The 72,089-nt window shown below is 34.8% G+C and overlaps 1 protein-coding gene across 1 annotated transcript; it reads left to right on the forward strand.

The window, feature by feature from the left end:
• Positions 1-35,827: 35,827 nt before the first annotated feature.
• LOC138313343 (aspartic and glutamic acid-rich protein-like) lies at positions 35,828-43,772 on the forward strand. Its single transcript, XM_069253831.1, has 7 exons — positions 35,828-37,189; positions 37,494-37,576; positions 38,266-38,312; positions 41,145-41,264; positions 41,615-41,741; positions 42,217-42,277; positions 43,246-43,772. Exons 1-7 carry the CDS (start codon positions 35,947-35,949, stop codon positions 43,770-43,772), a joined length of 2,208 nt encoding a protein of 735 aa, XP_069109932.1. The 5' UTR covers positions 35,828-35,946.
• The last annotated feature ends 28,317 nt before the right edge of the window (positions 43,773-72,089 follow it).

Genomic DNA, 72,089 nt, shown 5'->3' on the forward strand with positions numbered 1-72,089 from the left:
TATGAATTTTACTCCGAGTTTTAGTGTCTCATAAGAAATAAGCCGAGTACGGCTGGACATCATAAATCTTTTAAAGTTGTATGCAATGGATGTTTTATACTATGATCTTCTTATGGTTATTATAAAATATTGATATCTGTTCAATTTTATTACTCAAGCTGGTAAGTATCGCTAACTATTGTTGTAAAGTACATACAGCCGTATCATTATTATTATTATTATTATTCTCTTTATTGCCTCCAAATTTGAAGATTACAAAAGCATGAATAATAAACACAAATATACAAAGCATTTTTAAATATAAGAGTAATACAAAGTAAACATTACATTAATAAATAGTTATTTGTTCAATAATATAAGTACAAGTATAAGTATATACAAAATATCTTATAAATATTCATTTATACGTTAAATATAGGATAGCATAACAAAGTGTGCAACCCGATGCTTTTTATTAACTTAATTATTATTCATTACCCATTATTCTTTTGTTATATGAAATTTATAACAAAATCATACAACTAACAGTAGGGGTGGGCAGAGCCCTACAAGTACCAGCGAGGCGTTACGGGCTCGCACATCTATTCTATAATTTTAAGGATACAACATAAAATTCACATTAAAGTGTTATACTTTAAAAATATATCAACTCCTCTTTTTTCAATTAATACATGATTAAGCATAATATGATTTACACATCTTGTACACATAGACAACAGATTTCATTCTGAAATTATTCAGTTCTTCTTCACTAATAGTGAATGAAACATTCCCTCCAATCAATATATGAAATATCTGTACATCTGTAAGCGAGTGTAAATATACACTAAACAATATATCACTGATATTAATTATGCAACACCAAAGTTGATCTCTCAACTCAGAGGTATATGAACATTGTAAAACTAAATGTGTCATAGGGTCCGTGTACAGAAACCCACATTTATGACATAATTCCATCGTATTCAAACTACGTATAGTTATAACTATTTTCATTATATAATGTATTATTTCTCTGTATTGAGGGAACAAAAGCGCTAGCTTCCATAAAGTATAAGGTTTAAGTTCGTTATGTAATTCACGAAATCTTCTAAAGTCAGTATCAATTTTCATATGTTCATTAAAATTATGCTCCTCAAATTTCATAACAGCATTGTAAACTATTTTTTTTTCCAAACAACATTCTTTCTAAAAGTTCCGGTTTCAAAAAATGTTTTTAACTCTTTATATAATGAGTACTTCAATATTCAATATTTCTACTATGTCAGGAATAAATCCCTTTTGGTATGTTCTACCTAGACGAAAAAGAAGGAGTCTGGTAGTAAAAACTTTAAAAACAAGAGATGTTGGTTTCATTCTACATAATCTTCCAAAAAATAACAATTTTCTTGTGTCTATATACGCTTCAATAGAGGTCCAACCAAGTAAGGATGTGCACATATCCGTTCTGGTCCTCTTTTCGAATCCCTGTATCGATTTAACAATAAAGTGTTGTGCTCTCTCTAACATTGTAATTTCCGTTCTTGTGAGTTGCCAAAGCTCGCAACCGTATAAAGCAGATGGATAAACCTTAATTTTGATAATTTTTGCAACAGTTAAGGGGTTAAGGGCACATGGATGAGCACCAGAGCGGACAATGGACATTGTACCTGACCTTAATTTTTTACAAGCATTCGATGTTCTATCAAAATAATTTTGTTTGGAATTTAATAATATACCAACATGTGTAATTTCTTCAGTCTGTGGCATAATACAATTATAAAGATAAGCATTATTATACACAGTACAAGTTCTTATCCTTTGATTTGTAAAAGTTACAATTTTGCTTTTTACGGCAGAAAATGAAAAACGCCATTTTCTACTATAATCTTCACAGATTAAAATCATTTTCTGAAGGCTTTTAAAACTGGTGCTAACTAAACAGATATCATCTGCTTGTGTGGGAACATTAACATTCAAATCTACAATCACTGCACCTAGACCAGAATTTTCTATTTTATTTAATAAATCATTAATAAAAACTAAATACATTTTAGCAGACAATGCCCCTCCCTGTAATATTCCACGTTCCATTTTGAGCATGGGAGACTTTAACCCATTATATAAAACACAACTTTCAACATTTGTATACATACATTTTAGTAAAGTCCACATTTTTGAATTAAGACCCAATTCATAAAGTTTGTATAGTAATCCAGCATGCCACACGGTGTCAAATGCTTTATTACTATCTAAAAATGCAACATGAACATTTGAACTATATTCGATATTGTGATTAATGCACTCTTGTAAACTAAATGACGTACATAAACTACACAAGTTCTTTTGATAAGCAGACTGCTGTTGATTCGGAAGCAAGTTAGAATTAAGAACTGTTTTAATTCTTTCCGATAGAATACTTTCAAACAATTTGAAAAATACAGGTAGCAATGTGATTCATCTGTAACTATTTGGGTCATCTTTCTTTTTACCTTGACCTTTGTACAATGTTATAATAATACCTTTTTTTCCAATCTTTTGGAATATATTCGTTTTTTTATAACACAGTTGAACAATCTAGCTATATAATCAAAAAGTAACGTACCACCATATTTGATTTGCTCATATACTAAGCCATCCCATCCTCCTGCTTTCTTAGATTTCAATTTTTTACACAATAAAACAATCTCCGAAGTGCTAACACATTCATTCAGATATATATCCTCCTCGTTACGGACTAGTGCTTCAATTTCAGCCACACGATTGGTGATTTCTGCATGAAAATTACTATTAAATTCTTTATTCGGTGCATCTCGGAATAGATTTTCTGAAATGTAGGTGTTCTGTAGTTTGGTTGTATTTTCTGTAGTGGTGTGTATATGTAGGACTCAAACACGTGTTGGTAGCTTCTGGTGTTTATTCGTGGAGTCCTTAAGAGCGACCCCGTTAACTTGTGAAATCTTAGTTTATATAGAGATACATGGACATTCAACATCAATCAGTTTTATAATAAATGTCAGAGTACATATCCTTCTTAAGTAATCTGACCACTTCTTGTCACGAATACGCACTTAAGTAATAGTGTATCGGAATCTGTTGACTTGGTCATGATAGCTACAAGGCATATACATATAACCGTCTGGTTACTGCAACCTGATGCCTAAGGCTATATGTGTACCTACATGTATAGTAGACTAAGTGTATTCATTGAATTATACATAAAGTTAATTTTCTAAATATTTAACATTTCCATATAATGGCACATTCGTCTCCATGTTATAAATTATAACAATTTAGCTATAAATTGGTATAATATATTATGAAATTTTCTAAATATTTAACATTTCCATACTCTATATTATTGTCATTATAAATTATGACAATTATATCCTATATTAAAGAATTTCAAAACTTTTGTACAAACAACATATGTGTGTAAATAGCATACCATGATATTAAGATTTTAAAATGAGAATAAGAATAATATACTCTTCCAAATCATTTCCAATATTTTGAAAATGAAATATATACATCATAAAACATAATTGATTATGATAACATAGTGAAAGGAAAACTTCATTTGAACAACATACATTATAGTATGTAAAACGTAGTAAACATATGAAATGTGAAAACACAGTATTCAAATATAAAAACAACTTTAAAATGTCAAACGTAGATATATAAATGTTTATCATATGCCGTCACGTGATGAAATTTAATGGGTGTTGACAACGATGTACAACCATCTTGAAATCAACGATGAAATCTCGCACAACAAGGCTGAGAAAAATAAAATGAATGAGTTCCATTAAAATGTTAAATATAAATTGAGTGTAGTAGTGGATCCTCTTCGGAGATGAAAATATAATACATGTTTCCCCTGGCATTAGACTGCATCAGGTATTTCCAAATCCGTTGAGTCTGTAGGTGATGAATGTTGATGTGTTGATGTTCATGTCTTCGAGTACAGAGATATATAATATAAAATGTGCGTGAAATAACACGTCACAATCTCTGTACTCTGACATAGCCTGGCATAATCCTAATTTACGATAACAACCTGGTGAGGAATCACATCAGGGGGACTATCCAGAAGATGTAAAATATGTTTGATGTGTTGGTATTGATGTAGAAGTTTCTTCCATGAATGTTGAAAATGTAGTAAAATGTTGTAAAAGTTTCTTCGATGAAGATGTGTAGAAATGGAACTCTGATGACTAAATGATACGGCATACACAAACAAGTCAATACACAACGAAGACAATTTAAAGTCAAAGTATACTGGATTACTGCATATCCTCTTCTATCACTGGAGGCTGTACTAAAGATGATTTTTCTGTGGCTTGGATGAAGATTTTTCACTTTTGAATCAAGAGCGACAAGTTTTGATAGATTTGCCTTTTCACTCTTTTCTTTGCAAATAATTGTACCAATCACAAATATTACTAATAATACCATGACATCACCAGAAATATAGAAAAACTATTTTGAACAATAAAAGATAATAAATTAATCACTAAATAACTTTATACGTATCAATAAAGAGTTGTATTATGATTGTTTATTTGTCATAGAGACAATGGGACCTGTCATGTAACATTTTAACTACTAATTAGTTTGTATTTCATCTGGTAGAAAAAAAAATATCCAAAAGTATATATATTGTAATGTGTTAAAGAAAACAATTAATTCAAAACAAACCATCATGAACTTGTAGTGTTCTATTGGCCTATATTAACTGCTGTTGTGAATGGTATAAAAATAAACATGTAAACTGCTGCGCTTTCAAGCGTTAAAATTAATATAACTGTATATAAAATGTAACAATATAGTTGTCTCTTTATCTACGGGTATTAGCTAAGGGTAAAACATTTGATACTGATAACAATTTCATATATGCAACACTTATTGGATAATCATTATTTATTAATCAATATTTATTTCTTTATGTTGCAAAAGCACAGATATTGAATATGTGCAAACTATATGAAAACATAACAAAAGTATAGCATACATGTATAGTTTATGAGTTACTTTCCTTACATTTTTTTTAACACTGTGGGTTTTTTTTTTTTTTTTTTTAAGTAAGTAACTATGTGAATTGTGTTAGATAAAATGTATATGTTTTGTTGTGTATGAGAAAAATATACCTATACCTGCAAAAATTCATAAAAATGTGTAAGTAAATATATATAATCAATGTTACTTTATTGATTCGATTAGCTTAACCTTGCATATGATTGGATTGAAATGCTTGAGGGAAAAAACCTATATACTTATGTATCAGCTAATATGTACTAATTCCGACCTCGAGGACATGTTCACGATATGTTATTGCCATAGGGTAAATGACAAGTAATTAGTAAAGCGTCTGGCCGACGTACGTACTTGCGGCTTAACTCAGACATGATGCATTCTAGATGACCACTCATCAAAGAAAGTTCCATAAGTTTAAATATTGTATATGTAAAATGAATAATGTAGGAGAAAACTATTAAAAATAAAACCTTGCATTCAATTGCATCAGGTAATACTTTCCTCCAATAATGCAATAAATAATATAATCATCATGTGTATTATGTTGTATGAAAAATTGTTATGTATATAAAAAGTATAATGTACGTATTACGTTATATGAGGATATCAGAGCAACTACAAATTAACGTGTGTGTTTAATCACATCACTACTCTGCCCCTAACATAATAAATGGAAAGTTACTAAGACATATATTTCTCCGTGAGTAATCACGTGAGATAAAACTTCCCATTAGGTAAAAATATGTAAAATGTGTATTTGTGTAATAGAAAAATAGTATATATAAACATTAAGGAACCTTCTTGAATATGTGATAAAAAACAATCGACCTAATTCATGAACATGTCACTGGAGAGAAATAGTAGAATCAGTGAAAAAAATGATAAAACAGTGAATATGTTAAATGTGGCAACTTATCATAGTAAAACAAAATATCTAGCAAGGTTATTAATAAATTTATAGAATCAAACATTTCCATAACAAAATGATGAGTTGTTTATTTTGGTGTATATGTGTGCGATAGATGTATTTATGTGGTCAACTCCCTGTGGTGCATGTCTGTGTTTTTGTGTACGTTTTATGTGTGTACTTCAAAGTAAAACTACATACTGGTTTTAGTTCATAAGATGTACATTGTATATAATGTTAAAAATAATTCACACTAAGAATAAGTATGGTTCTCAGTGGTGAAATAGCCATGGTAAAACGGTAATATGATTTTGTGCAAGGAAAAATTTGTGGTACAAATAATTGCTTTTAAAAGAGTTTAGACAAATCCACGTACCTGTGAACCAATGATCGTTAGTGGCAGTAGTTTCGCGAAGTGTCCAAACCCAGGTTGTTTTTCTCTGCACAGCGCCAGTGAAGTATTCTTTTTCTTTGTGTCTTTTTATGTCGATGAGGTGTATTGTTGGTGTAGAGTAAAGTTGAGTCAAACGCAGCAATGTAGTTTCAGTACTTTATTCCGCATGGCAAAGTATGGCCCAGCACCCATGGTCGAATGCTGGGGAAAGTTGACACTGTTAACTTGTGAAATCTTAGTTTATATAGAGGTACATGGACATTCAACATCAATCAGTTTTATAATAAATGTCAGAGTACATATCCTTCTTAAGTAATCTGACCACTTCTTGTCACGAATACGCACTTAAGTAATAGTGTATCGAAATCTGTTGACTTGGTCATGATAGCTACAAGGCATATACATATAACCGTCTGGTTACTGCAACCTGATGCCTAAGGCTATATGTGTACCTACATGTATAGTAGACTAAGTGTATTCATTGAATTATACATAAAGTTAATTTTCTAAATATTTAACATTTCCATATAATGGCACATTTCGAAATGAGATGCCCATGCTTTAACAATGCTATTGGGGTCACGTAAAACAATATTATTGTATTTCATTTCAGTCTGAAGTACTTGACTTTTAAAAGATTTCCCTCTGTATAACTGCCAAAACAAATTTTGATCGATTTCACTAGATTTGTCTATTTCATTAAATTGATCGGACATATACTTATTGAATGCCTCACGGAGGTTTCTTCTGAAGGAGGTTTTACTTTCTTTATATTCAAGAAAACTTTTAGATAAATTTCTAGGTTTTCCATCTTTTATCCAAAGTTGTCTTTTTGATTGGACATTTTTATGCAATTCTGATAATGCAGTAGACCAGTATGGTTTTAGATAACTTTTGTACTTAATTGTTGGTAAGGTTGAGTTAGAAGAATGTAAAATGGCAGAAACAATGTCTCTGTTCAACTGATCTATAGCTTCATTAGATATTTGATCATTTGGCAATTTTATCAATCTTAATTCATTTTCAAGCTCCAATCTATATTTATTAATATCACCGTTTACGATGGATTTTTTCCAGTTATATTTTACAAACTTAGATGAATTGCACCGCTCTAACAGTGGCGAGACCTTCATGGAACATACAATAGGTCGGTGCTCAGACATATTTATAGCCTCTTCATCTAGAACTTCACACGATTCAACAAGGTCAAACTTATTAGACTGAACAATAATATGGTCAATATTATAATGTATTATTATGTTTTGTATAATATATGTTAGAAATCTCTGTATGCAATAATATATAGCTAGCTGTATACAAATTATGAAAACACCTGAGCCAGTATATCGTGATAATATGTAAAGTATCCATATAAATTTTACTCCTAATTTTAGTGTCTCATAAGCCGAATACGGCTGGACATCATAAATCTTTTTAAAGTTGTATGTGATGATTTTAATAGTATTGTGAGTTTTAGATATGTGACACTTAAAGTTGTATTTCTGGCAATTTTCACTGTAACTATATGTCGCTTTAATATTTGAACATGGACATGTTACTTAAAGTTATATGTGCCGTATTTTTCATACTCACGAATCAAGATGAGTTTTTAATATGTTATTCATCACCAAAAAACAACTTTTTGAAAATTACAGTACTTTCAATGCATAGGTTTTAATTTTACATGTACAAATAAGAGCTGAAAATGAATTTTGGCAGTACTGTAAAAAATCATTCATTTACATCAATAGTGAAGTGAAATGAGTACATACGGTCAGACCATGAAGCCAAATTGTGGTCTACAATTTTATTACACATTTTTACAATGTTATTAGTAATTGTAAAGTGATATCTGCAGGTATGTTTCCATGTAAACATATCTAAGGCATAAAAACAACAATTTTACAGTACAAAATTTCTGTGTTATAACTAACGTCTATAAGTCATCTGAAGCCATTTGAATGGTTTTTACAGCTTTATTCATCAAAACTTATGTTTTTTAATAGATTAACGATGAAAAAATAGCATGTCAAAATTTTCGCCCAGTTACGGAACATGTAACTTTAATTATTATACTATTATGTTTTCGTAATATATTCAATCGTAAAATTACCATATTTCGTCAACTGATAGAGTTGATATCCTTATGGTATTTCTTAATTAAAAATTTCTTAGTTAATCAGGAGTGTAGCAATGATTGGGGATTCCGTTGGTGCCACAGTCCACACGTAGGTAAACATCACATATGAGAACCGCAATTGGATCACCTCGTCATTTTCTCTGTAACTAGCTCAATCGGATCACCTCGTTATTTTCTACGTTACTAGCTATGTTCGAAGAAGTTGGCGAGGTGTTCCGATTGATAAGAACTGCTTTGTGTAACCTTTGACCCAAGGTATGTTTGTCAACTGATAGATATTGACAGACGACGCTAATGCATTGTCATCTTATTTTCGTCGTTTTTATTAATGAGTCTCTTTAAACATTAATTAAAATCATACTTAAAATCTTTAAATCTTTTAAAAACTATTATCAGAGATTGGTCATATGAAAACAGTTAGGGAGTTAACCATGGAAAGTCAATTACTTGGGAATAAGCAGGTATTAAGCGAACAAACAGTTTTGCACGAGACCATACAATGCACTCCACACAGGTAAGAGCGAAGCGGGTACACAGGTTCACGGGTGCGTCAGCATGGAGTATACAGTTCTACTGAAGTATTGTGTTTTTATTTTGGAAAGAAAAACCAGTTTTATAAGGATGACCATTGTAAAGCATTGAAAAAATCTTAACATGTTCTTAATTTCCCCGTGGTGCGCTGGGATTTACCCGGTGATCATCCGGGTACGTACAGGCATATAGGCTATTTTCAAACATACACATTTAAGTGTTCTATTTTTATATAGTTTTGATATGCATTTTTGTCGAAACTGTACATATTTGAACAAAATTAAGTAAAGATAAATTCATAAGGATCATCGATGTTCAGTTTGTAGAGCATTCATAAAAACATAATGGGACTATAAATAAAATACTATTGTATTGTATTCTATTATATTCACCGTCTATCATCAGTACACCGGAAATATATAGCTACACTCGAAGCGACAGCACAAAACACCGATAATAAAATTAATGTTTTTAGCTATATAAAATAAATATTGCTTGTCATTTCCTGGTTTAGGTGTTTCACAAACTATTCTAGATTCGTTAAAGGTATACACTTTATAATTGAAGGAGTCACTATAAAATTATTTGACAATATGTATGGTGTATATGGCGTGTACTTTCGGCGAGATGTTGAAATCTGAAAATATTTTCATTTTATTGCAAATATTCGGCCTGGATGATCTTTATTGTATATTAGCAATATGTATAATTGCTATAATATTGTAATTAGACCGATATAACAACATGATTTGTACTATAAATGCCGTTTTCAATACGTAATTTAGTCGTCTTGTGTACGGAGTATAGCCATTTCAAAATAACATGTGTACGGAGTATAGCAGGGAAGGTGTACGGAGTATAGCAAGTTTAAAACATTTTAAAACGTGTTCGTTTTTGAGAATTTGCTATCTTTAAAAAATTAATCATAGTTGGATTTACAATCACAAATAAAGCACTGATTTGTTGATTTAATAAGGTTCTTTGTAATTTACCAGTATTACAAAATATAGCAATATCATTACATAACATAACTTTTCGGTCCATTGAGCCTCTTGAAATTCTCAAAATCAAGCATTTTGCTCATTTAAATGATTTTTCAAACCTATCACAACAATTATAAAATGATTGTAGAAATTCATGCCAATTGTGACGGATAGCACTATGACAACACTTGCACCAAAACCTTAACCTGGGATTTCGAACGCCGACGCCAAAGTGATTCCATAAATCTCCTCTCTTCTAGAGCCAAAAATGACATGATAATGGAAATAGTGATGTTATACAAACACTTTGGACAGTCTTTCGAAACAATATAAGACATTTACAAAGTTTTTAACTTTTAATTATCCCCGCTTTCACCGAAACAGGGGATATTGCATGAAATATTAATTTATCCGTCCATTTGTCTGGTACATTTTCTTAAATCCGCTCTCCCAGATTACCTGTTTTGCTCCTACGGTTTATTCAACATTTATCTGACTTATAATTAGGCACAACAGTGTCATGTATTCCAATAACCACATGGGACATTTTAAGTTCCCTTCCATATAAGAATACACACAAAATATAAATACACGAACATAGCGCAGTCTCCCAAAACACACACCTCGCACTTCACACACACGACATACGCACTGCATACACGGGAGGCCATCCTTACATGACCATGGCTGTTAAAAGGACGTTAAAATAATCAAACAAACAAACAAACATACAAAAAAAAGCAATAAAAATGTATAACTTTCATATAGGGATTGGATTTCATTTTTATGTTAACCATGCTTGTATGGAGCAATTCTTCTAAGAATATATTCTATGGGGCGCTTACGCGCCCCATATTGAATATATTCTTAGAGGAATTGCTCCATACAAGCATGGTTAACATAAAAACGAAATCCAATCTCTATATTTACACTCACACGACTTTTTATTTATATTTTATGCAATAAAATCGTCATTTGAAAGTGACGTAATTATTCAATAAAAGTCGGTCAAATGTGGGAGGAGCTTACTCACTTGAACAGCGAATGATGACGCTTCACGTAACGTAGAATTATTCATCCGCGACGACAAAAAAGTTCAATATTTTAGTGTAAAATAAACATGACAAACAAAGTAAATTTCAGAGATAATTTTATTTAATCAGATCAGAACTTTAAATATATATTCAATTTTGCTAAAAGTTAATATATAGCGTAATAACATAAAGAATTTGTACACGGCCACATGTGTGAACTCGGTGACCGTTATTGTGCAGCGAGGCGAAGCTGACGCACGCTTACACACTTTAGTTTGCCGAAGTTGTCAAAACACCGATTTTCAAGTAGCTCAATGGTTTGAGATGTCGTCTGACTTGACGATATTACATCCTTGAGAGCCATGTTTTTGATTTTAACATTTTATTGCAAAATGTGCAAAGGATTGGCACAAGTTATACAACTTAGGCCATGGGCTAGGAGGGTCCCACATGCACCCCCCCCCCCCCAAACCTCCGAACCAATATTTTTTCTGAACCCTTATGACCCACTGATCACAAATCCAAATGTTAACATTGCATAAGTTGGGATGAACTTCCGGTTATGACGTCATCAAGATGGCCGCCATCTCGAATTTAACTAAAAATTGAAAAATAGTCATAACATTAACATTTTTCAACCGAAGTAGACAAATGAGGTACCAAAATGACCACAATAGAACAACAAATACATATCAGTACAAAAAAAATCCAATATATGTAGTGATTTCTACGCAGGAAATGAAAAAAATAGGATTTAAAGCTCAAAAATGGTGATTTTTCAGCAAATTTTTCATATTTTGTTTGACGCAGCAAAAATGTTTCCCAACAGCAATCTATTATTTATAATAAGTTTTTTGACCACTTGTCAATCAGTTTAAGCAACAAAAACAACCAAAACCAATGTTAACATCGTATAAGTTCCGGTTATGACGTCATTAAGATGGCCACCATCTCGAAATTCACTGAAAAATGAAAAATAGTCATAACATTGGCATTTTTCAACTGAAGTAGACAAATGAGGTATCAAAATGACCACAATAGAACAACAAATACATGTCGTGACCAAATTAGCCAATATATGTAGTGATTTGAACGCAGGAAATGAAAAAAAAAATATTTTAAGCTCAAAAATGGTATTTTTTCAGCATTTTTTCATATTTGGCTTGACGCAGCAAAATTGTTTCCCAACAAACAAATTGTTATTCACAATCAGTTATTTGACCTCTTATCAATCTGTTAATGCTGTTTCAGGAGCTTACTCACTTGAACAGCGAATGATGACGCTTCACGTAACGTAGAATTATTCATCCGCGACGACAAAAAAGTTCAATATTTTAGTGTAAAAATAAACATGACAAACAAAGTAAATTTCAGAGATAATTTTATTTAATCAGATCAGAACTTTAAATATATATTCAATTTTGCTAAAAGTTAATATATAGCGTAATAACATAAAGAATTTGTACACGGCCACATGTGTGAACTCGGTGACCGTTATTGTGCAGCGAGGCGAAGCTGACGCACGCTTACACACTTTAGTTTGCCGAAGTTGTCAAAACACCGATTTTCAAGTAGCTCAATGGTTTGAGATGTCGTCTGACTTGACGATATTACATCCTTGAGAGCCATGTTTTTGATTTTAACATTTTATTGCAAAATGTGCAAAGGATTGGCACAAGTTATACAACTTATATAAAGCCCGTTCCCAAAAATAATAAAACATTCAAATTACATAGACAAGAGAGCCATGTGATTATATAATCTACGCTTAGATCCATATATTTACATTTCCGTTTTCACCTTCCTATATAACCTTACTAACCGGGCAATCGTGTACACTTGCGTAAACGCAGAGGGGCTGCTGCGCACAAACTGAAACACTGACTTCCGCCCTTATGTGAATGCGCATCCGGTTAGACCAAAGTATATGCCATGACAAAGGTTCGATATCAACATCAGTTTGAATGCAATGGAAAGCATTGTGTAAATATTAAAAAATAAAAAAATAAAAAACATATGGAATAAATGGATTAAAAACGCTAAAGTTATTGTGGAACTATATCTATTTACTCACGGAACTTGACACATTTTCCCGCCAAATTTGAGCCAGTTGTTTCGCGATTCCATCAATTACTCAGCTGTTCCATCAATCGTATAGCGTTGAAAAAACGAAGGTTTATTTCAAAGGAACAATAAATTTAAATGAAATGGTTGGTCGAAATGTAAATATAAGGAATGTTTTTAATTTTTTGTTGTTTACTGGTGTGTAAACTGCATTTTTTTGTACAGATATTTCAACATGACGCGCAGCGCGTCATTTAAAATATCTGTACAAAAATGCATTCCTTAAATCTCCATCGATAGATGAAACAAATTCACTTGTGTTCGATGAATACAATGTATTTGTGGTGACGCGGAACTATCAACACGTAGATTATTAGCGGTGCATCTTTTATAATACACATGATTAAATACTCAAAGAACAAAGACAAGAGGATATGTTTATAACTGACCTCTATCAGAGGGTCTCACACCCGTCCACCCCAAAGGCTCGATCGTAGGACGAACATAGGCACAGAGGTAATGTTTACATTTGACACCCATCATTTTTAACAAAAATGAAAGCACGTCGCCCCGGTCGGGATATTTTTCCGTTTCTTTATACAATTGTTAATTTAAAAATTGTTTGAATCATATATAAATACAAAACATGTATATATTGTTTAGATTTTTCCAAAATTCTATGAAAAACAACATATATGTTGTTTACAACACGTAATGTTGCGTCAAAATGTAAACAAAGCCATGTGTTGCTTTTTAAAAAAAGTAGTCCTTTTACGTTGCACAGAACATTTCCTTACGCAAGTTCAAAGTTCAATGTTACCATGCAGTTATGGTAAACAAAATCGGCTAGTATTAGCGTATAGTGACCAAGTCTAGCAAGTGTAAATATAGTCGTTTATAGCAATATAACCAAATCGCTCCTGTCATGGTACCCCTCAGGCACACGTTGTATACATTGCCCCATACCAGAAACATATAATATATATATATATATATATGATATTAGAGAGCTTGGCAACTTCGCCATTTTTACGATCGGCAGATGTACCCCTGTATGCCTCCTGGGTTTTTTTAATACACTCCTAAATATTTAGATGCAGTAGGATAATAAACTTATACACCGATAAAAGAAAATGCACTGTCGGTTATGAATGTCAGGCTTTGGACAAACCAGGAAAAACAACTTATTTTCATGATTTCAAAAATCATATTAAAATAAAAAAAAATGAAAAAAACTAGTCATATAAGACCATGGTATAATGTTTTAACTTTATATTTATGCACAAATACACTAAAAATTAGTTAACTAATGGAAACTAAGCCTATAACTCGATGTTCCTTCTGCCGACAGCAAAGATAATGAAGGAAATTTGCTTGTTCGTCTTGTGTTGAAACGACAAACGTTCCTGATAACGTTAAAAGTAAAACAGAGGTAACTCAATACTACCGTCAGAACAACATGTACAACATTACATGACTGGTTCCTTCACACCTCTTTTAATAAGAAAATTACATTTACATTGTACTATCATTATCAGATAATATATCCACTGTAACACATATATGTACTGGGGAATTACAAAATCGCGTAAGTAAATACGTTATACCAAATTCATTCATTTCGCTTCTGCATACCATAGTTCAAAAACTATTGGAATTTAATCTAAAAAAGTATGTTTTATATTCAAATGATAACCGAGAACTCAAACTTCAATTTTTTTAATGTTTTAAAATCATTTTCTATTACGGATGCCGTATTAACAGTTTTGATTTTTTGAAATGATCTTTAATAGCATTAATGAGGGCATCAAGACTTAAGGATTTATGTAGACATCTACTTTTATATATATAGTGTTTGATTAATTTTATAATTTCGTTATCAACAATGTTAGCTACAGGAGACAATATTCCAAAAAAGAAATGATTCTTTATTTAAAACAACAGGAATAAATAAAATGTCACACAGATTTTCAAATTGCTGTAATAGCTTTTGTACTTCACAACATTCCCATATACAGTGAATAATAGTTTCTCTTTCCTTATTACAGAGTGAACATAATGGGCTAGGATACAACTTTGTTTTGTAAAGAAAAGTATTCGTTATTAAAATATGGTGTATAATTCTAACCTGAAACCATTGTAGCTTGGAACTTTTTGTGACAGAAAAGGGTATTTTAAGTATTTTTTGCCGTTTTTCAGTATCAAATTCAAAATCAAAATATTCATTCCATTTCTTGAAACCATTTGGAGTGGGAGGTGGTGAAATTAAGCATTTGTAGAAATCTTTAGACCCCTTTTTATTCATAAAAAATATTTCTAATAGATGTGGCAAGAAAGGTTGGGCTAGCCTTTTCATTTGAAAATTATACTTTTGAAGAAAGCGTTTCACTGCAGTAACTACACCATGATACTGAAGAAAAGGATCCTTTGTATTAATCCTGAAATTTTGAAGAAATTCATCAAATGAATAAAAAGTCATATCATCAGTATTTTTAACAAGGTCGTTGACTGTAAAAATTGCTGCCTTAAACCAATTTGGATAAAAAACATAATTATTTCCAACTTGAATATCATTATTATACCATAGCGGTGTTTTCAAGATAGAATCCTGTGTAACATTTCTCAGAAACATATAGTTATTCATTCTGACCCAGGCTTTAAAAACATCTTTCCAAAACTTATTTTTGCATGAGGAGGCACAGACACAAAAGAATTCTTTGCCACAATTTTGTAATTTATTTAAGTCTATAGTAGTATTCCGAAGCAAATTCCATTTACTAGAAGACTGAAATATTCTTCTTACCCAGCCTAATTTTAGTGAATCAATAAAAGAACGTACATCAATCATTTTTAACCCGCCTTCTGTGTAATTTTGAATAATAACACTTTGTTTTATTTTATGTGGTTTGTTATTCCACAGGAAATCATATAATAGAGAGTTCAATTTGTTAATACATTTCTCAGGAGGATTAGGCAAAGTAATGAACAGGTAGTTAAGCTGTGAAATTAATAAAGATTTTATTATGTTAATTCTACCAAGTGGTGTCAAATTTCTCCTACTCCATACATTTAAAAGAGATTTTAGTTTCACAATCTTTTAAACAAAATTCATCTTGGGGATTTCATTTAAATCTACACAAAATTCTATTCCTAGAAAGCTAAATTTATCCTTTCCCCAAATCAGATTCAGTTCTGGCAAGAAGGTTTCTTGACTATATTTGCAACTACCTATCCAAATAACTTGTGTCTTACTCGTATTAATAGAAAGCCCTGAAATTCTGGCAAAGTGGTTCAATTCAACAATAGATTCCCTTAAAGATCTTTCTGAACCGTCTAATATTAAACCGGTATCATCAGCATATTGTACATTTGAAATATTTACATTTTGAAGCTCAATCCCTTTGATATTTTTATTATTTCTTATTCTAACAGCTAAAATTTCAACACACAGAATGAAGAGGTATGGGGCGATCGGATCCCCTTGACGACAACCACGATGAATGCTGAGTGGGGAAGAGATATTACCACCCTGATTTATGACTGAAAACACATTTTTATGCTAAGTTATGACCAAGTTTCTAATGTCTATTCCAAAATTAAAATATTCTGAAACTTTATCAATAAAACCCCATGACACAGAATCAAATGCTTTCTCGAAATCAATCATAAGTAACATAGCTGGAATATTTAGATCTTCTGCATACTGCATGACATCATATACTGTACGAATATTTTCACCAATGTAGCGCCCTGACAAAAAACCTGTCTGATCTTCATTAATAAGTTTTCCTAGAACCGATTTTATTCTTTGTGAAATTATACCAGAAGCAATTTTATATGTGATGTTTAAAAGAGAAATGGGTCTCCAATTTTTGAGGAAGTGACGTGGTTTATCTCCCTTGGGGATACATGTAATTACACCTTGTCTCTGAGTAATAGATAGCTGGCCAATTGAAAAACTGTGATTAATTGAGCGAACAACAAAATCCCCTATATAACTCCAAAATACATTAAAAAATTCTGCTGTAAAACCATCTGCACCTGGACTCTTATTGTTTTTCATATTTTTCAAAACGAAACCTGCTTCTTTAAAAGATATTTTACTTTCAAGATTGTTTGATTCATTCTCACTCAACTTAGGGACATCATAATCTTCAAGAAATAAATCTAAATTAATATTATCAACATCTCTGTTTCTGTACAATTCCTCATAAAATAAACGAACTTCATTCAGTATCTTTTCCTGATTAGTAATGACCGTGTCTTCTTTCTGTATTTTAGGAATGATTTTTGAAGAATAATTCCTATTTTCTAAATTTAAAAAAATATGCTGTTGGTTTCCCCCCCTCCTCAATCCACTTTGCTCTTGATCGTATCATGCTACCCTTTATCTTTTTCATACGAATGGATTCTAACTGCTTTTTCTTTTCATTTATCTCGTCTAGGTCAGGATCAGTACAGTCTTCTAATGATTCTATTGATTTTTTAAGATTTTCTTCATTGAGATTCTGTTGTCTTTTCCTAAATGATGCATATGAAATAGACTTTCCTCTTAACTCCATCAATAAGGTTTCTAAAAATAACTGATCATTTATTAAAAATTGGATCTCACTATTGGGGATGTTAGATATGGAATTAAAACAATATACAGGGAGACAATATTGCAACTTGATCGCCTTAATAGTTTGTTTAATGGTATCGAGATACTCAGATTCATTGAGCAGAGAATTATTAAATTTCCAAAAGCCTCTTCCCCTTTTAAATTCATTTAATTTCAAGGATATGATTACGGCAGAGTGATCCGATCTATAACTAGGTTCGATACTCGACTTGTGTATACTAGATAGAAGTGATTCTGAAATCAAGAAAAAATCTAATCTGGCCTGTTTTATTGGATTAACTCTACGCCATGTATATCTTTTATTATCGGGGTGATGTTCTCTGTAAATATCAACCAGGCTATGATTTTCAATTAATTCTAAAACTTTTTCCCTTGAAGCAGCATGATTAATATTTCGATAGTTATTGTCGTAGTCCATTTCAGGATTAAGAACTAAGTTAAAATCGCCACAAAATATTACATTCTCATTACTAAAATTTTCTATTGCTTCTGAGACTAGGGCATAAAAATTTGGATTATCTCGGTTAGGACCGTAAAGTGAAATACGGGTAAACTTGGAGCCCTCAATAACTAAATCAAGTGTGAGAAAATTACCGTTTAAATCTTTTTTTTCTTTGTGTACTTTGCATTCAAAATTATTATTTAAAAAAATTGCTATGCCACGTGAGTTTGAAGTATATAAACTAAAGTAGCATTCGTAACCCTACTCATTTCTAATAGTATTTTCCTGATCTGTTGTGAAATGAGTATCCTGTAAACAAAATATACTATATTTTTTTGTCCCGTAGATAAGAGAAAACATCTTTCCTTTTTGCCCTATCCCTGAGACCCTGACAATTTGCCGAAAAGTATAAAAATATTGTTCATGTGAAATCTAAAGTTCGACTAAATTTACATATTGTAGTAGTTGTGGGACTTAGAGGAACGAATGGAAAGAGAATGGGAAAAGCAGGAAAGAAAGCTAGAAAGCATAAAAACATCAACAAATAGGCCTAGGTCAGACAAAACACAAACATGACAAAGAATAAAGACATGTGTAAAACATAATATAAGTGAAAGGCATACGTCACTACTACTCCGTACTTACATATAATAAGAGCGCAGCTCTCTGCGCGGCCGAAGGCCGCGTAGAGCGAAGCTCTACTAACTATAACACATGTGTGAGCATATAGATTCCAATACATTCCAGTACCCCTTGGACTTTGAAATTGTGTCCCGCGGGAAAAGTCTCGCGCCTCCATGTAGGCAGCCATGTTTTAATTCTCGTTATCAGCACGACGAGATTGGAAATTTCTGTACTAGACTAAATGTGTTATCAGTAAACACTTTAAAATTACTGTAAGTAGTTTTAATTTACACATATACAAGAACAGCGCAATAAATGTACTAGTCCAATATATACTATGTATGTTCTCAAGCAGTGACGTCACAAAAACTGACGCCAAAGATGACGGCACAGATTCGCGCGTATTTTTGATAGCAAGGCATGTTGCCAAGTTTTCTCTGCATCTGATAAAAACAATATTGAAGTAAATATTGAATTATTCCATTTGGATTATTTTGAATTCTTAAAAATTCTAACTATCGATAGTATGTGCATGTCAGTGAAATATTTTATTGTTAATCTCGTAAAAAAAATTTAGATAATATAAAGTTATGATGTTATAATCTTTTACATGTAGCTGCGCTCTTCTGAGGCTTTGCCTTAAATTCATATTATTGTTCATGCACCCGCTATCGAAAAACTTGTTAAAACTTGGAGAGTCATACAGCTCTGTATAATCTGGTGAAGCACATGATAACGGGTCATGATAACACACGGAAGTAACCGGAAGTAAATTACCGGAAGTTATGTCAGTCGACTAATGTTTGAAACGAGGCTGGTAAGAACCGTATGACAATCCGGAATATATAATGGCTGGCAACATATTATCGTGAAAAAATAGCGATTTTTCTCGATTTTTTTCTAAACGTTGTATTTAAATTTAGATTTTTAGAGTTGTAAATAAGCTTTAGTCCACAACACTTTAAACAAATAAGCTTTAAGTGAATTTATATGATATTTTACAATAAACACAGCCCTTTGAAAAAAAGTCGGTCAAATAGGTTTTCATGTCATTTTACTGAACATTTTATCGTGATTTTTTCAAAAAAATATTAGAAATAGTTACGTGTGATGGAAAACATTAAAGGTATCAACATAAAGATAAACATTTGAACTATTTTTTAAAAATTAATTGATGTAAAAACTGTGTTGTTAAAGAGAGAAAACGTGTATTGTTTATGACATGTCAAATCGTTAAATTACGCTGACAGGGAAAATGAAGAGGTCGCCATTTACCGATCTATTTCTGGCAAAATGACAAATATTTCTCACATGTCTGTATAAATTATTAGTATTCTGAATAAATATTAAAGATATTTGAATGATTTTTGGTGGTGATTAATTCTGTAAACAATAAAATAACAAATAAAATCGGCATTGTTTACTACCTTGTATTTTGTCGTCTGGTCAAAAGCGCCTGAGTGACCCCATCAGCGTTCTTTTCTAAGATTGAATTACCTCCCTTAAAACTTTCGTTTTTTGAACGCTGTTTTCTGTCATCAGAGGAAGCAGACGATAATCGGGACTATTATCTTAGAATAAAGCCCACATCATGCATTCCCCCTGGCTAATGTTGTATTTGTGAGGTAATATTTACTAAAATTTGGTATTTTTATGTTAAAAATTAAATTTTCTTCTAAATTTGAAAATATTGTTGGTAATTTTGGTAGGTGTTATCTTTCTAAACACAAAACCGTTTAAAAATCGCATTCAGTGTAACCCGCCAATCAAAATCACGATAATATGTTCTTCACGATATTATGTCGCCAACCAGTACATGTATTCATCTGGATATAGAAGTAGAGGCAACCATTTTCGATAAATGTATGATAATTAAAATACAATGATAATGAAAAGCGTACTGGATCTGTTTTTAATCTATGAAATAATGATAATAATCGCTATTTGTCAGAAAAAAATATTTACAAGAAGGAAAAATCATACAACGTACAGTGTAAGTTCACCAGCCGGTGCATAGTATTATTAGAAACACATGACTGTATGACTTTTCCGAATAACGAAAAAATAAAAACATTTACAATTTAGTATCAAGTCTTCTTCACCGATAATTATAAAACTTGAGATTTATAGCATTGAGAAAATGCGCCCAACAGTTTATATACATATAGAGACCTAGAATAGAATAGTGATAAGAAAAATAAATAAATAAATACTATACAAATGTAATAAACTCACCGGATTATGTATAGAAAACGAAATATCCTCTGCATACCTTGCATAACGAAAATAGAAAGATCGCTGACTCACAATGTAACACAGAATCACATTTTAAACTGGAAACGCACTTTTAATAAGTATAATATTTTTCATGAACCGATCGGTAAAACCAATATAATAATATAATAAATAATATTACTTTGGTAGTCTTGGCTACTACCATACCAAGTTTCATGTTTTTATTGAAATGTGCAGCAAGTTATTACATTACTTTGTTAAGTTTTACCTATGGAAATGGTGACCATCTTGAAAAACAACCAGAAGTAGACAAATTTTGCGATGGCTCCCGATTAAAATCTTAATTTGGTAGTCTTGACTTTTAACATGTCAAGTTTAATGCGTTTATTTAAACGTTCAGCGTGTTTTTCATTACTTCTCATAGTTTCGCCTATTCAATCGGCGGCCATCTTTGGAAGAAGGTACATTTTTTCAATGGCTCCCACTTTTATTATTATTTTGGTAGTCTTGGCTACTCGCATGCCAAGTTTCATGTTTTTATTGGGATGTGCGGCATGTTATTTCATTACTTTGTTAAGTTTTACCTACGGAAATGGCGGCCATCTTGGAATTACCGGAAGTAAGTATTTTTTCAATGGCTCCCGTTTTTGATAATATTTTGGTAGTCTTGGCTACTAACATCCCAAGTCTTATATTTAAGTTTTACCCATGGAAATGGCGGTTATCTTGAAAGAAACGGAAGTTGGTACATTTTGCAATGGCCCCAGGTTTAAATGTTGTTGTGGTAGTCTATTCGCATGCCAAATTTCACGAAGTTTCATGCTTGTATAAAAAAAAAATGCATGATTTTTCCCTTTGCCGCTCTACTAAAACGGATTTTAATTTTGAAGATGGAAATGTAAAACGAAACTGATAATTTTATAGTCACAAAAGTTATTAACTTACCGTTAATACTACACTTATCATCACCGTCTGAACAATTAAATTTAAATAAATCAAATGCTAATTTTTATAATGCGGGTCGTTTTATGTTTCCCGCCGCCGTCCTAATTACCGCGCGTTGGTTGATTATCACTGCGCCAGACGGCGAAACAGCGACATGAATCTTCACTGTTCATTTGGTTGGTGTTATAACATGCTCTTAGGCCATTAACATACATTTTCGTATATAATTATTGTTTTTAAGAAACTTTTAATTTTTGTTTCGGAAAATATATATAATATCTATGAAGCAGAAATTTCAGTTTGCAATCTAAACTGACAATAATTGTCCTGAACAAAAAATAAGGTGCTAAATAGTAACTGTGACATTTTTCATCTATCATATTCTTTCCTGTTGCTTGTAATCTCAATTTAAACATGAAAATAATGAAATTGTGAATAAATTCCGGGAAAACGACTTCGTGCGACAACTCTAAAAACATCATATACGTTACAACAATGTTTGAACTTTCCTGAAATGAATTTAAACATTTTTTGTTATGTCTAGACATTTAGTATTCAAATCAAGTTTAAAAGGTGTACCGTTTTGGGTACCCAATCCTGTTGAAACACATGGCCGGACCGGGCTTGTATGCACTGCTTACAAGTAAACATATAACAAAATTAAAACTGAAGGCATCTATTCAGGGTTGGGGAATCGTAATGTATCGCTGACAATCAAGTAAATAATCGTTCCAAAAGTTTGGTAGATGTTTACTATGATATCAGTCAACGTTTCTAAGGAAGAGACGGCCATTTTTGTTACGGCCACCTACACTGTAGTTACGAGTGTTTGTATTGGTGAGTGCTATCACAGCGGTACATCTGCCAAGCATTGGAATAAAAACAAATGATCTCAACACGAACCGTTAACTTGCATAGTTCTCAACTGTTTTACCTTATGGGGAATTAGATATTACGAAAGTCCTTAAAGTTAAGATAAGTTAAGTGAATGATGGCAGTATGGAGAACTTGGTCGGTTTCCATTGGAATTAAATATCAAACTTCGAATGGCTCGGTTTTGGAATAAATTGTTAAGTAATGATGAAAAATTAAGTAGTATTTTAATGAAGTTAGCTCTTTGTCTACAAGAAAATGGAACTCATTCCCTCAAGTGGATTAACAAAATTAAGAGTATATTTGATGAAACTGGTTTTTCATATATATTTGATAATAAAATTATCATGCCTAAGATATTTTTCAAACACTATTTAAAACAAAGGCTCCAAGACCAGTTTATCCAAAACTGTTTTTCTGGTGCCCACAACTCATCGAGAGGACAATTCTATTTGATTTTTAAAACTGAATTTAAATTTGAGAAGTATTTGACAATATTATCCGAAAATAACAGATTGCAAATAACCAAAATACGTACCTGTAACTTAAAGGGACAATTCACTCAGGCTAATTCTTTTACATAATCAAGAAGCAAAATATGGCATAAATGTATTGTTCTACATTTCTTATGAAACATATAAGATAAAATATTGACAAATTCCATGTCATTATTTAGTATTTTAATTGATACCGTTGTAAATACAAATCGTTGATCAATACGATTAAGCAGGTACAACATGTACGCTGTACCGATATCCGAGCCAAAGTCACGCACGTTAAACAAATGAACTACATAACCACTGTGGAGGTGATAAAAATGATTTTCTAGGCAAGAAAATGCACCTGATAAGGTAAAAACACTACTGTCAGAGCGATTTGAGCAGTTCTAGACAAAAGTAGCATTTCTCTACGAGCAAGGGACAGGGTTCGGCATACAAGATGTTCGACCACAATGTGTAATGGCGGACAGCGAGCGAGTTTCAACATTTCACACGCATTTCATTACCATGATCTTTTCTGGCATATCACAGAAAACCCGACTGGTCTAATTCTCATTAGAACTGGTTATTTTCCGATATATGTACAAATTTTAATGTTCTCTTAGACTGAATTGTCCCTTTAAAGTTTCCCATTGAAACAGGCAGATGGCGAAATATTCCTAAAGAAGATAGACTTTGTAATATGTGCTTGGAACATGTTGGAAATGAGTTTCATTATTTGTTTGTTTGTAATAATGCGGTTGTCCAAAATTTGCAAAGAAAGTATATTCCAAACTACTTCCGAATTAACCCAAATGATAATAAGATGAAAGGTTTAATATCAGTTTGTAATAAGAGTGTCCTAAATGGACTCTCCCTTTTTCTTAAAAAACTTAATCCTCTACTATTATCGTAATAATGATGCTACTATGAAATCAAAATATTCTACATTTATGATTTAGGTTTTTTTTTCTTATTGCACCATGAATGAAATATTTATACTTTGTGTTTCGTACATGTGAAATGTAAAAATGTTGAGAGTAATTGCTATATAATAATGTCTTAATGTTATGTACATATACTTGTCCATCCTGTCATGCTTATACACTTGTATTTGATTTATCCCTCATGTTACACATTATAATGTGTCTGGGTGTAAAATAAAATCATTGAATCATTGAATCAGTAACACAAATGTCTTGTGTCTTTTTACTTTCAATGTACAATACACATTTTTTACCAAATATAGCCGTACCCCCTTATTATTTATTCTGTACTTGCTACGACAAGCACTAATCCCGAACGTTACAAGAAAAGTAACTCTAAAGAGATACCATAATCTGTCCCAATTTGTCCACATGTACTGTTACGACATCAGCCTCTGTATTATTGTCTCCGTTGACAGACAAACCTACACACACATGTTAACTAGACTGGTAGGGGACGTGATCTTTACCGGTCATGTTCCTGGAAATGAGACAGACTAAGCATTTAAAGGCTTGACGTTTACGACATGATAAAAGCTGGAGCTGACTTTTAGACCGCTGTTGGTACTATTGGGAGGCAATCAATGTAAAACGATGGTATTTCCTACTGGCGGATGTAGAGCTACGACGTGGCCACACCGGAAACTATTCTGCTGGTGGGGAATTTAACCCTGCATCACTGGTTAGGTCATCTGAAATAAATGATATATTTAAGGCTATATAGCTACATCTATTGTGATAGATACAAACTATATTGCTTATGTATCAATTTACAATGTTCGTGCTTGGGTCACATCTTAATACATTGTGTCCTAGAAATGCTATTCTATGCTTAGTTCCTCGATGTGAAGCGATAAAAGGGGTCTAAACTGAACACTTACAAAATTTTAGCTGTTGGAAAGTTAAGTACCATCACAAACCATTGCTATGGTTGTCACACGTTATACGGACAATAAAACACAGACTTGGCGAGATGTTACACAGACAAGAGTTGTCTATAATCTAGGATTTATAACTTGTAGACGATCGCCTCTCCAGATTTAACGACAAATACTGGAAGCCATGTAAACAAACATGGCACCACATTAACAGTAAACATGAACATTATATGTCTGGTGAACTGTCTAGAGGTCAGTGTGTTTGTTACAGAGAGCTGAGATAGTACTTACAGTACACTACATATTGAATCAGTATCTTTACCGTCCTACGTACGGCTAGTGACAGTAACCCTTGTATGATGCATGTTGTTTGTTTTGCTTATTTGTGTGTTTTTGTGAGATTATGGTGTATTCTTGCTGTCTCCTTGAAGAATTTTCCAAACGCATTTTATAGTGCTTTCTTACAGAAGCTTACTAGATTCTACCAAAGAAAAAAAAATAAAGAAAAAATGAAAACTTAATGATATCATTGTAGCATAATCGATTAAGATAGTTTTATAAATTGTTCATTCCAGTTCAATTGACTTTAAAGTTCGTTATGTATGAATTTTCGTTGCAATTTTGTTATTCATTATCATTTTCATTCTTCGGAAATACTACTTAATACCTTGGCATAAATGATCAGTAAATAAAACGTAGAACCAGTTCTTTGAATTATTTTATGTAATTCATATAGGGATTGGATTTCGCTTTTATGTTAACAATGCTTGTATAGAGCAATTCCCCTAAGAATATATTCTATGGGGCGTTTTAGCTTGAATATATTCTTAGATGAATTGCTCCATACAAGCATGGTTAACATAAAAGCGAAAAAGCGAACTCCAATCCCTATATTTACACTCATACGACTTTATATTATTTATATTTAATGCAATATAATCGTCATTAGAAGGTGACGTATTTATTCAATAAAAGTCGGTCATAAGTAGAAGGAGCTAACTCAATTGAACAGCCAATGATGACTCTTCACATAATGAAAAATTAGTCATCAGTGACGACAAAAAAGTTCAATATTTCAGTTTAAAATAAACATGACAAACAAAATAACTTTCCAGGGAAGATTTTATTTAATCAGATTAGATATTTAAACATATTTCATTTTCAGTAAATGTTAAGATACCGTAATTACATCAAATATTTGTACTCGAACACATGTGTAAACTCCGTGACCGTTATTGTGCAGCGAGGTGAAGCTGACGCACGCTTTGTACAGATACTGGCGTTTGCCGAAGTTGTCAAAATACCGGTGTTCAAGTAGCTCAATGTGTTTGAGATTGTCGTTTGACTTGACGATATTACATCCTTGGGAGCCGTGTAATTGTCTACGATAGATTCGCCGATATATGGAACAACTTCACTTGTGGTCGATAATACATATATTACACGATGTATTTGTGGTAACGCGTAACTGTCTACATGTGGATTACTAGCGGTGTAAGGTTTATAATACACATTATTAAAGTCACAAGAAAAAAGACAATAGGATAAGTCTGTCAGAGGGCCTCCCACCCACCCCAAAGGCTCAGTGAGCCTATCGTAGGTTAAAGACAGACACATATTTTTTTTTACATTTTCGAAAATTCTATGAAAAACAACACTATTACATGTAATGTGCGAAACAAAGCCATATGTTTCTTAAAAATTAGCCCCTATTCGTTGCATAGAACTTTTCATACGCAAGTTCAAAGTTCAATGTTACCATGCAGTTATGGTAAACAAACTCAGCTGGTGTTTGCGTATAGTAAACAAGTCTGAGAAGTGTAAGTATAACTGCATTGTGCTTCACAAATAAAACATTAATGCATATTTTATTTAAATGAATTCAAATGACCTGTTTGTCCAATCTTACATGTATGTTGAAAGGGACATCATTGCATATTATTGATATATTGTGCCCCGTCTCGCACATTTAATGTTTTGCTTTTACTATTAACTACATGTAATAACAGTTCCAATTCAAGCTGACAAATTGCAGACTGACCGGAAATGTCCGGTGGTTTAGGACCGACGAATCAACAAAACTGCTGACTGTAAACTACGCTCTGTCATTATCATATACAAAACACGACGTTACCCTACCACCATGATAATGACTGATGGTCTCTGTTCGTGCATGACATTCGAGTGTGTCAAAGGTCCACGGAATGTCATCTACATCACTGTCGAACTCTAGTATATTGTGTAGATCCTGAATATGCCTTTGTGACTTATCTTTTGATACCAGAAGCATGATAAAAGATAAAACCTTGTATTACATTTCCTGTATTATTTATTCATTAAACAAAATATATGCGACAATTCAATATTCAACGAATTATTATTGAGATATCTACTTCGGTATTTAAAAAAATGTGATATCCGATAACGTTTGTGCGGGACTAGTACACTTTATCTCCATTGGTGATGGAACGTAACCCTTTTTAATCTTCCCGCTGAAATGACGTTATCCCGCGATAGAAGCAATATTAATAGTCCCGCACAAACGTTATCGGGTATCACGTGGTACGTGAATGAGTCCCATTGCGCATATTACATGTTTTTGCCGTTAGTTAAGATCCTTTTATTTACAGACCTTTCATATCTCGACGATTTTTAGACCATGAGGTCGGCAGTATTGCGCATCGACATGCTTTTCTCGCAATAAAAACATTCAGAAACTAAACTGGTTTAGGGTAGGAATAACTACTTTGAATTATCTGATAAAAAAATCCTCGTAATTTAACTTTCTATACTTTTGATGAATTTCTACAACTCTACCGAATTAACACTAATTTTTTGCAGTATCTTGGGCTTGTAAATGCAATTAAACGTTTTTTAAGAAATCTTGAGTTTCAGTCTGAAAGACCTCCACAGCCTAGTATACCTCTTAGGTTTGAAATCTTCTTCAAGAGCAGAAAAGGCTCCAAAGATTTTAATAACTGTATGGTTGCTCCAGTGTCTACGCCAACTTGGGCCAGAAAATGGAACCAGGAGTTTGATTTTGATAAGGAAAAATGGTCAAAAATATCTAAATTACCCTTCACAGTAACTAAAAATTCCAAGTTACAATGGTTTTAAGCTAGAATCATTTATCACATTTTGCTAACTAACAATTTTCTTGTTAAAATTAAATTAAAACCTAGTCCATTATGTTCTTTCTGTAACTTTGAAAATGAAACTATTGTCCACTGTCTTTGGGAATATGAAGAGGTTCAAACACTTCTTTAGATATTTGAAAACATATTGGACTTTTTTCTTATCCCATTTGCTTATAATAAGGAATCATTTCTGTTCGGAATAGTATCGGAACACTGCAGTTATGTTGATAATGAAATATACTTGTTATTAAACACTATATTTATAAATCTAGATGCCTTAGCAAATCATTGAGTCTCAACGCCTTTTTGAATGCAATTAAAACGATTTTTTAACTCAAAAGTATATAAATAACAGTAAAAATGAAGATGCAAGGCAATTTGATTTAAACTGGAGAAAATGGAAACCTATCTTAGATCTGTAAGATGTTTGTATTATCATACATTTGTACCAGGGTATTTGGTACATGTACATGAATATATATATACCACATTATATATATATATATACATACATGTAGCTATGAGACTTTGCCGATACATTCTACTATATATAATATATCAAATAATACATCATAACATATGTACCTCTCCTTCTCTCTCTCTCTCTCTCTCTCTCTCTCTCTCTCTCTCTCTCTCTCTCTCTCTCTCTCTCTCTCTCTCTCTCTGAGCACTCGCGCTATAGTGTTTATGAGGAATTTTATTGAATTTTAGACCAACATTGTGGGGAAAGTGTATGCTTATGGGGATTCCTCTCGTTCCCCACAATCCGGTTCCTCATATATTCGTAATCAGCATGGTCGACTCTTTGATTTAAAAGTGAAAGTAGAAAAATGCTATTTTTAGACTATTTCAACTCTCGCGCGTTATCACACCACCGTAAAATGCAGGTTTGAGAATCATGGGGATTTTTTTATTTGGAATACCTCTAGATTATACTTAATAGCTTTGTTTTTTTGGCGCGAGAATGATGCTGCTGACTATTTTGGCGCGAAAAGTATTATTGTACAGCAGACAGCAAGGTGAGTTGTTTCTTTCAAAGGTATGCGAGGAAAAAGCCTCTCTTATTGCAGTATGTTCATGATCGCTCTGACTGTTCAAAATAAGTATGGCGTTACTGCACTGTGTAAAACCGGAATGTGAATGCAAGATATTCTTTACTGATATAAACGGTATCGATGTTGTCAAAGCATTTGCTGATCAATTTTCATTGAGTGAATACCACAATGGATTTTGGTGACCTTTAAACAACATATTGACTTTAGAGTGGCAATGCTGGCTTTGCAAGATCATAGATTATTTCATATTATTTACGGAATAACGGGAATGCAGATATTTGTACCAGAACTGATGAAGTATCTTGCCTAGGTGTGTCAAGGTGATATTTCTTGCTGAACAGAAGCTAATTAATTAAAGTAAAGAATTCGACTGTTTATTCTTTTTACATATAAGGAGGCGTAGTCTGGTTTATCAGTTTGGTACTGGTGAATCACATTAATCTGAGATTCTTGTAACTGAAAACTTTTTTTAATTTTTACCCGAAAGAATCTTGTAATATGGTCTATCAGAATTCTACTAGGCCTAATTAATATTTCAAATGTTAAACGAAAATTTCACATATGCTGAATATGTCGAATCGTTTGACAAAGAGTCTACTTGCTTTATTTTACAGTGCATTTATATTTCTTTTTTTTTTATTGAACATAATAAACTGAAATTACATTAGATATATATGTAAGCCAGCCGGCCTATAGTTATGACTATAACTACATTTACAGAATCCAAATTTTTAAGAATTAAGGGCCTTTTTCAGACAAATATTATATATGACCAAGACTCCAAGAAGACTCCATAAACTATTCATCTAAATGACCTATAAGATATATCTGATATTTGTGTCTATCTTAATATTTTGTCAAACAGCAGTAGAGCTATTGTATAAATTATCACTGTGTTGAGTAATTATCATGTAACATTAAAAAAGGTGGCAATACCAATTGACATATTTTTATGTACGCAGAATATGGGACGAAGCAAAACTGAGATAAAGCAACCAAGAAATCTTCCAAAAGGTACGAATGATTTTATCTTGATAAAGACCCTTGTAGGGAATCATGTCAATTGTTTTAATTTGAAATACAGTAAAACCTCTCTATTAACACCACCCAGCGGTCTGAGTAAAAGTGGTCTTAATAGCGAGGTGGTCTCAATTCTGAGGTTGACCAGAATTTATCTCTGACGACCAAGAACAGTAACTGGTAACTGAAGTCACTGGTGCAAGCGGTCGTAATCAAAGGGGCAATTACTTGCCAATTAGTGTTAAGGATGTATTCTTCTGAGGTTTCAGTCCCGTTGAAGTCTCGTTTCAACATAGATCAAAGAAGTTATGAGATTTTCAAATATGATTTATCAGTATCTGTACCAAGTTGCCAGACGCAAGTTTTGTCAAAAAATTACATTTCTATTTTTAGTAGATTTTTTTATACAGGGATTTTAAGAAATGGCCCATTTGGCGGCCATTTTGAAATTGTGTCTTTTTTCGCTTCAAGTAGAGCCACAGTTTTATCATTTTTTACTGAAATTGTTTTTACTTAAATCATCACTGCGCCAGCATTTTTAGCTGTATTTAGCTAATTTTTGCTGCAAATCGTTACTTGGTTCCTAGTAATTAAAATATTGAGCATTAATATGTGAAACGAAACACTTTTGTGACTTTATGTTTACATTTAATGGTAATTTGGGCACTTTTATTTTTTACTCTAAAATACTAAAAATAACAAAAATTCAAATGGGGCAAAAAAGTAAGCACACGGACCCCCAATTTTTCTTCCTGATTTAGAAAGAACAACCGTTTCCCTATTGATATGCAAAATAATAACAAAAGTTTAATACCAGAACTTTTTCTATAAAGTGTTAAATTTGGCAAAAATGGCTGAAAATGGTGCATTTTGTAGCTCAAAATTAAGGGGTAGGGGTAGCATATGTTATTATTCTGAGAAAAAATATTAGTCTAATTGATCAAAACTGGTATATTTTTAAAGAAGACTACTAGAAAATGAATTCTACAAACATTCATACATATCAAACACCTCATTAGGAAATTATGGCTTTAATCTCTATCTTATATGGTCAAAACGGCAAAATTCCCATAAAATCCAATATTTTGTCAACTAGGTGTCTTTGAGTGACAAAAGCTCAAAAACAAGCACACGCACATATGTTTTTTCTTCCATTTCCTTTTATGGTATGAACTCCTTTTTCCAAAAATCTATATGAGAAAAAAAGTTTAATACAAGAAAATTTTGACTTCTCAGAGGTGTACATCCTTAATTATTTAATTGGGACTCTGAAAACTAGTCATAATGCAGAATAGCGGGGTGGTCGTAATACTGAAATGACCAATACAAATTAGAGACATAAGGGAGGAAGGAAAAAAATTGGGACTGAAAACAAGTGCCCGTAATAGCCAGCTAGCAGGTGGTCGTAAGGTAAGGTTTCACTGTACAGTAAAAGAAAACCTTATAAATATAACTCGAACATCAGGATACCAGATCAACAGTTCGAGGAATACAGGGTATTCGACTCATCCTAGGATGGTCACAATCAAACATCACGTCAAAATATCTGTTTTCAAACTATGAAAAACAAAACATATAGTGCTGCCACGATATATCGATATACCGGCAAATTGCAATATGCTGTGAAAATATATCGTACCGCGATACAGGAATCATGTACCAGTTTTTCACGATATAACGATATTCAGTTTACCTCCCTTTGGTGGAACTCTTACTTCACGTATTCAGTACCTTCAGTACCAGTAATGCGTTTGAATTAAACGCTCACTTAAACAAGCGTGTCATACACACAGATAAAACCTACATTTGTAACATTGAAAACTGGACAGGTGTCCCAAACAAAAAGGCAAAAAGTGCAGTGTGGGAATTCTGTTGTTTAAAAGAAGATAAACAGATGATAACAGCCGGGGTAGCGGTATGTAATATCTGCCATGCATGCGTGAAGCATAGCGGGGAACGACGAATTTGACTACGCACATGGTACGGCATCACCCGGGAAAGGTTAGACATGACACCCAAAACATTAAGAATCTTATTGATGACCAGAATAATGATGATATAAGAAAGCAACATCTATGAATGTAAATTCAGCCCCTCGTCAAGTTACGCTACAACATGTCTTAGGGGCGAAGTATAAAATGAACTCGGCACGAAACGTGGACATAACACAATCAATTGTTACTTAATTTACATACTTACTTAAAACTAATTGGGAAGTTTAAAATTTGCCATATCATTTAATTATTCTTTTTTTTTACTTTTAATTTACAAACATGTGATAAATTTAGAAAAATAGACACGAGTGTTGCTTTTATTCTTAAAAATAAGGTTCAGATTAACATAATGATTATACAAAAGTATACATTTGGTTAAGGACATATGTGATATTTGATATTTTAAAGGCCCACTACCTTTCCGAAACGGTTTTAAATTTTTTAAATGGGAATGTAAAACAATATCGATAATTTTGTAGAGTCGCAAAAATTATTAACTTACCGTTAATACTACATTTATCATCACCTTCCGAACGATTTGATTAAAATAAATAAAGTGTTTATTTTCATAACGTGGGTCGTATTATGTTTCCCGCCGTCGTCCTAAATACCGGGCGGTAGTTGACTATCACTGCGCCAGACGGCAAAACAGCGAATTGACTCTCCACTGTTTTCATATATTACGCAGGAAATCTTGCATATGCTTGGTGTCGTAACCTTATTTTAGGTCATCGGTACGCATTTTCTGATGTTATTAATGTTTTTTTAAGAAACCTTTATATTTTGCTCCGGAAAGGTAATGGGCCTTTAAGCTCACAAATAAAACACAATATATTGTGGTACATATTGCAATACAGCGACTCTATATCGCAATATATCGTGGTACGATCGTGCCGTATCGTGGCAGCACTAAAAACATATGTCACTGACATTTTAAATACCCTGATTTTCAGCATTTTCAACTTTTATGAATTTCAAAGTGGTTTTTCGATAGCAATATCAAATTGAAAAAAAAATGTATTACATAAAAATGAGTCTTTGAAAAGGCACCTGTTTGAAGAAGATGAAACAGGGATAAATTTCTTTCGTCAAATTAAACTGAGCGCATGATTCCGACCATATTCCTATATATTTCCTGTAACAAAACCCTGGATATCTCAAATAGCTTAGTTTGACGAATGCAGTCTTATGACGTTAATTTTTTTTTTCGCTGCTATTCATTTGGACTAGTAAACACCAATATTTCATGAGCCTGACTATACTGAGTATTTAATCACTATAGTCCAAAATAAATGTACAGTCGTTTTGCTTCAGCACTTTAGTTATGATAGTTTTCGACCCAAATTACATTAGGGAACGAAAATTCGGAATGCGGGTATTCAAGGAATGCAGGTTCGTGTTAAAGGAGTTATAATATAAGATATAATATAAGATATAACTGTAGATTAAATTATCTAGCGCTGTAAACTTTGAATAAGATTGTAGTTTATTTTTTAGTATATTAATCGGGACTATTTGGATGTTCTTTTTAGATGGATCCTTTACTTTTGTCAAGCTGAACAGAGGAGTTTGGTGGCCAGGATATGTTGAGGATGGAAAATGCAGTTTTTATGATGAAGAAGATTAGTATGTATATAGCCAAATACAAAACTGCTTATGTTTCTTAGAACTCTGCTATATACTCAGCCCTGTAATTATGTATCTATCCTCTTGTCCATTTTACCAATAAGTAAAACTATTTAAACAATAAAACAATTTCTCTTTCTGTCTCCTGCTTACCCTATTCTGTTCTAATATGCATAAGCACATATTAATGCCTTCTATAAGGCCTTTGGCTTTGTCATTGCAAGGTATTTTGACTTAAAGTCATCATGTTTTGTACGTCGTGGTGCGCCATTCGCCGTGTGTAAACTTTTCACATTTTGAACATCTTCTCTAGTTCTACCGGTGCAATTTGGCTGAAACTTGCATGAAATGATCCTGACATGGTCCCAACAAAGTGTTGTTATTTGTCGGGTCAATCCGAAATACAAGATGGCTGCCACAGCCGCCATCTTCAAAACAAATTTTGACTGCTGCAATGGTCCCGACAAAGTGACTGTTGTTGCATCTCTGATCCAAAATCAAAGATGGCTGCCATGACACTATATCTAATTAATTTCCAATGCGATTATTGCCAAGGTAGGCAGATGACCGTTAAGGCCCTTGAGCCTCTTGTTTAACTTGAGAAGGCTAAGTAACATTTACAAGATTAAACAAAAGCACTTAATATAGAGTATAATGGCTGTAAATGAATTGTTAAATCTTGATTTGAATACATGTACAAACTTGTTGTTCGAGGTATATACAATTTATCACTTAACCTAAACATATGTTTATTTCATGGTATCTCTCTGTTTCAGTGTGACTCTCAACAATATGAACTGGGCATACAATATTAGTGATGAGCAGATGAGGAAATCACTAGGTATTAATTTGCTTGTCAAATCTGTTCAAAAAATAAAACACTAAAGAGCTTGATTTAAAACATTGTTATATGTTTGTTGATTGCTTTTCATGTTTTGAATTTTATGTCAACTTTTCAAGAAATGTGAAAATTTCATTTTTACAGGGAAACTGAGAACAAGAGAAAAATCCAAATCTCTAGATGATTTAGAAATAACAAAATCAAAGGTTAGTTTATAAAAAGAACTTTAGATAATGTATACATGTAGAGCGAGTTAGCAAGATGATTATGTATGCTATATTTAGTAACTTTGAAATTAAAAAAATATGTAATCATACTAATTGCATGTCTCTATATATTGTGATCACAATAACCTTGCATCCTGTTATATTTCCATTGTGTCAGTGAAAGTATCTTGGCATGGTAAAACTACATGCATTGAATAAAGTTAGTCATATTGTATATTATTAATTAATTACTTGTGTATTGGTGATATTCAATAATAGATTTTGAGAAAACTGCTTAAGAAAGGTCATATAACACAACTGAGCCATTATGGGATAAATATAGGGCTAAAATTAGACAAACTAGGCCATTATCTATAACGTGTCAATCAAATGCTCCTTATTATTCCAAGCATTTCCAGAATTATCAGTGACGACTATCAACATTTTCGAGACTGATAACGACGACCATCACCTATACTTCATTGGCGACAGCAGACAACAAACACTGCTGTCAGATGGTGCAAATGTCTGCTATATATACTGTATAGGCCTAGATCAGCTTTATCAAAATAGTGAGGACATATTACCATATATGTTTGTTCAAAATTCATACATTGATATAATAACTAAGCAATAATAGTAACTTACAATATATTAGAAAATTTAGTTACATGCTTACAACACTAAGTTTGTTCATATTAATATTAGAACGTGTAATTAACTGCAGGGGACATGTGTTGCTTACAATACTTAATCTAAGTTTGTTTTCTATAGAAAGCAGATAGACTAATACAGAGGAGTGGACAAGAGGGCATAGCACTAGCAGCCGGTATGGCAAATGATGAGCAGGGGACAGTGGATGTTGGTGAGATGGCAGAAGAGGAATGAAACAGGACAGTGGATGTTGCTGAGATGGCAGATGATGAACAAGAGATGACAGAGTATGATCGAGAGAAGACAATGGATAATGGAGAAATGGCAGACAAGGAACGAAACAGGACAGTGGATGTTGCTGAGATGGCAGATGATGAACAAGAGATGACAGAGTATGATCGAGAGAAGACAATGGATAATGGAGAAATGGCAGACAAGGAACGAAACAGGACAGTGGATGTTGCTGAGATGGCAGATGATGAACAAGAGATGACAGAGTATGATCGAGAGAAGACAATGGATAATGGAGAAATGGCAGACAAGGAACGAAACAGGACAGTGGATGTTGCTGAGATGGCAGATGATGAACAAGAGATGACAGAGTATGATCGAGAGAAGACAATGGATAATGGAGAAATGGCAGACAAGGAACGAAACAGGACAGTGGATGTTGCTGAGATGGCAGATGATGAACAAGAGATGACAGAGTATGATCGAGAGAAGACAATGGATAATGGAGAAATGGCAGACAAGGAACGAAACAGGACAGTGGATGTTGGTGAGATGGCAGATGATGAACAAGAGATGACAGAGTATGATCGAGAGAAGACAATGGATAATGGAGAAATGGCAGACAAGGAACGAAACCGGACAGTGGATGTTGGTGAGATGGCAGATGATGAACAAGAGATGACAGAGTATGATCGAGAGAAGACAATGAATGATGGCAAGATGGCAGTCGAGGAACGAAACAGGACAGTGGATGTTGGTGAGATGGCAGATGATGAACAAGAGAAGATAGTGGATCAAGAAGAGGTGATAGATGAACAAAAGTTGACAGATGATGAACAAGAGGAAACAGTGGATGCTGGAGAGATGGCAGACGAGGAACAAAAGAGGACAGGGAATGGTGGTGAGATGGCAGATGATGAACAAGAGATGACAGATGATGAACAAGAGATGACGGATGATGAACAAGAGATGATGGATGATGAACAAGAGATGACAGATGATGAACAAGAGATGACAGATGATGAACTAGAGAAGACAGTGGATCATGAAGAGATGATAGATGAACAAAAGTTGACAGATTATGAACAAGAAGGAAGTGTGGATGATGGAGAGTTGACAGACGCTGAACTGGGGAGGACAATGGATGATGGTGAGATGGCAGATGATGAGCAAGAGAGGGTATTGGCTGAAGCAGAGGTGGAGGATGAGGAACAAAAGAAGATAACAGATAATGGAGAGATAGCCGGCAATGAGCAGGAGAGGATAACAGGTGATGAAAAAGAATATCAGTCAATCAGTTATAATGAAAAGAGACACTCTAGACAAATGTGCAATGTTCATAAAATATCCTGATATACAAATAATGAGTTTCCGAAGTATACTGTCAATCATAAAAAAGAAAATCCAGATTTTCAATTTAATTGATAGTCTTTAGAAAAATCATAATAAATCGAGAACCGGTCCAACACTAATAGGAAGAAAATAAAACTGAAACTGCTATTATTTGGAAAGCAACTATATGCTTGTGCCATTCTTTGTTTTGTACTGTAAAGTATAATGCATTTTTCACACAGCTATTAAAGAAAAGGTAAATCATGAGGGAGTAAAAGATTCTTGCAGCGACGACAGTGACTGCTCACTGATCTGGCCCTTATTGGTAGGTAGAAATGTATTGTCTCCATATCTGCGAGGAGGAAAAATTTACTTTTTCAAGTTCAAGTTTTTATAATTCTGTCAATTTACCTATATATATGGTAGTTGCTCATGACTGCCAACCACTTATTATGACGTCATTATCTGAGATGTCACAATTTTTTATAATTCTGTCAATTTACCTATATATATGGTAGTTGCTCATGACTGCCAACCACTTATTATGACGTCATTATCTGAGATGTCACAATTGTCACACGGGAAATGGCTGTTTAAATGGATGTTCCGTCTTTGACGATAATGACATGTTTACCCATTATATAACCAAACATATTGAGATATTCTTTGAAATTATGATGAATATAAGCACTGACCTGCTTTCAGTTGGCAGTTATGGGCTGATGAATGCCAACTGGACAATAGCAAATTTAACATGAAGTGCGAACACGCTTCATGAAATATTGTCCAGTTTGCATTATACAGCACATGTACTGCTGAAAGTAGATTGATTCTTACTTTTTTCTTTAATTTACCTTTGTGGATGATCATTTCATGAAGACATCTTTATGATTTATATGATTTGCCTTGTTCCAATTGAAGATGCCTTGTACAATGTACATTCTGATGTGTTTCTTTAAATGCCATAAATTCCTAACTTGGGTAACCGTTGAATGTTTATTATGGACATTCCAGAATGTTGGTCCGAGAAGTACAAGGAAGTTACAGAGACAAACCTACAAGTGAGTTGTATGTTTTTCGTAATTGCACTTGTTACACTGACCTTACATACTTGCGCAAAAAACCTCTAATTGGTCAGTTATTCAAATTTGAATTCTTTGTTGAGCTTTGATGTAATACTTTGCTTTGCTGTAGTTGCTTTGAATTGTGCAGGATAGACTTGTGCATGTCATAAGCTGACCTGGTATTGCGATCAATTTCCCAGTATATCTTCGAATGTTATATTGGAATTGTTCAATATCTAATTACAAATTTAAAGTTTGTTGTAATATTGTTTATACTATAGTTACACAGTAATGGCTGTATGAATATTATCAGTTTTATAATATTAATACTTATAGCAATTCAGTGGTTCAGTATCACGATTTAAATGTGTACAATTATCATTTGGATTTGAATATACATATTTCGTATGGCTAGGCAATTTGGTGTTGTAGTTGCAAGTTTGAGGTCTGTCCAGGATGCAAGCCAATAAATTGTTTATATTTGTCTTTTGCCTTGCGCTGCCCCATGTATGGTATATAATATAAAAAAAAACATGTTGCAATGTTTCATGATTTGTCAAGATATTGAGAACATGACTGTTTGCTTTGAATTAGAAGATGAGTTTAAAAAAATATTCTGACAGTGACCCAATTTACAAGCCACAGAAGTCTGATGAATTTGATGATAGGTACAGTTAAAATGTTGAAATGACCATGAGAAGGGGGACAAAAATTAGCAACTTATGTATTCACTGCAAAGTACTTTTTGTGTTTATACCATGCAAATTATTATCATTTCTCCTGTAACGCACATAAACTTACTATGTATCTTATTTAGCGAGGACTATGAAAGAAAATGGCAAGTTTGTGAGAAATATCTGTCTGCTTCTCGTCATTTTATTATTTTTGTGAGGTATATCAAGCTTCCAAGTTTGTGAGAAATATCGGTCTGCATCTCGTCATTTTATTATTTTTGTGAGGAATATCGAGCTTCCAGTGTCATTTAATTTGTGAGGAATATCAGGGTTCCTCTCATCAATTATTTTGTGAGGAATATTCTGCTTTCGCTTTATCACCTTTATGGGGAATATGTATCAGGGTTCCTCTGTCGAGTTTGTGAGGAACATCTGGGTTCCTCTCTCTGTTAAGTTTATGAGGAATATCGTGCTTCCTCTCTCTTGACAAGATTTTAAAAAATAGTGGGGTTTCTCTCTGTCCTTTATGTTGCGAGAAATACCAAGTTTTAAGTTTGTGGAGATTTTTGTAAGTTTTTATCAAATATTTTTCTCCTAAATTTTATGGGGAATGAAATTGAGATCAGTGTCAATAAAATGCTTGAAATTTATGTTGATTAAGTGTAGTCAAGATCGTTTTTTAGACATGGATTTTCCTGCAGGAGGATTTGGTTGTTTTGAGAATGATTTCCAATTTAGTGAAATTCTTGCCTTTTGTGGAGATAGGAACATGGATGTTTTGGATCTACAAATATGTGGATCAAACTTCATTGTTTGTTTTAGCTTTTTTGAAATGATGTGCTGCAAACAATTTTGCATTCAAAATAGTTTTAGTGTGATCTTTTATACCATTACATCTGTGTTATTGTAATAATTTTTCAATCTGGTTCAACATGGACCGAAGACTGAATGGCGGTCTGTTTGTCTTTTAAGTTTAAATCAAATCAAAGGATCGTCAAATTCGTATGCAAAATATCTTCAGGAGATAAGGTAAACATATATTCAAAAATTGTTGGAACATTGCTTAACAATTAATTTGAAACCTGGTCCATAAGTGAGGAAAAACTTTGATTTTGTGGGTTCATAGAACTGTATATATTTAAAACTGATGTCACTGAGTATCTGGATTCGCAGACTATAGTCTTGATCATTTGAGAGACCTGCTCCACTTGATTTGATTTTTATATTATTGGATTTCATTGTATTTGTTGATTGTTGATTGTTGAATAGCAAATAAGATTTTATTTTTGTAATCGGTTTAAAAGATTTTGTGGTAACTACCCTTACAAAAATATGAGGCCTCTGGCACATAAATGCAGCAATATTGCTGAAATTGGCTCATAGTTGCAGCAATATTGCTGCAATATATATTTTTTGTATGCAAATGAATTTGCCGCACCATTGCTGCACCAAAGCGGCATTGCACACACTTGCCGCACTAAAGCTGCATATAGTTGCATGCTAATATATACAGTCCTTGTCAGCATCAAATGAGAAATCAGTGTTTCAGGAAACATGATTTTAATCAAGCCTAACATTTAAGTGTTTGTGACATAAAATGACTAGACCAATAAAAACACATATTCACTGCTTAAATTCCATCAACACACCTTATCAAATCCAATGACACTTTCCAACTACATCCACTTGTAACTTATAATAATTCCAATGGAAAAAGTTCCCATTACCTTTGTCCTTCACACAGCACGACCTCTTGAATCAATGTTTGAATTGAAGGTCATCTGATTTTAACATTTAGCAAAGGATCATGGGAGTACCCATATTCTTTGCTATATTTCCATAATTTTTTTGTGTTGGATGCTTCTTATACAATATGCGGCACTATTCCTGCACACAGGTTTTAAAAGAAAAGTTTCTGCACGAAAGCCGCAATATTGCCAGAATGGTGTGGCTAGCCGCACTAACTTACTCAATTGCAGCAATATTGCTGCACACTTGCGTTTTCTGTAAGGGTACATTCTAAATTATGATGTATTGTAGATATTTGTTCATAGAATGGTAATCTAGCTCTCTTCTTCCTTATTTGCTGAAAGAAATTCAATTTGTGTACATGCAGATCTCTTTTAATTTAAACAAACCTACAACATTTTTGCAGCTTTATGCCTAGGACATCCAGCACTGATGGGAATGATGATGCATCTGATTACTCTGACATGGATCCTTCATACATCCCTCAAACTTCAGATGATAAAACTTCAGATGAAGAAGACCAGAGGTAAATATTACTACAGTGGATTCCACTCAATATCACTCTTGTTAATTATATTGCATTTTAGGTGAGTTCCTGTTAATATCATGTTTTTTAACCAATCGCATAAAATATCCAGAAAATGACGCCATTTCCATTAATTTCAGATATAACTTGTACCAAATATTGCATAAAAAATAAAAAGTAACAAAAAATGTAGAATTTTTAGAGAAACAATGTTATATATAGATTGTACATCTTCATATGTACATTTATTAGCTTCCTTTTAGTAATAAAGATTGGAAATGCACTAGAATAACTGAAACAAAATTTTCTGACAAATACAGCAAGAAAGACCATGTCATATTATATTTCAGTGAGGAGGACATTGTGAATATAGAAGAGCTACAAAGAAAAAGACAACTTGGTCATGTGAATATAGAAGAGCTACAAAGAAAAAGACAACTTGGTCACCAAAAAACTTCCCTTGACAAGAAAAGAAATGTAGGGATGACTTTACAAATTGTTATATTTGTACATATATACATTTATTAATTTCATACCAATTTAATACCTGGGCACAGGAAATATTGCTATGCTTAGCAGCTTTGTTATGACATTTACATTTTTTCCGGAGATCGACTCTCTCAGGTGTTGCCTGATCATTTGGAAACTTTGTAGGCTCAAAGCATTTAGCACAAAGTTGTGTGTTCCTGACAGCATTTTAATTCAACAATAGAAACTTTGGAGTTGTGCTAGTAATATCCCTAATTGTACATCATGGGGTGTAGAAGGTGTAGAATGAGTGTGCTCTTGTTGTAACATCTTAAACAGTAAAATATACTTAAGTACAATTTTGAAACAGAGTTTATTTAAAGACAGAAAAGTTTAATGCACATAAATTAGATTTAGTATTGCTGATCAAATATTTTTCTTTGGTATCAGAATTCTACATTTAAGATGTATACATCTGTTTCAGATTTCTGATGTGGAGCAATCAACTGCGACAGAGGTTCCTGATGCAGAAACCTCACAGAAAGGTATTTGAGAGAATGAAATTTTGACGTGTTATATCTTAAATTAATTAATGTTGATTATTTTAATAATTTCAGAAATATCTTTATGGATTTTTCTCATATGAGAAAGTAGAGAAGAAATCGGTCCTGTATAGACCAATAATAATCATTTAATGGTGGACGCAAAGATCGTTCAGATCTCGTTTTATGATTGTTAATATCAAGAGAGGCCTTTATTCAAGTATGCAATTACCTCGATCAAGTTTGTATTTGAGGATGACAACGTTAAGGTCAAGGTCATTTAGTATTGATAGAAAATCTAAATTTTGAATCAATTTCATCTCTGAAGACTGAACAGAACTTATCACAATAGTCAAATAAAAGAATATGTTGAACAATATTGTGTTCAGAATGTAAACCCATGCATGATCTGTCAATGGCACCATCTAATATTTATGGAAAATCTTTGTCACTTTGGTTTATAACTTTCTAAACACTCATAAAGACAGTTTAGTGTTTAGCTGTAACACATTATTGTATATGGAAATCTATCTCTGTTGCACTGTTTCCATTTAATAGCATTATCTGATATATGTTTTAGTATGCTGACTTTCTCTTTTTTGGAATTGTCCAAGGCACGAGTATAAAAGACCGACGAATATATGACAAGAGACAAGCCTGTTTTTTTTGTGGCGGACTGTTTGCAAAGATATCCTCACACTTGGAAAATATTCACAGCAATGAAGCAGAAGTATGCAAAATTCTAGCAAAGAAAAAATCCAGCCAAGAAAGAAAACTAGGTTGGAAAAAATTGAGAAATCATGGCAATTTCATTCACAATGTAAAAATGTTGAAAAGTGGTGGAAATCTTATAGTTGACCGGCGTCCAGGAAAAGACAAATCATCTGAGGATTTTCTGCCCTGCCCAAATTGTCTTGCATTTATTGTTAAGGAGGATCTCTGGAGACATATAAAGACTTGTCCCTTTCTAGATGCAGAGCGAGATCAGAAATCTGTAAAGAAAGATGCAACTCTTCTTCTACAAGGATCTATCAAATGCTCACATGAAAAGGAGTTTCTACAAAATGTTGTATACGGTATGAAGGCTGATAAAGTCACAGAAGTAATAAAGAAGGACAAACTCCTAATCCTATTAGGATCAAAGATGTTGCAGAAGGTTGGGAAAGATAGGGTTGCTAATGTCAGACAAAAACTTAGGGAGCTTGGGCGTCTTCTTTGTGTACTGAAGGACTCTGCAAAGGAACAGTCCAAGGAAGTAACATTCAGCAGCTATCTTACCCCAGGAAAGTTTGACATGATTGTCCACTGTGTGAAAACATTGTGCAGCAGTGAACAGGGAGAGACAATAAGAGGGTGTGAAATGTACGAAAAACCAGCGTTGGCCCTAAAGCTAGGTCATTCGTTAAAAAAAATTGCCCTGATTAAAGTAGGACAGGCGTTACGGAACCAGGATGACCAAGAGAAAAAAAAATGCTACAGATTACTTAACTCTGCATGAAAATGAGTGGGCCGAAAAAGTCAGCAGTCAAGCCATGAGTACCCTTTCTGAAAGAAAATTTAACAACCCTGATGTGTTGCCTTTGACTGAGGATATTGTTGAAATGCGCAAGTATCTTCTGGCGGAAATCAAAGAAAAGCAGAAACATTTGGAACGATATCCAGAAATGTCAGTTTGGAGAAACCTTGCACTATTGGTGCTATGCAGAGTGTGTGTGTTTAACCGTAGGAGAGGTGGAGAAGTTGGGGCCATGCTTTTGACTTCATACACAAACAGAAGTAGAGAAAAGGGCAACAATGAAATCACGTCTTCCCTACAACCAATTGAGCAGAAACTGATGGAAAGGTAATTCAGTGCTATAGTTTTAGCATGAGGATGATAAGAGGTATAATAGTACCAGAATACCAAACATTTAATAGGCTGTGACTAATAATTACCAGTGACAAGTCCATCCTTTTTTAAGGGAGGTTTTTCTTTTATGTTATGGCATTGTCCGTCTGGCGTAAACTTATAAACCAATCTCTTTGAAACATTTTAATTTAACAAATTACTGCCTTTTTGTCTATATCAGTACATATTAATCTCGTCCGAAGATCTCCCTAATTATTTAACTGTTCTCTTTTAAACTTTGACAATTATTTGGTAATTGTGTGTCACAGGCTGTATTATGCATCCGTAGGTGGTACTCTTGTTCTTAATATCATAATGTGAAGTGTCATTACAAGTTCTGTATTAAATTTTCATTGTGTGTAGCTTTGTATTAAGCTTAAACTACATGGATTATTTTGATCATCTGTTGAATTATGATGAAATTTGTTAGTTGTGATCTATGTACAATTTTACAAACAGAACTAATAATGATTGGAAATGAATTACGGACTTGTGGCAATCAAATAAGGACCTGATCCAAAGGTTAGAGCATCTGCTTGATGATAATTGAAGATTTAAGCCACACAAGAAGTCCTTTGCTTGTAAGATTGGTCGGGTAAGACCTGTCAGTTTAGTTTCACATGGGAGCGGGGTTATTTAATGATGTACATCATTTTTACGGAGTATACGATATGATGCCCGCAGTTGACAACATCTAGAAAAAAATTTTGTTGCCAACTGCAGGCATATACCGTATACTCAGTTATCTTAATTGCTTATTAATATTTCTTCTATTTTAGATTAGAGCTTGTGGAGATAATGGGAAAACGAAGTAGAAAAGTGCCTGTTATCCTCACAACAGACATGGTAGAAGCAACAAACTGCCTGATTGCACACAGAAGGGCAGCGGGTGTACACCCAAACAACAACTATCTCTTTGCTGCTCCCACCTCTCGGAACAGTTATCTGAAGGGATGGGATGCACTGTATGCAGTGTGTAAAAAAGTACCAAACCTGAAAATGCCACACCTACTTAAGACAACCAAACTGAGAAAGTATATTGCAACTGTCTCTCAGGTACAAAAATGATTTAGTATAGATTGTTTTTTTAAGAAGAAATTTCAGAATGACCCGAGATAGTCCTGACTAAGTGTTGTTATTTTTTGCGGCCATTCAAAATCCAAGATGCATGGCCACCATAGCAGCCATCTTTAAAAAAAACATTTTAAGCTTCTTCTCCAGTCCCACTGATGTCATTAAGCTGAAAATTGTACTGCATGTAAGGGATGGGAATTCCATAAAGTACTGTTGTTTTTAGGGTTGGAAAAAACTAAAGACATTTTGCAACCTATGTGGCCATTTTTTGATTCCATCACCGTTTTTCACAGTGGAATGTTGTACTTTCAATTAGCTGTCAGATGACTGTTAAGGCCTTTGGGCCTCTTGTTTTATATCCAGTGGGGGACCTCCAATTGTCTTGTTTATCTTTAATATGAATGGGGCCAGATTGAACCCTAATAGAGCAATAAATGTACACCTGTATAACGCTTTACTACCTTATAACACTTGTTATACCTATCATATTCAATACTCGAAACTTAAACAAGATCAGTGAAAAACTGAGGCAGTAACATTTAAGGTAAACAGTGACTGATCATCCTTCAATTCTAAACTCAGATTGTGGACATGGGCTCCAAAGAAGAGCTAGAGTGGCTGGCGTCACATATGGGGCACTCCCTGCAAGTTCACAGACACTATTACCGCCTCCAGGAAAAGACGTTGGAGCTTGCTAAAGTTAGTAAACTGCTAATGGCAGTTGACCATGGAGTCTGCCATAAATATGCCGGACGTTCATTGAATGAACTTACTTTGGAAGGTTAGTGGTGATATCAATATAGAGAAACCTTCAAAAAACGTCACCTGTTGCTATGTTATTGTTCTTGTTGATTTACACTGTCAATAAGTCATTGCCCTTGACCTAGAAGTCAATAGTTAAAAAAAAGTGTTTGTCCATCGTCCATCGACCAACTTTTCCTTTAAATGATTTCTGAAGAAGCACCTTTGGCTGTATAGAATCATGATATTTGGCCAGTATCTTCTTTGTGTAAGCCCAACAAAGGTTGTGAAAGAAAATAACATTGACCCTTATTCAAGCTCACATGGGTCAAATAGTTGAAAACCTCCCAAACAATTTCTTCTAAAGAATCTTTGGGTGTAGGATCATGATATTTGGCCCATATCATTATTGTGTGTAGGATCATGATATTTGGCCCGTATCTTTCTTGGAAGCCAACAAAATTTGTGAAAAAAATGACCTTGAACTGTTTTGAAGGTTAAAGGAGTGAAATAAATTTATCTCAACTCATTGTAGCTATAGGTTACAAGTTGCAAAATGTGTTTGCGAGTAGCATTGAATTACAGGTGAGCGATGCAGGCCCTTTTGGGCCTCTTATTCTATTCTATTCGGTCTGTGAAGCTCATCTGGACAAAAGGTGAGGTTATGTCACACAGCGGTGTCTGTCCGTCCGTTCTTTGTTGGTCATAGAATATCATCAACTGATTCAAGTAAAACAGTTAGCAACTTCATTCTATCACGGATAGTGGTCAAACTTTATACAAAGAGTCTTGATATGGGAGAGTAAACCTGACATCTGTGTGTTTTAGTGTTTCTGTGTCACCTGAATCGAGGTTACTAGGTCAAAAGTCATGATCATATTTATGTATTGAATCAAATCAGGATTTAGCGTTAGTATTCCATTTAGAAAAAAAAATTGCAAACTGCAGGCATATACCATATACTCAGTAAAAATGAGTCATTTAGATCAAACGTGTACTTCAAATAGCGTACAAAAAAAGCACAGCGTGTTTCAACACAGATCTTGGAGTGATGCTGTTGATTGTTAGGATCAGTATGTTACCTCTTGAAGCTTACAGATATATATTTTACACTTCGTATATGCTATATATACTTGTACACAGTTTACTAAACTGAAGAAGGGAGATTTGTAAATTGTATATTTATGTATTTCTCAACTGATAAACCTTTTGTTATGACATATTATGAAGCAAAGATGTATGGAATAAAACAAGGTCATGGTCATCGGGTTCGATATACAATATTACCCTTTACCGGCAGATGAGCTAAATGCGTAATTTTTCACGTTTGCGCGTATTGGCGTAAAATAGATGTCAAATGCGTAACAATTACGCAAAAAGCGTAAGGGTAAACAGGTCTCAAGACATTTGCTCGATTACAGGGCCCTTCCTGACATGTAGTGTTTTAGTTTCACATGGAAGAGGGAGCATTTACATGTATGTCTTGAAGATATTACTTGTTTTATTAGGTCTGTCACCTCTCCAAACCAAAAAGATTTAACTGTCATTTTTTTTCCAGAAATAGATGATGTGATGGACGATGATGAGGATGAGGATGAGGGAGATGATAATCATGGTAAGTGTTTCTCATTCTTTAAAATGCATTGCAATTATTTAATGATTAAATATTTGTATAAACACTTAAGTGTGTCACATTTTGCTGCCCCTCATGTTCACACATTTTGGGTTAAAAAACTGTAAACTTTAAACAGTGTTCTTGCTATCTGATTGAACTGCAATTCGGTGAGGTTTATAACTGATACATGTACATTCATACTGAACACTTCGCTGTGATTTGGATGAAAGGTTCACCTATATTTGTGTAAAAAACTATGAATTTGCGTTAAAATTCACTTTTCACAATGCAACTACATGTATGTCCCATTGAATTGACACTTGCACTTTATGCCTGTAGTTATCAGATAAAATTCCAGATGCATTATTGTGGCAATGGCATAACGTACATGTATTTTGAAAATTGATAACAGTTAAAGAGCCTTTTGGACTACATTGACAACTATGGCATTCTACTGTAGGTAAAGATGTTGATGGTGTTGGTCAAGCTGATGAAGCTGATGGTGTTGGTCAAGCTGATGAAGCTGATGGTGTTGGTCAAGCTGATGGTGTTAGTCAAGCTGATGAAGCTGATGGTGTTGGTCAAGCTGATGGTGTTGGTCAAGCAGATGAAGCTGATGGTGTTAATCAAACTGATGATGTTGATCTGGCTGATGATGTTGATGGTGTTGATCTGGCTGACATTGCAGATGATAGCGAAGGTAATACTTGTTGGTACTTGTCACATATTCTAAAATGTTTCATTTACTGTAACAGCTATTGGTCCATAGTATTCATATAATTATATATTGCTTGTTAAAAGTTAAAGTTGATGTAGGTAGTGTCTCTTATGAATTTTTTAAAGATTTTTTTTAATTGTAAATTTCATTGAAACTAATAACAATAGTTCAGGTAAGTAGTAGTCAAGTATATATGTGCAATTGAATTTTCTTTGCCATGATATTGTTAAAACAATTGTGTATAGGAATCGTCATCATCCTATGACAATGTATAAAGTGAGGATTATAATTACTTTTACATCTATTATAAAAGAAAAAGTCGACAGTTAATATGGACTACTGATGCAGTGAGTTTTGGTGTTTATGACCCAAACATACAGAACTGAAACAATGTCCATACATAATACTCGAATAATACGACAAAAACTATTTGCTTAATAATGAAATATCACACAAGTTTATATGCCCAAATCGTGAGTCTGAACTAAATGTAATAGATGAGATCATGAAATGATATATTGGTAATTTCCACCATAATATCGCGGTTCTGACTGGAACAAAAGAAGGAAACATAGTTGTAGACAGACGACCAGGAAAGGAAAAAGGGAAGGATTGTTTTCTCCCATGTCCATCATGCTTGGCTTTTATCTTAAAAAACGACTTATGGCGACATTCCAAGAAATGCCGATTCGCAGATAGCCAGAGCAATGAAAAAAACTATCAAAAAGCAGGCTACACTTCTACTTCACGGCTCAACTTCGTCATCAGAAAATGAAGAAGGTAACAAATTTCGCCAGGTAGTATTAGAAGGGATGAAAAAAGACGAAGTTTTGGACATGATCACCCATGACAAGCTGTTGATTCTCTTGGGCTCTAAATTGCTAATAAAAAATGGCCATGAAAGAGTGAGCAATGTAAGACAAAAAATTCGGGAAATGGGGCGTCTTCTCCAGGTACTGACAAAAACAGCAGAAGAAAGTTCCTGTACTATGAGCGACTTCTTAACCCCAGAAAAGTTTGATGTAGTGGTAAGGTTAATTAGGCTACTATTTTCATATAAATTATTTCCTCTCTGAAACTATGTATTGGATAGCATATTCGTATGGCATCTATAACATCATTATATGTTTGGGATTCAAAATTTAAAAAATGGGATCAATTTGTCTTTGTGATTTTTGAATCACTTATTACTAAATTACAGAATAACTCAAAAAAAACAAACAGGTGAGCGATACAGGCCCTCTGGGCCTCTTGTTTAACATTCATATCAGTCGTCGCTGACCCCCTGGGGCACCAGATGGGTGGGGCCAAACCGGGTCAAAATGACTTAAAATTAAAGAAAAAAAAAAGAGTTTGAAAGAAGCAAATAATCTTCATAGATTAAAAAGTCAAATTTATATAATCACTGACCGACTTCAAGGGATAGTATATTAGTGTTTATATGTCTTTGTTTCATTCTAAACAAACTCAGGTGCCTGTCAAGGTCCATTGGCCTCTTGTTTCAGGATGTACTAGAAAAAAGAAGAAGACCGTTGCTAAGAAAATGCCATGGACGCAAGAAGAGAAGGATCTCTTGAAAAAGAAATTTCATCGCAGTATTTCGAGCAGAACACCACCATGTAAAAGTGATATACTTGTAGAATGCAGGAAGGATGAACGAATAAAGAAAATATTTGACTGTCGAGGCTGGCTTCAAATGAAGTACATCATTTGGAGCCTTGCACAACAACATCACAAGAGGTGTCAAAAACTTCTTGATAAAAGATGATTCGTGAAGTGATTGTCCAAAGACATAATTATGTTTCAAGATTTCACAGTTTGTGCCAGGTTGGGTGGAAAATTGATCTCTTTCTAAATGGATTATTTTACATTATGCAATTGATCCATTGTATTGTTATAATGTGCTGTATTATGGAGAGCTGATTTTAATGTTAGTTATGTTCCAAAAAGTGGTACTGTTTACCAAAACGTTGATGTTTTAGCTCAGCTGGCCTGAACGGCGGTGAGCTTATGTCGCAGTGTCAGCGTCCATCCGCCAACTTTTCACAAAAATCCCTATTAAATATATAGTTATGAATGACTTACGGATTTTGACCAAATTTGGTCTGAAGCTTGCTTGATAGATAGGGAATATATTGATGATCTTGTGTCTCAAAAACATAATTTGTTGAAGCCCCAGACAGCTCAGAGATTCACATGAGTTATGTGCCTTGGTATAGGTAGTAGCTGGTGGCTAGCAAAATTCAATACTCAGCTCACCTGTAATATCACTTATTTTCTCAACGAGTGCATCAATCACATCTGTTTAGTAGTGATTATATATATATAGCTTAGGGCATGGTTGTTTTTCATTCCTTTTCTTTTGTATTTCTTTCTCTTTGTATACTTGTTTTACAGCCCTAGCAATCAACTGCAGATGCCTTGTATATGCACATTGTACTACCACCTGACGTATGTACAATGCCAAGTGACCTCGGAGCAGACTGGAGAATTTCAGCGCAGAAATGGGTGCTAAAAGAATTGTAACAGGCACCCTTGCTTACTTTTGCAATCACTGTATATTAGAAGATGTTGTCGAGTATTACCATGGTGAGACCATAATAATTGTTATTGTGAAATGGACATCAATCAGCAATTGATTTTACCCCTAACATACATATTTGCACGCGTTACACTTTCCGCTGTGCAAAGTTAGACACCACCAAACATAACTTAGAGAGTTGAATAATTTCCCAAGGCAGAAAAAGTTTAAGCTCCATGTCCCGGAACTCCGTACACGAAAACTTTAAGATTATAGATAAACGTAATAATCCCTTGCAGTTATTAACCTTGTGGGTTTCATAAGATTCCAGCATTTATAAAAAAAACACACAAAAAAACAGAACACTGTCCCAAGAGTCTTTTAACCAAGTTAACTTTCCTTTATACTTTTAGACAAATCCAAAATCAGAAAAGTACCCTTAGATAATTTTTTTCCCTGCCTTGGACACCACCTCTTTTTTACACGATTTTTAGAAGAAAATGAAAAAAAAATATGACATTATGGGGGGGGGGGGGGAAATACACAAATACAAAAACATACAATTAACAAAACAAAGTTTTCCACCGGGCCCTAAACGATCCTACAAGACTGGGGAAGCCACTCTTATGATTTTACTTAACCTAACTCGAATGAAAATTTGGGGTCGACCAGAGACTTTTCCAATTACTTATATAGCTCCCTCCCAAATTAATTAAGTCTGACCACGTGAGTGCAAGACCCCAGTGTTGGTCGTATCAACTCTAACCACCAGAACCATAGTCCCCGCAGTGGCCAGAATACCTAACAGCCAAAAATACCCTCCCCAACAATTTTGAATAGGAGAAGTCCTTGTTAGGGTTACCTCGAGGTGTTGGTCATATCAACTCTTACCACCAGAGACACCCCCAACCACCTGGATCTTCCCCCTAACTAACTACAATTATACCTACAGCCCTATCTACATGCCCCTGGTCGCCCCCATCAATTACACTTAACATTACATACCACCAGTTCACCTACATAACAACCTCCATCAGACAATATTACAAACAGCCGCCCCCCTCAAATTATACCTACTACTACATGACTATAGCTATATTTAGCCTACCAATAACGAAACGAAAAAAAAAAATAAAACAGATATGAACATTTCAGGAATACTTATCAATACATTGAAATTTGAACGATCACTATGCACATTATCCAATAGTTCTGATGCCCCCTGGGGGAAGGGATATTCATGGGTCGACACTGTGTCCTCCAGACCCCTGCGCTGCGCGGTTCGGGGTAATTACCCTGCCCGATCGGGCCCAAACTATAATGTTCTCCTTGTGTAACACTGAAATTCCCTGGAATCAAGCACAGAGGGTTATTGTTACCATGGCCAAAAGCAACACCCCAATGTCCCGACACTTATCACATCAAAGTTCCTCTGGGCACTTTATATCACACTTTGTACTTCCGGAATATCAATAATGACGTCTGGGTCCGGGCAGGGCCCCCCTAGTTTCCCCAAACCGCTTTGATGTTGTGGCACCAGCAATGACACAGGGGCCTGGGTCCTCTTCCTTGGCTCCTCCCCCCAGGTCAGAGGCACCCGTATACAGCAGATATGAAAAACAAGTTGAACAACAAATGTTAGTCCTATCAAACTGTAATATCAATACTACTAAATAACAACAACCCCTCAAATATCCTAATCACAAGTTTGTATTTTCAGTACTGGCCTTATCAGTTTCGGAATTTAACTCTCTAACCCCATATCAGTTACTAAATCCTACTTAGTCCCTTTTACCCATGAGCGGCCTCCCCAGTAATACTGTCGCCCATCCTTCCCCTGTACCCTGTTACACGACACCTCCCATGAGAATTCGCAATGAAAGTTTTTACCCAGGATTGTGAAGCCTATATTTCAGCTCCCAAAGCCGCAATGTCCATATTCTCACCAGTACTAATGTGAAACGCCTACAATAGTTTCGTTAATCAAGCTAACAAGACTATGTCCAGAATATAAAAGAGAAACACAATGCAAGCTTTAAATAGCTCACACCTGAGAAATTATACACACAAGCGTAACCACTCAACCGAAACGTAAACAGTACACCTGTATAAATTTCAAAACCACAGGGACTCGTCACAACGCGTAGTAAATAAACGAGTAAGTAAGTCCACAATCAAAAATTCAAATTAATTAATTAGTTAATTAGGGTTCCGCCGGAGGTTTCAAATTGTAACGACTTGTTTCGCTACGACCGTAGTCATTAGCGTAGAGTAAAAATGATACAATTAATTTGTTTTGCCCTGGGTTCGACTGCCGCGTTAGCTTGCAGATTCCTATGTCTCGCTACAATATTCAAAGGTACTAGTGAGTATAGACAATGGACGACATCAAATTCATTTTACCGTTTATTAATATTTAACATGTGTAAAGGCGACAACAAGAAACTACCCGCGTGGTTCAGTGGGAAGTACTGTGTAATGGACAGTTTTGCTGCAAATATTTTCACGTTTTCGTTATCAGAATTAACTCCTACCCTTCAATGAAAGACCGAGCACGTGGCGCTATACACCGGGCCGATTATCGATAGTTTAACCTCCAATTTCACAAACACCGTTCTCCAGCGAAGATTCTCAAAATATCTCCTTAACGGTTAACCCCGAAACTCAACACAGGAGGCTCCCACTCTTTTCCAGCCTACCAACGGCACTCAACACAAGAGTGAAGACTTTTAATTACTATCGAAACCCGTCTAAAAGCGAGACATGCCAAGTCCGACATTGCACAATTTCACAAGTATTTCAAACTCAAAAATATAGCAAAAATATCGACTGACAGCGAAAAATACACACACAGTAATGTTAATGCATTTCCATACTATACGATAACAGCAAATTAGGGAAAGGATGGGCGACAAATATATAAAATTACATAGGATTCAAAAACACAACCCTCACTTCTCAAGGCCCGGTAGAAAACTGAAAGTCTCGGCGCAGTCCCGAGATCTCGTGCCCAGCAAAATCCCGCCAAAGTCTCGGTTAATATAATTTCCGGAAAATATAGCAACGAAGCGCACCGCATCTTCGTTACAATGTAAGCAAGTTAACGATAAGTTGATAACTTTTGTGATTCTACAAAATTATCGATCTCGTTTTACATTCCTATTTTAAAAATTAAAAGCTGTTTCGGAAAGGTAGTGGGCCTTTAAGTTTCTTTATTTGATTTATTTTTGGAAATTGGCAAAGGCTTTATAAAGCATGCCTTATTTGTTTCATTTTTTACGTGCCAAGGGCATTTATTGGGTCGAATATTGTCAGTATCTTCGTCCACATTTATAGCACTCACACATGCTCCACCCAGATGACCTTCACTTGACCATGCTGTATGTCATGATTACAATACAGCTATGATGGTATGCTTCAGCAATGCCGGCGTCCTCAGTCGAGGCCATCCCTCATTGTATGCTTCGACCCCTTACTGGGTACACAACACTCTCAGGATGGGGGGTCCACAGTGATGATCAGTCACTGCTCGTCGGTGGTGAGTGTCCAGCTACTGGTGTCCTTCTTCATCCACACCCCGCATGAAGACCGTTCTGCTGCCTTAGCTTAGCACTGCACTGCTGTCCTTCTGGTCCTGCTCTATAATATGACTTAAGGCAAGGCCTTAAAGGGCGCAGCCAGATGTTTTAATGTTGTATTTCTTGTAATTTTCACTGAAACAATATGTCGTTTTAACATTTGATATTTGGACATGGACATGTGTCTTGATGATTAAGCTCCCCAAAACCATATGTCAGCCTATAACAGAGTCGAAATCTAGGGATTATTTATTCCTGGTTTTGAATAAAACGCCTTCAATCACCGCCATGTCCAGTACCTTCGGGTTTTGTCGGAATTCCGAATCGTATCACGTGACTGACGTTCACGCGTCCTGCACGTGGTTATCCATGTAACTAGCGTAAGCGCACATGTGTTTGTTTACGTTTTCCTTCTGGCTAATATGGACAAATCGTGCTGGTATATGTCCACAGAGCGAGTATTTGAAACATCTAATTCACACATTGCCATAATTCAATATTGCGTGTATCAAATATTGTAATGTGCGAGCATTACTTTCTTTGTAGATCCAGTCTGCTGAGGTCGATTACATGTTTTCTTTACGAAAAATTATGTTATGAAGAGTTCGGAATGATTCGGCATCTTTCGAACCTATTTTTACGTGTACACGTCAAAAAGTTTAGTTTTTTTTTTTACTTTTTTAATTAAAATTCTTCCAGTGCTGCAACTTTATAAAAAGTGGTAAAATTAGAAAGTTTAAACCTCGGACAGACGGAGAAAAATGTGTATAGCATCTATACATTTTTTACCATGACAAAAAGAGCGAAAGTGATAGACCATACAACTTTAATATGAATCATGCGCGCGGCGTGGGAAGAGCGAAGCTCTACTTGTTTATTTTATTTTCTATTTCATGTAGAAGATTTATAAATAAAAGGACGCACTTAAAACTATAGAAGTAGGGCCTATATGATGTAATAGTTGTCTAGCATAAACTCAAAGAATTCGGATTTCTCTGTGTCCATTCAAGGCCTGGAGTGCCGCGTATGCGAATTACGAATCCTATGATTTCGCGCCATTTGTTGACGCTATGTGACGTCATGATTCCTTGTGCTCATCTTTACCTTGGTGGATATTTTGACTGCTTTTAATAGCTTTTAATTTTCAAAATGTTATCATTATTATCTAAAAAATAATAAAAAATGTTTATTTACTCCTGTTATGCATTTGCATTAGTTAAATATATATTTACTGGGGAGAGCAGTACCGGAGCAACGCACACAACCTCCCCATATGTATGAAAAAATGGCGGCCGCAAACTGAAGCTGTCAGTGTGTAGGATTGAATTTTGAAGATTGGGTTTTTTCTTATATTTTCGTGTGTATCTGTTACCTTAGATTCTTAGAAGTGCTTCGCACTTCGTGCCCTCGATGGGCTGCGCACTTATAACTGTACTTAGTCTAGTATAAATATATAAAAAAAATACCCCTATACTATATAAAAACATATAGGGATATTTTTTATATATTTATACTAAATAATATTGACAGAATTTCAAGCTCCTGTGATGAGAAATACCTCAGTTATGTCAGTGTCGTATCAAAGGAAGTGTCAGCCATTTTTCTTTCAGCTCTGCTTATATAAGTTACCTTCACTGGCCAACCCCCTATATAAAGCAGCGAAATTCGTTGACACATGTGTGTCATTCTTAACATATCTTGTCTCAGGTACACATGCCCCGATATTGCAAATAACAATGTCAAACTGAAAATAAACACTGCATGCACCTGACAAGGTTTCATCATATTGAAGTAATACATGAATTTGTTATCAGCTAGATCCCAAATGAGACATATTCATGTACCACGTGGTACCAATAATGTTTCTGCGGAACTAGCATCTCCAATGGTGATGGAATGTCACTCCTTGTAATCTCCCCTCTGAAATGACGTTAGCTTGCGTACGGGATATCATATTTTGACGTCATTCCATCACCAATAGAAACAATAGTCCTGCACAAACCTTAACGGGTATCCCATGGTACGTGAATAAGTGCCATTATGTCCAATACAAGCTAATAAAAATTTTCAATATACATTTAGGTTTTATGCGCCGCACATTGACACTTGTGTGTCCTTGGTAGTTGTCACTCGTTTGGGACAGGTAGTCACGTGCACATGGCCAGTTGAGTGCATCGAAAATGATGATGTACATGGCGATATGTGGACGGATTATTATTTGGAATTCTATTCGGCTTAGAGGAGTTGACGTGTTTTTTTGCTAAAACAATTAAGCACCATACAGCATTACAGATAACGACTTTGTAAACATATTAGTATATGATACACAGTGGACAAATGCTAGGTGTAAATGTACATGTGTAGACTGAGCGCAGGTGTACGTGTCAATTAATTTCACACGCTTTATATAGGGGTCGGTAAGCGTGTCGGAATGTAAAACAAAAATGGCTGTCCTTGACAGGGGAATGTCTCGTAACGATTCTTGAAATACAAGCACATGTATACTTTATTTTTAATCATTTGAATGTTTTTAAACTTGCATTGTCAGCTTTAATAACGTAACTAATAGTTGCGTTCCGATTAGTCGAGTTTGTCGTGTATCGTTGGTTCGAGGCGTTTGATCAATTAATCGAGTAAGAAATCTGTAATCGAATTTCATTAGAATTTTAGGACACCATGATAAAACAAAGTATAAAGTGAAGAAAATCAAGCGACATGAAAACATGACAGCACCGAGAGGCCTCGCAATCGTAAGCCTTTGAAGGAATTTGTTTATATGAGACTTGTTTATACATCAAGGAATAAAGTAATCAATTTTAATCGATCATTGATTGGTTAAATAAAATTGATGATTGACCATGAAATTTCAACCTATTCCCAACATTACCAGGATTTTACAATAAATTCAATATCTGCCTCTGTCAGGGATCGAACTCGGGACCTCAGCTCTGGATTACCAGTCTGACGCTCAATCGATTGAGCTAAAGAGAAGTTCTCTCTAGCCGAGCGCTAGTATTGACCAGGGTTACATATTCCCCCTCCAGGAATCAACTCGTCCTCGAGTTTCCAGGGGTCACAACGATTCCTTCGCAAGTATTGTGAAGTATCATTCCCGAGTCCCTACATGGGAGCCAATGTAACAGGGTGCAGGATTTACAATAAATTTAATACCTGCCTCTGCCAGGGTTCGAACTCGGAACCTCATGATTACTAGTCTGAAGCTCAACCGATCGAGCTAAAGAGAAGTTCTCTCTAGCCAAGCGATATAATGTGGCTAGTATTGACCAGGGTTACACTAGTTTATACTAGACTAAGTAGATTTATATATTATAGACAGAACGCCACTTTCCTGTGGTCTCAGAAAAATAGGTATAACACCATGTTATGTAGACACTATGTCTAGAACCAGGGGGTATGTACACATTACAAGTCTAACACAAGGATATATAGACACTATTACTTTTTAAGTGGTGTGATGTCATTGTAGGTAGGGCTGAACTTTTCAAATTTTGGATTTGCAATGATCATTCACTGACTGTTAGTTTTAGGAACTTATTGTCCGTATGCTTGCAATTAGTTGTCCATTAGATATGTGTATATTCATTGGCAACAGGGTTGTCGTTGATTTTTTTTTAATTATTGTCAATATTGATTCCATTAGTTTAGTATTGAAACAAATTTAAACATATCTATATTTTTTGGAATCCTTCTCAGAAGCACATGTATAACTATTGTCTAAAATTATATATAAGTGTTGTCAACATCTGACTCATGGAAACGATCATGTATGCCTTCACTGTTAGGTCATTGATGTCATTCAACTCGATCAACATATATTATAGAGGCAGGGAATATAACTGGATACACTGGTTGCATACATAAGATAATGTCAGGATCAATGCCTTCGGGTAAAACTGGAATTCACAGTCAGATCATTTTACATATTCTATATAAGTATTATTGGTTTCAATGTGTTAAAACATTAATAGATTTGATTGAGTGCAAAATGTCTGCTTGTTTTTAAATTATTAATAAGTTATTAATTTTAAATTGACATCAAAGTAACAGTCAAACCAAAGCAAAACTGATATCAGATATTAATTTTTTTAGATAAATCAATATTTAATAGATCTGTCATTAATACTTAAATATGCTCCACCGCTGACAAATGGTATTTTTTCACTATCAAAAACAGGAGCAGACGATTTAGTATTTTTCTTCAATTGCAAAAGTTACTTGCTTTACATCATTACCACCATTGAAAAGGTTGAGCTTCTAATTTTACTCTAAGTTAAAAATATGAAAAAGAATTAATTGCATCCCGAAAAATTCCGTGTCACTATATCCTATATGGAATGAAGTACTAATGGCGTATGCATCAATGGCGAAATAAATTATAATATATTAATTCTTTGTTAATTAGACATATACATTCACGATTAAACACCAATTATTGTTTAAATGAGGAATACCATTTATGCTTTGTCGGCGGTGGAGCATCTTTAAATCGACTTAGTCCTTATAATGCATATTTTTTATTATAAATATCATCACAACATAGACTCTATTTTGCGACTTCTTGGCAGAGCACAATCTTCCCTACAATGTTGCTGATCATTTCACAAAGGTCTACAAGAAAATATTTCCCGATATCAAGCTTAAGATTTCCTGTAGTCAAGCAAAGACCACCATGCTAGTGAAGAAAGCCCTGGCCCCAACATTAGAGCAGGAATTAGTTCAGCACCCGAGATCTCACCCATTCTCCTTAGTATGTGATCAGAGTAATGACGGGAACACTGAAAAGACTCTAGCAGTAATGGCTCATTTCTTAAACAACAGAATTGTCTGACGGTTCTTGGCCATGCCTATTTGTAACGTCAGCAATTCCCAGAACATCTGCAACTATACCTTCAACAAATGTTCTTGTAAGGATATCTTTCATAAGGTATTAAGTTCTAAATGAAGTAATCCATAGCCTGTATGTAAAAAAAAATCTTGTTGGAATTTGAATGTAAAAAGAAAATTGCTGTAATTTCCTGTGTATAACCCGCGCCGGGGTATAGCCCAGGGGAAGCAAAATCAAGCATTTTCTATGATTTTGTAAAATAAATTACAGATTTATAACCCACACAGTCATTTTGCCTATATATGTTTTATAGTCATTTCATTTCGAAAGGGGTATAGGTTTATTCAAAGATTTTTTCTTTGGAAATAGGTTTTAAATGCAAGGAATAATAGCTCATACAAAAATATTTTAGAATAGTGAGAGGGTTACCTGAGCTATTTCCAACATACATGTATAGTCCGCAAAATTTTTAGCCCACCATCTGATTCAAATCGCTTTTCGTCTGTAGTACGTCCGTGAACAATTCTTGTTATCGCTATTTCTCAGAAAGTGATGAAGGGATCTTTCTCAAATTTCATATGTAGGTTCTCCTATGGCCCTATAACTAGTTATGCATTTTGCATTTTGGGATCAATCGGTAAACAAGATGGACGTCAGGCAGCCATCTTGGATTTTGATAGTTAAATATTGTTATCACTATTTCTCTTAAAGTACTGAAGGGATCAGGCAGCCATCTTGGATTTTGGTAGGAAAAATTTATTTCCACTGTTTCTCAGAAAGTACTAAAGGGATAATTCTCAAATAACACATGAAGGTTCCTCTTGGGCCCTAGTTGTGCATACTGACCTTTGGGATCGACCAGTCACCATCTTGAATTTTGATTGTTAGCTCACCTGGTCCGAAGAACCGAGGTGAGCTTATGAGATACCGCAGCGTCCGGCGTCCGTCGTCCGGCGTCCGTCAACAATCGACTTTTGTCGGATTTCAACAAAATTTGACTGGTAGCATCCTAAGGGGCTACTAACTGAAAATTGTACAAATGATGGGGCTGACCCCCCAGGGGCCTGAGGGGCGGGGCCAAAAGGGGTCAATTTGGCTATTTCCATATAAACAACGACTTCTCTGAAACCAAGATGGGATAGCACCCATAATGCAATGGTAGCATCCTTATAGGGTGGGGTTCAAAATTGTACAAATGAAGGGGCTGACCCCCCGGGGGCCTGAGGGGCTGGGTCAAATGGGGTCAATTTGGCTATTTCCATATAAACGACTTCTTCTCTGAAACTAAGCATGATATAGCACTCATAATGCAATGGTAGTACCGTTATAGGTTGGGGATTCAAAATTGTACAAAAGATGGGGCTGACCCCCGGTGGGCCTGAGTGATGGGGTCGAAAGGGGTCAATTTGGCTATTTCCATATAAACGACTTCTTCTCTGAAACCAAGCATGGGATAGCACCCATAATGCAATGGTAGCATCCTTATAGGGTGGGGATTTAAAATTGTACAAATGATGAGGCTGACCCCAGGGGGACTGGGGGGCGGGGTCAAAAGGGGCCAATTTGGCTATTTCCATATAAACGACTTCTTCTCTGAAACCAAGCATTGGATAGCACCCATAATGCATTGGAAGCATCCTTATAGGGTGGAGAGTAAAATTGTACAAACGATAGGGCTGACCCCCCACCCCCCACCCCCAGGGCCTGAAGGGTGGGGTCAAAAGGGTTCAATTTGGCTATTTCCTTATAAAAAATTTCTTCTTTGAAACTAAGCATGTGATAGCACCCATAATGCAATGGTAGCATCCTTATAGGTTGGGGATTCAAAATTGTGCAAATGGTAGGGCTGACCCCCCCCCCCCCCCCCGGGGGCCTGAGGGGCGGGGTCAAAAGGGGTCAGTTTGGCTATTTCCATATAAATGACCTCTTCTCTGCAACTAAGCATGGTATAGCACCCATAATGCAATGGTAGCATCCTTATAGGTTGGGGATTCAAAATTGTACAAATGATGGGGCTGACCCCCGGGGGCCTGAGGGGCGGGGTCAAAAGTTGTCAATTTCCATATAAATGACTTTTCTCTGCAACTTAACATGGGATTACGTTCATAATGCAATGGTTACATTCTTATAGGGGTTGGATTCAAAATTTTGCAAATGATGGGGCTAAACCCTCGGGGGCCTGAAGGGTGGGGTCAAAAGGGGTCAATTTAGCTATTTCCATATAAACTACTTCTTCTCTGCAACTAAGCATTAACAGTTGTGTTGAACTGGTTGAGTGGCTCTAGGATGAAAGCCAGAAATAAGTAGTACATTCTCATCTATGAAGATGATAGTTCACCAGCAATCCTCTTGATGCGGCCAGGCTTCTGTCATGATGTCATCATGAGAATTGAAGTAGCTCTGGAGGGCCAGTGATCTAGGAGACACTTTACACACTTCTTAAGGCCAAATGGGTAGAACAATGTTTTAGTATCTTCGTTGGCTTCACATCACAAAACTTTGTAAATTCTATGTACTTCTCTATCCTGCTGGAGCTGAAAATGTATAATTTAACATATTTCTCAGTTAAATAATTAAAGATGCTCCAGGCCAGCCCTAATAAAAGCATGACATGTATTATAAGAACAGAAACAAAACAAAACAAAGAAAAAATAGAAATGAAAATATATTTGGTATGGAAAATGTCAATAAAACATTTTGGGTAGGGGGTGTTTTGGTGGTTAGGTCAGAAAGGGGAAACAAAAAATATTTTATTTTAAGCCCCACCACCGACAGAGCATAAACGATTCTTATCATTTGAACAACGATTGGTATTTAATCACGTATATATATATCTGATTAACACAAAAACAATATAATTTTGCTTTCGGTTGCATGCACAATCAGTACTTCATTCCATATAGGACATAGTGCCATAGATTTTTTTCTAGACGCAAGTAATTATTGTTTAATTGTTTATCATGAAGTAAAATTAGAAGCTGAAACTTTTCAATAGTGGTAATGGTGTACAGTAAGTAACTTTTGTAACTGAAGAAAAATACTAATTCATCTGCTCCTGTTTTTTATTGTGAAAAAATGCTATTTGTCAGAGATGGAGCATCTTTCACATTCCCACAGTTACAATCTAACTTCTCAACAAACACCCATTGAAATATTTTCATTGAATGATAAATGTTATAAATACATGTTTTCAAGTGGGACTATATGATAATTATACCAATATTAACACACATTATATGAGATCTTTGTCTTCAAAGTTTAAATCTTATAAAGAATTTGGGAACCAATTACCTCAAGCAATATATACAAATTAAATGTGCCTGTGTTAGAAATGGAAGAAGGTGTCCACCAATAGATCCTCAATGGGCATAAGCAGGGTCTTGACAGCTGTCACAGTGCACAGGGTGCCAAGATGGCAGCTACATCCAATATCAAAAATATAAGGGTGTTTTCTCTTTGATGTAGGTCATCAGAGAGTTGTGTCTACCTTTCATAACAGAGAAGTTGTCTGGGACAAAGGAAATAACATTCTGCAAAGGATTATCATGATTCCTGCAAAAGAAAAAAAAGAATCAATTACAATAGTCTTAACTTAATATCTCTTAGCCGGTTAAGCACAGCAAAATTTATTGAATCTATGAAATTTATTATTTGAAATAAAAAAAAACATATATGGATATCAATTTCTTATTTTTAATCATTTACTGTAATTTTCTGCGTATTGCCAGCGGGTTATACATTTTTTACATCAGAAGATGCCTAATGCAGGCTATCTGCGGATGCGGGCTTTCTGTGAAAACTATTACCAAATTTTAACAAGAGATCCCAGAGGGAGCTTGGCACCCACCAAAGATTGATCTATGTCTGACAATTGTCAGATGGATCTTTTCTATACTTTTCAAACTTCAACTATCAAAATCAAAGATGGCGGCCTGTTGGCCATCTTGTTGACCGATCGGTCCCAAAATGCACAACTAGGACCCAAGGAGAACCTACATATGGAATTTGAGACAGATCCTTGCAGTACTTTCTGAAAAATAGTGGTAACAAACTTCAACAAGAGGCCCAGAGGGCATGTATCGCTCACCTGTTTTTTTAGTAATTATCACAAGACTCTGACAATTAGAAAAATAAGCAAAACTGACTCCCAAAGTTTAATTTTGAATCACAACCATTGATTGATGCTATTGATACCATACAAATATGCTATCCAATACATAGGTTCAGAGACAAAGTAATTTATATGAAAATAATAGCCTAGTTGACCTTTTTGACCCCGCATCTATTGCCGTCTAAGGCCCCGGGGGTCAGCCCTATCATTTGTACAATTTCAAATCCCAACCCTATATGGATGCTACCATTGCATTGTGAGTGCTCTTTCATGCTTAGTTGCAGAGAAGAAGTAGTTTATATGGAAATAGCTAAATTGACCCCTTTTGACCCCACCCTTCAGGCCCCCGGGGGTTTAGCTCCATCATTTGCAAAATTTTGAATCCAACCCCTATAAGGATGTAACCATTGCATTATGAACGTAATCCCATGTTAAGTTGCAGTGAAAAGTCATTTATATGGAAATTGACAACTTTTGACCCCGCCCCTCAGGCCCCCGGGGGTCAGCCCCATCATTTGTACAATTTTGAATCCCCAACCTATAAGGATGCTACCATTGCATTATGGGTGCTATACCATGCTTAGTTGCAGAGAAGAAGTCATTTATATGGAAATAGCCAAACTGACCCCTTTTGACCCCGCCCCTCAGGCCCCCGGGGGGGTCAGCCCTACCATTTGCACAATTTTGAATCCCCAACCTATAAGGATGCTACCATTGCATTATGGGTGCTATCACATGCTTAGTTTCAAAGAAGAAATTTTTATAAGGAAATAGCCAAATTGAACCCTTTTGACCCCACCCTTCAGGCCCTGGGGGTGGGGGGTGGGGGGTCAGCCCTATCGTTTGTACAATTTTACTCTCCACCCTATAAGGATGCTTCCAATGCATTATGGGTGCTATCCCATGCTTGGTTTCAGAGAAGAAGTCGTTTATATGGAAATAGCCAAATTGGCCCCTTTTGACCCCGCCCCTCAGTCCCCCTGGGGTCAGCCTCATCATTTGTACAATTTTAAATCCCCACCCTATAAGGATGCTACCATTGCATTATGGGTGCTATCCCATGCTTGGTTTCAGAGAAGAAGTCGTTTATATGGAAATAGCCAAATTGACCCCATTTGACCCAGCCCCTCAGGCCCCCGGGGGTCAGCCCCTTCATTTGTACAATTTTGAACCCCACCCTATAAGGATGCTACCATTGCATTATGGGTGCTATCCCATCTTGGTTTCAGAGAAGTCGTTGTTTATATGGAAATAGCCAAATTGACCCCTTTTGGCCCCGCCCCTCAGGCCCCTGGGGGGTCAGCCCCATCATTTGTACAATTTTCAGTTAGTAGCCCATTAGGATGCTACCAGTCAAATTTTGTTGAAATCCGACAAAAGTCGATTGTTGACGGACGCCGGACGACGGACGCCGGACGCTGCGGTATCTCATAAGCTCACCTGGGTTCTTCGGACCAGGTGAGCTAACAATCAAAATTCAAGATGGTGACTGGTCGATCCCAAAGGTCAGTATGCACAACTAGGGCCCAAGAGGAACCTTCATGTGTTATTTGAGAATTATCCCTTTAGTACTTTCTGAGAAACAGTGGAAATAAATTTTTCCTACCAAAATCCAAGATGGCTGCCTGATCCCTTCAGTACTTTAAGAGAAATAGTGATAACAATATTTAACTATCAAAATCCAAGATGGCTGCCTGACGTCCATCTTGTTTACCGATTGATCCCAAAATGCAAAATGCATAACTAGTTATAGGGCCATAGGAGAACCTACATATGAAATTTGAGAAAGATCCCTTCATCACTTTCTGAGAAATAGCGATAACAAGAATTGTTAACGGACGTACTACAGACGAAAAGCGATTTGAATAGCCCACCATCTGATGATGGTGGGCTAAAATTTTGCGGACTATACATGTATGTTGGAAATAGCTCAGGTAACCCTCTCACTATTCTAAAATATTTTTGTATGAGCTATTATTCCTTGCATTTAAAACCTATTTCCAAAGAAAAAATCTTTGAATAAACCTATACCCCTTTCGAAATGAAATGACTATAAAACATATATAGGCAAAATGACTGTGTGGGTTATAAATCTGTAATTTATTTTACAAAATCATAGAAAATGCTTGATTTTGCTTCCCCTGGGCTATACCCCGGCGCGGGTTATACACAGGAAATTACAGCAATTTTCTTTTTACATTCAAATTCCAACAAGATTTTTTTTTACATACAGGCTATGGATTACTTCATTTAGAACTTAATACCTCATGAAAGATATCCTTACAAGAACATTTGTTGAAGGTATAGTTGCAGATGTTCTGGGAGTTGCTGACGTTACAAATAGGCATGGCCAAGAACCGTCAGACAATCCTGTTGTTTAAGAAATGAGCCATTACTGCTAGAGTCTTTTCAGTGTTCCTGTCATTACTCTGATCACATACTAAGGAGAATGGGTGAGATCTCGGGTGCTGTACTAATTCCTGCTCTAATGTTGGGGCCAGGGCTTTCTTCACTAGCATGGTGGTCTTTGCTTGACTACAGGAAATCTTAAGCTTGATATCGGGAAATATTTTCTTGTAGACCTTTGTGAAATGATCAGCAACATTGTAGGGAAGAGTGTGCTCTGCCAAGAAGTCGCAAAATAGAGTCTATGCTGTGATGATATTTATAATAAAAAAATATGCATTATAAGGACTAAGTCGATTTAAAGATGCTCCACCGCCGACAAAGCATAAATGGTATTCCTCATTTAAACAATAATTGGTGTTTAATCGTGTATGTATATGTCTAATTAACAAAGAATTAATATATTATAATTTATTTCGCCATTGATGCATACGCCATTAGTACTTCATTCCATATATGATATAGTGACACGGAATTTTTCGGGATGCAATTAATTCTTTTTCATATTTTTAACTTAGAGTAAAATTAGAAGCTCAACCTTTTCAATGGTGGTAATGATGTAAAGCAAGTAACTTTTGCAATTGAAGAAAAATACTAAATCGTCTGCTCTTGTTTTTGATAGTGAAAAAATACCATTTGTCAGCGGTGGAGCATATTTAAGTATTAATGACAGATTTATTAAATATTGATTTATCTAAAAAAAATAATATCTGAGTTTTGCTTTGGTTTGACTGTTACTTTGATGTCAATTTAAAATTAATAACTTATTAATAATTTAAAAACAAGCAGGCATTTTGCACTCAATCAAATCTATTAATGTTTTAACACATTGAAACCAATAATACTTATATAGAATATGTAAAATGATCTGACTGTGAATTCCAGTTTTACCCGAAGGCATTGATCCTGACATTATCTTATGTATGCAACCAGTATATCCAGTTATATTCCCTGCCTCTACAATATATGTTGATCGAGTTGAATGACATCAATGACCTAACAGTGAAGGCATATATGATCGTTTCCATGAGTCAGATGTTGACAACACTTATATATAATTTTAGACAATAGTTATACATGTGTTTCTGAGAAGGATTCCAAAAAATATAGATATGTTTAAATTTGTTTCAATACTAAACTAATGGAATCAATATTGACAATAATTAAAAAAAAATCAACGACAACCCTGTTGCCAATGAATATACACATATCTAATGGACAACTAATTGCAAGCATACGGACAATAAGTTCCTAAAACTAACAGTCAGTGAATGATCATTGCAAATCCAAAATTTGAGAAGTTCAGCCCTACCTACAATGACATCACACCACTTAAAAAGTAATAGTGTCTATATATCCTGGTGTTAGACTTGTAATGTGTACATACCCCCTGGTTCTAGACATAGTGTCTACATAACATGGTGTTATACCTATTTTTCTGAGACCACAGGAAAGTGGCGTTCTGTCTATAATATATAAATCTACTTAGTCTAGTATAAATTAGTGTAACCCTGGTCAATATTAGCCACATTATATCGCTTGGCTAGAAAGAACTTCTCTTTAGCTCGATCGGTTGATCTTCAGACTAGTAATCATGAGGTTCCGAGTTCGAACCCTGGCAGAGGCAGGTATTAAATTTATTGTAAATCCTGCACCCTGTTACATTGGCTCCCATGTAGGGACTCGGGAATGATACTTCACAATACTTGCGAAGGAATCGTTGTGACCCCTGGAAACTCGAGGACGAGTTGATTCCTGGAGGGGGAATATGTAACCCTGGTCAATACTAGCGCTCGGCTAGAGAGAACTTCTCTTTAGCTCAATCGATTGAGCGTCAGACTGGTAATCCAGAGCTGAGGTCCCGAGTTCGATCCCTGACAGAGGCAGATATTGAATTTATTGTAAAATCCTGGTAATGTTGGGAATAGGTTGAAATTTCATGGTCAATCATCAATTTTATTTAACCAATCAATGATCGATTAAAATTGATTACTTTATTCCTTGATGTATAAACAAGTCTCATATAAACAAATTCCTTCAAAGGCTTACGATTGCGAGGCCTCTCGGTGCTGTCATGTTTCATGTCGCTTGATTTTCTTCACTTTATACTTTGTTTTATCATGGTGTCCTAAAATTCTAATGAAATTCGATTACAGATTTCTTACTCGATTAATTGATCAATCGCCTCGAACCAACGATACTCGACAAACTCGACTAATCGGAACGCAACTATTAGTTACGTTATTAAAGCTGACAATGCAAGTTTAAAAACATTCAAATGATTAAAAATAAAGTATACATGTGCTTGTATTTCAAGAATCGTTACGAGACATTCCCCTGTCAAGGACAGCCATTTTTGTTTTACATTCCGACACGCTTACCGACCCCTATATAAAGCGTGTGAAATTAATTGACACGTACACCTGCGCTCAGTCTACACATGTACATTTACACCTAGCATTTGTCCACTGTGTATCACATACTAATATGTTTACAAAGTCGTTATCTGTAATGCTGTATGGTGCTTAATTGTTTTAGCAAAAAAACACGTCAACTCCTCTAAGCCGAATAGAATTCCAAATAATAATCCGTCCACATATCGCCATGTACATCATCATTTTCGATGCACTCAACTGGCCATGTGCACGTGACTACCTGTCCCAAACGAGTGACAACTACCAAGGACACACAAGTGTCAATGTGCGGCGCATAAAACCTAAATGTATATTGAAAATTTTTATTAGCTTGTATTGGACATAATGGCACTTATTCACGTACCATGGGATACCCGTTAAGGTTTGTGCAGGACTATTGTTTCTATTGGTGATGGAATGACGTCAAAATATGATATCCCGTACGCAAGCTAACGTCATTTCAGAGGGGAGATTACAAGGAGTGACATTCCATCACCATTGGAGATGCTAGTTCCGCAGAAACATTATTGGTACCACGTGGTACATGAATATGTCTCATTTGGGATCTAGCTGATAACAAATTCATGTATTACTTCAATATGATGAAACCTTGTCAGGTGCATGCAGTGTTTATTTTCAGTTTGACATTGTTATTTGCAATATCGGGGCATGTGTACCTGAGACAAGATATGTTAAGAATGACACACATGTGTCAACGAATTTCGCTGCTTTATATAGGGGGTTGGCCAGTGAAGGTAACTTATATAAGCAGAGCTGAAAGAAAAATGGCTGACACTTCCTTGGATACGACACTGACATAACTGAGGTATTTCTCATCACAGGAGCTTGAAATTCTGTCAATAATATTTAGTATAAATATATAAAAAATATCCCTATATGTTTTTATATAGTATAGGGGTATTTTTTTTATATATTTATACTAGACTAAGTACATTTATAAGTGCGCAGCCCATCGAGGGCACGAAGTGCGAAGCACTTCTAAGAATCTAAGGTAACAGATACACGAAAATATAAGAAAGAACACAATCTTCAAAATTCAATCCTACAAACTGACAGCTTCAGTTTGCGGCCGCCATTTTTTCATACATATGGGGAGGTTGTTCGTTGCTCCGGTACTGCTCTCCCCAGTAAATATATATTTAACTAATGCAAATGCATAACAGGAATAAATAAACATTTTTTATTATTTTTTAGATAATAATGATAACATTTTGAAAATTAAAAGCTATTAAAAGCAGTCAAAATATCCACCAAGGTAAAGATGAGCACAAGGAATCATGACGTCACATAGCGTCAACAAATGGCGCGAAATCATAGGATTCGTAATTCGCATACGCGGCACTCCAGGCCTTGAATGGACACAGAGAAATCCGAATCTTTGAGTTCATTTCTTTGAGTTTATGCTAGACAACTATTACATCATATAGGCCCTACTTCTATAGTTTTAAGTGCGTCCTTTTATTTATAAATCTTCTACATGAAATAGAAAATAAAATAAACAAGTAGAGCTTCGCTCTTCCCACGCCGCGCATGATTCATATTAAAGTTGTATGGTCTATCACTTTCGCTCTTTTTGTCATGGTAAAAACTGTATAGATGCTATACACATTTTTCTCCGTCTGTCCGAGGTTTAAACTTTCTAATTTTACCACTTTTTATAAAGTTGCAGCACTGGAAGAATTTTAATTATAAAAGTAAAAAAAAAAACTAAACTTTTTAACGTGTACACGTAAAAATAGGTTCGAAAGATGCCGAATCATTCCGAACTCTTCATAACATAATTTTTCGTAAAGAAAACATGTAATCGACCTCACTCAGCAGACTGGATCTACAAAGAAAGTAATGCTCGCACATTACAATATTTGATACACGCAATATTGAATTATGGCAATGTGTGAATTAGATGTTTCAAATACTCGCTCTGTGGACATATACCAGCACGATTTGTCCATATTAGCCAGAAGGAAAACGTAAACAAACACATGTGCGCTTACGCTAGTTACATGGATAACCACGTGCAGGACGCGTGAACGTCAGTCACGTGATACGATTCGGAATTCCGACAAAACCCGAAGGTACTGGACATGGCGGTGATTGAAGGCGTTTTATTCAAAACCAGGAATAAATAATCCCTAGATTTCGACTCTGTTATAGGCTGACATATGGTTTTGGGGAGCTTAATCATCAAGACACATGTCCATGTCCAAATATCAAATGTTAAAACGACATATTGTTTCAGTGAAAATTACAAGAAATACAACATTAAAACATCTGGCTGCGCCCTTTAAGGCCTTGCCTTCAGTCATATTATAGTAATATTATAGACAGAGCGCCAAGTTCCTGTGGTCTCAGAAACAATTTTCGAAAAAAAAAATTCATTAGGCCTATGTATCTATGTAGATCTATGTATTTTTTTAGTTTCAAATGCATAAGTTTTTAACTTGCATTGTCAGCTTTAGGGCTTACATAGATATGATACCTACTTGGTATGTAGCAGTGTCGTTATAGGTAAATTTTCGTCCAGTAGGCCTATATTTTTGTGAGGAAAACAACTGTTTCGAGGAGAGTAGGCCTACTGTACTTGTCCCTTAACTGTACAGTACATCGCAGGCATTTCGAAATACTGCATCGTTTGCTTACCTTCTGTTCATCGACTTAACGCTTGGCTAGCTGTTGATAGAGGCATTGCTCCGCCGCTACTGGCATATATTACGTAAGACTTTTTGATGTTATCCTCAGTCTAGGCCTACTACGAAGCGTAGGCAATATGGCGGTAATCGATGTTATTCAAAACCGGAAGCGGGTACTGCAGTTTTTTGATTGGTCCACCTTTGATTGGTCCACCAATGAGATACAGTCTCTCAAATACTCATTTAAATACTTTTAAAAATATAGTCATCCGTGGTTTGGGACCATCGCTCGAGTGCTACATTATGTAACTCATTCCTCTCAGGGGGTGTCTTCAACGACGTTCGAGCATTTCAGAAAAAAATCAATAAAATAACAAAGATTATCGTATACCAGGTATATTAAAGAACAACAAAAACTTTGTAATTTGTGATCAATGTGTTATTATCTTTTTTTTCACTTTTCTTCATGCTGAAACAACAGCTACATGCACATTACACTTACTATTTTTTTTCCTATTATGAAATAAAATCATACATCATCAAATATTTGGTATTAAAGATAGGTGATTAAAATAACAATGTTATCTGCTTCTTATAAAAAAATCACAGTTTATAAAAAAGCAGAAATCTGGCTGAGTGTTAACGTGCAGATCTTCTGATCTTTCGATTCTCACCACTGGCGGCAATTTTTTGTTGTTGTAGTTGTTGTTGTAGTTGTTGTTGTTTTGTTTTTTGTTTTGTTTTTTAATATATCATGCAAACACGCCTATTCAAACTATTTACAAAATCCGGCGAGGGCTTCATGTACATGTAGGTATTACTACAAAATAAATAATTATATATCTGAGGATTTACATCGGATACACGGTCAGTATCTTACAGTAGGCCAAGGACGTATCCTTGGATAGGCCTGTTAGTTTTATTTTGGTATCGACACGGAAAGACGAGATGACTCCTGTCTCCTGGACATTAAACATATCATTTATTTCATCTAGGCAAATACTAATTTTCCATATTCCGCCTGCATGGAGGCCTATCGCTACCCACAATGCACTCGATCATGGTCTTATACATATGTATCATGTAACTTTTCATCGATAATTTGATCCAGATATATCTGTCTTCGACAGTCATATTTAGAATTATGCATATGTGGAAGGAACGTGTGTACAAGATAAAAACAACCCATCTCAACTGCTATTCCGGGACCGTGAGATGTAATATTGGTCACCTCAGCCCAAGCACAGGGGCA

Source organism: Argopecten irradians, chromosome 2, assembly GCF_041381155.1.
Source record: "Argopecten irradians isolate NY chromosome 2, Ai_NY, whole genome shotgun sequence".
NCBI classification, from domain to species: domain Eukaryota; kingdom Metazoa; phylum Mollusca; class Bivalvia; order Pectinida; family Pectinidae; genus Argopecten; species Argopecten irradians.

Coding starts and splice junctions, on each gene's coding strand:
- LOC138313343 (XM_069253831.1), top strand. CDS start 35,947: ATGGCAGATGATGAACAAGAGATGACAGAGTATGATCGAGAGAAGACA. Junction 37,577..38,265: donor CACTGATCTGGCCCTTATTG/GTAGGTAGAAAT, acceptor TGGACATTCCAG/AATGTTGGTCCGAGAAGTAC. Junction 38,313..41,144: donor TTACAGAGACAAACCTACAA/GTGAGTTGTATG, acceptor ACATTTTTGCAG/CTTTATGCCTAGGACATCCA.